The sequence below is a fragment of the Ranitomeya imitator genome, chromosome 4, assembly GCF_032444005.1.
Source record: "Ranitomeya imitator isolate aRanImi1 chromosome 4, aRanImi1.pri, whole genome shotgun sequence".
Classification (NCBI taxonomy): domain Eukaryota; kingdom Metazoa; phylum Chordata; class Amphibia; order Anura; family Dendrobatidae; genus Ranitomeya; species Ranitomeya imitator.
In genome coordinates this window covers 78,371,230-78,443,318 of record NC_091285.1, presented here as the reverse complement: position 1 = coordinate 78,443,318, position 72,089 = coordinate 78,371,230, and the positions used below count along the sequence as shown (strand labels likewise).

Below are 72,089 nucleotides of genomic sequence, written 5' to 3'. Positions count from 1 at the left end.
CAGCAAAGTCCGCAGGACCGGATGTGACATCACCACTAAGCGTCCCATGCGACGCACACCGACCGCGGCCATTGCCATGGTAACCGCGGCCAGTGCACACCGCAGTCAAGACGCCGAAGGGATGCCACCGCCCACACACATCGCAGACATGCGCACATGTCCCAGTACCCTGTTCGGCGCCGCCATGATGTCTAGATGCATACCGGACCTCCGGAAATGACGAACCCCAGCAAGCTCCGCCCAGGTACGTCTGGAGTGTAAACAGTAACCATCGTAATGTAAATGGCAGCGCACCATTAGGACAAAGCGGGGATCACAATGAGGATACATCCCCTGAACTCATACAAGCCGGATGAGTGGCAGTAAGTGAAGAAAGTGAATAAATATAAAAAAGAGAATATGTAATAAACAGCAAAACCAATGCTAATGACAAAAATAGTGCAAATATATTAATGAAATAAAGTGCAACGTGCAAACAGTGTACAATGAAGTACTAAATATAACAATAATCAATATATCAATAATATATAAACGTGACGTAATAAAGGAAATTCCGATCCATAGATGGGAAATTTCTTGCATCCAGCTTGGGTCAGGCAGATTTTAGTCCTTCACTCCTCTTTTTCCATTTCCAGTTATAGTCCATTATCAGAGCAATGCGGCATAACACATACATATCTCCACTATAGGGAATCAGGTGGACTCAGTCAGGGGACCATATATAATGTACATAATACGCTTGTAATCCCCCCTGCACTTTACTTCATTAATATTTTTGCACTATTTTTGTCATTAGCATTGGTTTTGCTATTTATTACATATTCTCTTTTTTATATTTATTCACTTTCTTCACTTACTGCCACTCATCCGGCTTGTATGAGTTCAGGGGATGTATCCTCATTGTGATCCCCGCTTTGTCCTAATGGTGCGCTGCCATTTACGTTACGATGGTTACTGTTTACACTCCAGACGTACCTGGGCGGAGCTTGCTGGGGTTCGTCATTTCCGGAGGTCCGGTATGCATCTAGACATCATTGCGGCGCCGAACAGGGTACTGGGACATGTGCGCATGTCTGCGATGTGTGTGGGCGGTGGCATCGCTTCGGCGTCTTGACTGCGGCGTGCACTGGCCGCGGTTACCATGGCAATGGCCGCGGTCGGTGTGCGTCACATGGGACGCTTAGTGGTGATGTCACATCCGGTCCTGCGGACCTTGCTGACATGCGCCGCTAATTATGTCCACAGTGGGGACAGGTGTGCAGGGTATTTATAGTCTATAGACACACAATTGTGAGCATGGCCCCCTGAGGAAGCCCACCCGAAACGCGCGTTGGGGCTGCGTGCAACCTCGTATACGGACCTACTCGGGTGAGATATAATTTTAGCTATATTGATACACATCACACTGGGTTTGGATTCTGAACCTTGGGCCACACTTGTGGTGATTTATGCGTTTTTTTTTACCCTGGATCTTTCCTTATAGCCAGTGTTAGATGGTGGTATATACATTATGCTATACACCCATGGTCCTTTTTACACTATGTAAACTTGGTTGCTTTCTGTCTGTGTCCTTCACATTTTTTAACTTGTTTGTCCTTGATATATTTTTGTATTTTATATTGTACTTTTATGTCACATGTTTTTATATTTACTACTAATAAATATTTGACTTTATTTATGGGTGGTTTGGTACTCCTGTCTCTTTTTTGTTCGCTCCTTGATGTTCTCCTACACTGAACAAACCAGTGCCGCCTGTTTACTTCTGTTACCAATTTTGAACTGCATTTAGCCTACTTACTGATTTGGGCCTACTCACTGTGTCAGCCTCTCATTACAGTTGTACTCCACTGAACACAGCAATGCCGCCTGGTTAGTCCTGTTACCAATTTTGAAATGCATTTAGCCCACTTTATTCTTTGGGCCTATATCTGTGTTTCCTCCTCATCCTGCCCATTGCCCAGCCAGTGCTAGATGTCTCTGCTGGTACATTGACCCATAACGCAACATTTCCCGTGCACGCTACACAGCAAGATTGTGACCCTGCTGAAAGTCAGGTTCCCCTTCCCGCATACCATACCACCTTACACGGGGACAAAGAGGAAGGTGCAGATGAAAGTGCAGGTTCCTTCATCAGGTGGGGGGATGGGGGAACTCGTTGGCGACGTCACTGGCACAGGGCCCCTCATAGTACACAAAAGTGTCGCTGCCGGTGGGAGGTGCCCCCGCCGTGCAAACACACCGCCATACTTTGAGGGGCCCTGTGCCAGTGCCAATGCCCTATGAGTGGGCCCCCCCCTGCTTGCTCAGGATCACAGCACTTGCAAAGTTGAAATACTTACCTCTCGCTGCTCCACTGCCGTGACGTGGTCCAGATTTCCTGGGCCCACTAAATACTTGAACCAGCCCTACCCCCCACAACTTTAGCCAAATTACCCCCAATTTCCAATGCCTTACTGTTATTATAAGGTAAATTAAGATTGACAAGCTTCAGTAAAAAGAATGGATGTTTTTGCCATTAAAATGGGCACTGTACATGTTTTCCTGGCCTCCACTCACTGACGACTATGCTTCCCCATTGACTTGCATTGGGTTTCGTGTTTCGGTCGATCCCCGACTTTTCGTGATAATCGGCCGATTTCACTCGACTCGACTTTTGAGATAGTTGGGATTCGCGAAACCCGACTCGACCCTAAAAAACTAAAAGTCGCTCAACCCTAGCTCCGAGCCTTCCCGTCAAGTCAAACGGGTGCGTCCTAGCCATAACAAACTGGGGGACGAAGCAGAACATCAGAATAGAATTGACAGTTGTGAGGACTATCCCGAATGCTCAGCAGGGAAGGACTGCAACACACAGGCGCTAGTTGGTAGGCACTGATTTCCACCTGCAAAGGGAATTCTGGAGGTGCCTTTGTACCGGCCGGTCTCAGCCAGCCCTGTTAACAGTGCTCCGGGTTGAGGATCCTGAAGTCACCAGTAAAGAGGTAAAGAGACTGCAACCCTGTGTCCTCGTTATTAACTGCGCCTCACACCACCGCCACCTACACTACTGGGAAGCCCTGGGGATACACTTCACCTGTGGGAAGGTATACCATCTAGCTGCCATTCCATCACCCCAGCGGACCCCGAAGCAGCGTCAGTCGCCCTGACCGAACACCACAGGTGGCGTCACTAACCCTTTCATTGGACGCCCCTTAGCAGGGTCACGGACCGGGTCCCGCCACCGTGACAACCCCAGAACTGAGACAGAAAGGACCGTTACCGAGTAACCTGTGGCCCTGTGTCTGGGGGGCGCTCCAACTTGGCGTCACGAACAGGATCGTACTTAAGCCTGAAGAATCAGGTCATGTGTGCCTTGGAACTGTGATTGAAACGTGTTTGAACTGTGATTTATTGCAAAGACTGTGTATTGCTATTTGCCACCAAGATTCCCGCCAAAACCGCCGCCATTGCCGCGCCACGAGGAGCGCAGGAGAAGGGTGTGGAGTTGTGGGCGTGGACGAACTGAGAAGCGCGAAAAGTAATGGCCGCCCAGTCTAAGTACTGTTGTACCTTGAGGACGTGTCCGTCAGCAGCCGAGATCCACCTCCTGATCCTCAGTGGAGGGCGGAGACAAAGGAAGCAAAACCGCCCACGAAGGAGAGAGCGGGAAAAGGACAAGGAGGGAGAAGAAGTGAGCCACGTGGGAGACGCCATGGCCAGCCGCTCGGGATCGGAGCGTGGGGTCGGAGCCGAGGACTCCCCCAGCTACCCAGAGAGATACCGCGGCCAGGCGTCGCCTGTTGGCCCCGACTTCCTGCAGGCCGGAGTGGACGAGCTCAGCGATCAACTCCGGCAGACGCAGCTGAGCACTGAGGCCGGGTGGAAGGAGACCGTCATCGGGGGCCTCACCAGACGTCTGTCGGCAGCCTCGTCTGGTCCGGAGCAAGAAAGAAGTTCCAGCGCTCCGAAGCCAGAAAGCAAGGCCCTGCCGGAAAGTGAGATACTGCAAACAGAGATGACAATGCCACAGCGCAAGGCCCCGCAGTCAGCGTTCCAGATCCCAGCGGAGACGGACCAGGCCGGCACCGGAGGGACCGCATCTGAAGCAGGTATGAAGAACGACCCTGCCCCAGGGACAGAAGACCTACTGGTAGGCCCCGTAGCAGCGCCACTTGCTGCCATGACTAAGACTAACTCTGAACTGACAAATCCTAATACTACTACCACAGGGGGCATTATTGCCGCTACTGAACCTACTACCAAAATTAACATTCAAACCCAGATTATACCTGAAAAAACGATTAGTGATATTGATACCGCATCGGATGAGAAGTTGAACACAGATCTTTCCAGGCCAGGAAGTGTTCACTACCGACTATAGCAATAAACCTCGAAACCCCGAATATGTAAATAGTTAACTGTTTGTTTCCTGCCTTTTGCTGCTTCAAACCCGTCTAGGGTTATTTCTTAAAGGGATCCCTTTGTTGACCCGGGATCCCTATTGTTTCAAGTTTTTGCTATTTTTCTACTAAAAACTGCCGAATCATGGACGGTGAATGATTCACAAACTGCGTTGTAAATAGTTTGCACCTTCTTAAAGGTGCCCTCTACTGGTTTTACAAAGGAAAGAAGACTTTGCGAAGAGACTGTTTCTGAATACAGCACAGAAGTTCTTGCTTTCCAAAGGACTTGCAGATAGAGAGAATCTGCACTACCTCAAAGAGACTTAGCTCCCTCTTAAAGGGAACGTTCACGTGTTACACTTAAGTATAATGTTGCCTTAAGAAAGTTAAATTGTAATAATGTTGAGATTTAGGAAATGTTAATAATGTTACTAGAGATTGAGGACAGGAAAAGTTGGAAGCCGAATTTAAACACAGTGAACCCGTAGGGGTTAGAGAGTCCTCCTGAGAACCATAGAAAGATGGTTAGTTGCGCTGACAGAAGAACAGATGGCAGTAGGCCCAGACAAGGAGCTAGGCGGTCCTGCATTTGTAAAGACAGAGAAAAAAAAAAGTTAAGTTTGCATTATAGTATTTTATAGTAAGCCTTTAGTGGGTTCAGCCTATACGCCCTTAAAGGAGAAGTTAAATTATTGTTCAGAATTTGCACTTAGTAGAATACCCGGCAGGGTACCAGAAGTTATTTATAGTCAGAGTGTTATTTAAAATATTTAAACTTGTTTTCGTTTGTAACGTTCAAGTGTCCTTACCTCCCATAAAGGGAAGCATTGTTATATTTATTTGTTCCCTGTATTTCAAAAATTTGCATGTCTTTTGCTAACATGTATTGTTGTTCTTCCTCCCAGTCCGGGAGTACTGGATTTAACCGGGGGGGAGTGCAGCGCCCCAGAGACCTGGTCGTTGCAGTAATGTCGCTCTGCCACTAAGGGGAGTGATGGTACGTCTGATGGCACTAAAAGAGTTCACCAGACCAGGTATCACAGTCACACACTACACTTCACACTCCGGCCACTAGGGGGAGCAAAAGGTTCTATTTATTAGGCCACTCCTCACGCTTTGGTAAAACTGGGGGTTGGATAGGAAGTGAGTCAGAAGCTGACTGGGTTTTTTCCAGGCAACATCCCGTGGCAGGGGGTGTTGCGGGGAAGATTCAGGGGGGTCCCTGTCAGGCGTGGGAACCTGGCAGGCACCTAGCGACAAGGACAGATCGTTACAGAGCCGCGCCTGCACTACCTTGCGGCGGCATCTAAAGAAAGGACACAAAGCAAAGTATATTGTGGAGAAGTGAGAAATGAGATCAAAGCACAAAGGAGAACCAGTAGGAGTCGTGCCCCGAGATCGGCAACATCCTACTGAGGCGCGTAGCCGGTGGCCAGAACGCCGAGGAAGTAACGGACTCCAAGCATTACTTCAAACAGAGGCAGGACAGTTGATTTTAGGTTGGCTGTCTAACATACAACACCTAAGAAGACATAGGGGGCAAACGTGGAGAGGGGCGTCTCTAGGGTCTCAGAATAGCTCCGAGCCTTCCCGTCAAACGGGTGCGTCCTAGCCATAACAAACTGGGTGACGAAGCAGAACATCAGAATAGAAATGACAGTTGTGAGGACTATCCCGAATGCTCAGCAGGGAAGGACTGCAACACACAGGCGCTAGTTGGTAGGCACTAGCTGCCATTCCATCACCCCAGCGGACCCCAAAGCAGCGTCAGTCGCCCTGACCGAACACCACAGGTGGCGTCACAAACCCTTTCATTGGACGGCCCTTAGCAGGGTCACGGACCGCGTCCTGCCACCGTGACAACCCCAGAACTGAGACAGAGAGGACCGGTACCGAGTAACCTGTGGCCCTGTGTCTGGGGGCGCTCCACGTGCACATGGAGCGCTCACTACTGACCGATGAGGCGCGTGCACATGGAGCGCTCAATACTGACCGATGAGGCGCATGCACATAGAGCGCTCACTACTGAATATTAAGGCGTATGCACATGGAGCGCTCACTTCTGAAGACTGAAGGCGCATGCACATGGAGCCCTCACTACTGAACACTGAGGCGCATGCCCATGGAGCACTCACTACTGAACACTGAGGCGCATGCCCATGGAGCGCTCACTACTGAACACCGAGGCGCATGCACATGGAGCGCTCACTACTGAACACTGAGGCACATGCACATGGAGCGCTCACCACTAAACACAGAACCGCGTGCACATAGACCACTCACTACTGACCGATGAGGTGCGTGTACATGGAGCGCTCACTACTGACCGATGAGGCGAGTGTACATGGAGCGCTCACTATTGACCGATGAGGCGCGTGTACATGGAGCGTTCACTGCTGAACACTGAGGCGTGTGTGCAGTGCCCCAGTGTCCTGGTCGTTGCAGTAATGTCATTCTTCCACCTGGGGAGTGATGTTACGTTTGAAGGCAATGAAGGAGATCTCTTTATCAGGTAATACAATGCATGCAACATGTTCACACTCCAGACCAGAAGGGGGAGCTCTAAGCCTGTTTAAGGTGAACTCCCCTATAAGAACATCCTGATCTTGAGGGAAAAGGTTCAGTTCCTGTAAGGAAGACAGAGGGAGAGGAGCCCTGTTGCATGAAGTGCTGCAGCTCCTAGGGAACAGACGGATAGAAAGCAGGACATATTGCAGCAAGCGTGAAGGAAAGCAGAGCAAAGGAGAGGATATCAGACAGAGATCAGCCAGGAGTAGGCTGCTTACTTCTGAGGCGCCGGATTCCGGTAGCCAGAATACCGTGGGAGTAAGGATCTCTAAGCTTTACTTCAGAGACTGGCAGGACAGCTAATTGCAAGTTACTGATCCGCCCGACACCCAGGAGGCACGGTGGCAACTCTCAGAGGCCGGGGCGTGCTATAGTCCCTGTAAACAGCCTCAAGCCACCAGTAATACGTGTTGTCCTATCCATCTGGGAGACAGAGAGAAAGACATAACATCTATAACATCTACAACAGTTGTGAGGACCTTATGAGAAGCTCAGCAGTAAGGTATTACAACACCCAGGCGCTAGAGGAAGGCTATTGATTTCCACCTAGATAAGGGGACTCTGGATTTGCCTCCAAACCAGCCGGACTCTGCCTGCCCCGTGATCTGTGCTCTGGACTGTTGATGCTGAAGCCTTCAGTAAAAAGGTAAAGAGACTGCAACCTTGTGTCCTCGTTCTTCACTGCGCCTCACACCATCCACCATCTACACACTGGGAAGCACTGGGGACATACTTCACCTGTGGGAAGGTATATCATCTAGCTGCCATAACATCACCCCAGCGGACCCCTAAGCAGCGTCAGTCACCCTTACCAAATACCACAGGTGGCATCACGAACATTTCCCCTTTAAAGACCTTTCCCTTTTACAACGGACCTCCCGAGGGCCACGGACCGGGTCAGCCACCGTGACATCCCCTTTGAGAACCGAAGGACCCGGTACCGAGTACCCCACTGCCCTACGGGGGCGATCCAAACTTTGGCGTCACGAAGAGGATCTACTTAAGCCCGAAAATCGGATATAGAAGTATCTCAATGGGCAATTAAGTATCTCAGGGGGCATGCGCGTTGGGGTGACGTGGATTGTGCTGACAGCTCCCCCATCTACTACTCTGGTGGTGTCCGGGTTATTTATATAGGTATGAGATTCCCTTTATTACTAGTATTTTCATGGCTCATAGCCTTTCTATTGATATAGTGCCATATACCCTTTTGGTTCTATGCATGGTCCTTTGAGACCTTAGGGGTTACCTATATAATACTGTGAATTTTTGTATGTTATTTAGGAGTGTGCCACTATTATTATAATATATGGGTGATGATTATGATATTTGTCTTTAATTATATACTTACCGTATCCCTAGCCGTTAGCCTATCTATGTCCTGCGTTTCTTCTTAGATTGCACATTTGTCCTGTGGGAGTACCCACTGTTTTTTCCTACTACTTGTATTTATAATAAAGTTTTTTCTATTTTTTACAAATTCTGGCCTTGTTTGATCGCTTTCTGCTCTTTTGTTTGTTGTTTAAGCCTGAAAATCGGTTCATGTGCGCCTAAGAACTGTGCCAGAATTGTGCTTAAACTGTGATTTGCTAAAAGACTGTGCATTGCGAATTGCCGCCAAAATCCGCCATTGCAGCGCCGTGTGGAGCGTGAGGGGGAGGAGACATACCGTTGTGGGTGGAGCTAGCCAAAAAGAGCGCGAAGCAGGAAGGATGGGTGCCGCGCTGCTGCCTGGAACACCGGAAGTGAAGACGTCGTACAGCGGAGCCGCAAAAGGAGACGCCGATTTCTATCAGGTTAGCGAGGGGAAAGAGCCATGTCTAACCCGGCAGGGGAGTTGGTGGCGGTCGCAGAAGCGGACCTAAGTCACCCCCCGAACTCGCAGCGGATGTACCTCCTGGCCCAGTGATGCCCCTGAGCCCCGCGGAGAACGCAACTGTAGCTCCCATAGGCCGGCCAGACACCGCCACAGCTACAACGGCCATCATGCCCCTCTCCATGCCGTACATCCCTGGAGCAGCCTGGCTCCCGCAATATTTTGGAGAATAGCATACATTAGATGACTTTAAAGAAAGACTCTGCAGCCTGCTTGAAGTTTATCCCCTGACAGAGCATCAGAGAATTCAGATTATAATGGGCCAACTGTTTGGAGTGGCCCTGAGGGAGGTGAAATCCTAGCCAGCTGCGGATAAAGAGACTGTGCAGTGGATCTTTGCTAAACTTAAAACCACCTTTGACACCCGCACCCCTACAGAAATCAAATTGAAGTTTTATGGGTGCAAACAGAGGCCGCAGGATAGCCTACGGGACTATGCCCTTAATCTCCAGGAAGCTCTGTGGGCAATCAGGCAGGTTGATCCCATCAGCGTGCAAGATGAAGACAAACTCTTAAAAGAGTGGTTCATTGAGGGACTCCTGTGTAATAATCAAAAGGCCCAACTGCACCTCCTGGCCATGCAGAATCCGGACCTAGCCTTTGCGCAATACAAAGACAAGGCCATCCAGGTGCTACAGGAACGGCAGCCCAGCCGTGCAGTATCCCCTAGGCATCAAGCCCTCACGTACCACCAGGAGGTGGCGCCAGAACCTCAAGTCCCTGCTGAGGCCGATGCCCGGATCCTTGAAGATGATTCTCCCGCAGGACTACGTTTTCAGATGCAGGAGCTGACAAAGAACTTTGCTGCCTTAGCCCGGACCGTGCAGTCCCTACAGGAGGCCCCCAAAGAGAAGATCAAGCAGGCTTCCAGACCGGAGGATGTTCCCTGGCGACGACAGAAAAGGATCCCGCCGACCAGAGGAAGAGACGACAATCGCTATCATCAGGTTGGGCGACCCCTCTGCCACCACTGCAATCAGGCAGGCTACATTGCAATGTACTGTCATTTAAACGAGCGACCACTGGGGCAAAGGGCCAATCCCCAGGAGTAGGACGACCATGCCCAAACAATTGGAGAGCGAAATATGTTGGAGGACGACCTGTTCTCCCCATTGTGAATGACGGTATCCCCATGAACGCTCTGTTGGACACCGGTTCTCAGGTGACAACTATGCCTTAAATCCTTTATAAATGTTATTGGGCTGACAGACATTACTCGTGGCCCTGATGATGACTTCACCACAGTAGCCAGTAACGGTCAGCCCCTACCACAAGTGGGAAACAAAGAGGTCACCATTAAAGTGGGGCGGGTAGAGTTAAAATCTCAAGGGATCGTGATTGTTGATATTGATCAACGTGAACGTAACCCCTTGATGACCATTGGCACTAATGTAATTGAAAATTGTCTGTCCGAGGATATTGTCTTATTACAACAGGTGGCCGAAACTGCTGGTTCCAGTGAGCAACGTGTTTTACAGAAAGAAATCAGAGCTCTGGTACAGAGACAGCAGGTAGAACTATCTGTTGGAGAAATTGGCCGAGCCACAGTGACTGATTCAATCCCCAATGCAATACCCCCCAGGAGAGAAATGTTAATATGGTGTCGGGCAGCAATAGGCCTCAGAGGTAAAGACTACCAAGCTCTGGTAGAACCTGTGTATTCAGATAGTACGCCCACAATCCTGACAGCCCGAGGAGTGGTTGAAGTCCGTAAGGGGAGGGTGCCAGTACGTGTCCTTAACTGTGGAGAGAAAGAGGTCCGCCTAACCAAATATGCCACACTTGCAAAACTGTTTACTGTTGATAATAATGTCATACAGGCAACAGAGCCCTTGGCCCCGTCCAACCAAGCAGAGGACAACGGCTCTGCGGGACAAATGGAAGATTGGTGGCAGAAATTACATGTGGGCACTGACTCTACACCATCACACCAAAAACAAGGGGCTTACAGGGTGGTCCATGAGTATGAGCGGGATTCAGCAAACACCCACTAGATTTTGGACAGGTAAAAGGGATTCAACATCATATCCCCACAGGAGATCATCCGCCCATTAAAGAGAGATACCGTCCTGTACCTCCAGCTCATTATCAGTGTGCCAAGGACATGTTGCGAGAGATGAAGGAGGCTGGGGTAGTTAGAGACAGCTGTAGCCCCTGGGCAGCTCCATTAGTCGTCGTCAGAAAGAAAGACGGCACGATGAGGATGTGTGTAGATTATAGCCAGATAAACCGCATTACACACAAAGATGGATACCCACTGCTCAGAATAGAAGTCATTAGCTGCTTTAAAATCTGCTCACTACTTCTCTACGTTGGATCTCACCAGTGGGTACTGGAAGGTTCCCGTAGCAGAGGGGGATAAGGAAAAGACGGCCTTCACCACACCGATGGGTCACTGTGAATTCAACTAAATGCCGTTCGGACTGTGCAACACCCCAGGAACATTTCAGAGGATGAAGGAGTGCTGTCTGGGACACAAGAACTTCGAAACCGTCTTGCTGTATCTGGACGATGTCATCGTCTTCTCCAAGAGGACCACCTGAAGCACCTGGCAGAGGTGTTCGAAGCCCTGTCCAACTTTGGCCTAAAGGTAAAATCATCCAAATGCCATGTTAAAGCCCAAAGTGCAGTACCTGGGTCATGTAGTGAGTGCCAAAGGAGTGGCCCCAGACCCTGACAAGGTCACTGTGATCAGACACTGGCCGAAACCCAGCAAACTCCATGAAGTCCGACAGTTCCTCGAGTTGGTAGGCTACTACAGGAGATTTATCAAAGACTTCACCAAGAAAGCCGCGCCACTATAAGACCTGTTAGTGGGCCAATCCAAGAAATCCAAGGGTAAGAATACCCCATTTGACTGGGACGACGGACTGGAGAGATCCTTCACTCATTTGAAGTTGGCTCTGATGGGAGATGAGGTGCTGGCTTACCCTGAATATGACCAACCATTTGTGCTGTACATGGACGCCAGCAACATGGGACTAGGAGCCATGTTGTCCCAGGTTCAGAAAGGCAAAGAAAGGGTAATCGCCTACGCCAGCAGGAAACTTCGTCCCACTGAAAGGAACCCTGAAAACTACAGTTCCTTTAAGCTGGAATTCCTCGCCATCGTCTGGGCAGTGACGGAGAGATTCAAGCACTACCTAGCCTTGGCAAGATTAACCGTTTTCACGGATAACAATCCACTGACACACTTGGACACAGCGAAACTTGGTGCCCTGGAGCAACGGTGGATGGCCCGGTTGTCCAATTATGATTTCATCATCAAGTACCGGGCAGGGCACAAGAATGTGAATGCTGATGCATTGTCCAGAATTCCCAATTTGCCAGAGGTGAGAGAAGATTCATTAACACTCGAAGAAATAGAATTGCCAGCTTTCCATCGCGCCAAGGAAACTCGGTATTCTCATCATGTGAGGAACCGGCACCGAAACAAGCCAGAAGCCACGCTGAATCCCCTGCCCCACCATGGATGGTGTAGCAGCTGCAGCTTAGAATAACCAAGCTGTTGCACAACTCTTGGGGTAGATAGTAGAACACAGCTAGAAGAGTATAGCCCAATAAAATAAAACGTAACTTTTACTAATACTATTAAAACATGGACAAAACAATACAACAAAAAAAATATAGTGCTCACGCCGAAAACTGTGCTCTAATAAAAAACTGGTTTGATCTCACCAATTATGGACGCAGGGTACCCATACCGATGATGAGGGGTCCCTGGGAGGGTCCAGTAGATGTAGGGTATAACAAAAGGGGGACGGGGGACCTTCTTACTAAACCCCTGTCGTGCCCCAGCAATGACTCCTGTCCTCACAAGGACAGGCCCAAATGTGCCCTACTATGGACACCCCCCACCATGTATAATGTAGTAATTCTCCCAAAATTAGAATTACTACATTATACATGGTGGGGGGTGTCCATAGTAGGGCACATTTGGGCCTGTCCTTGTGAGGACAGGAGTCATTGCTGGGGCACGACAGGGGTTTAGTAAGAAGGTCCCCCTTTTGTTATACCCTACATCTACTGGACCCTCCCAGGGACCCCTCATTATCGGTATGGATACCCTGCGTCCATAATTGGTGAGATCAAACCAGTTTTTTATTAGAGCACAGTTTTCGGCGTGAGCACTATATTTTTTTTGTTGTATTGTTTTGTCCATGTTTTAATAGTATTAGTAAAAGTTACGTTTTATTTTATTGGGCTATACTCTTCTAGCTGTGTTCCTCTCCCACCATGGATGGGCAGAGACCCAGGACAGTGACCCCGCGGTCCGTCGGGTGAAAGAACTCCTTACGCAGGAAGGTGCACGCCTTGGTCTGGATGATCCACAAGAGACGCAACAACTGTGGAAGGAGAAGGGCAAACTATTTATCTACGATGGTAAACTGTGTCGGAGAAACATCAACCCACGCACTTATGAGTTGGTTTGGCAGATAATGGTCCCAAGGCAAGATGCACCAATGGTTCTGGAAGCGTACCACGATGGAGGACACTTCGGATGGAGGAAGTTGGAGAGTCTACTTCGTGGAAGGTTCTACTGGGTTGGCATGAGAAAAGCCATCAAAAAGTGGAGCTGAGAGTGTGGCCCATGTAGCCTACGCAGGAAGGACTGTGACAGTCAGAGGGCTCCCCTACAGCCCATAGTCACCAAACAGCCACTTGAACTGGTGGCCTTAGACCACGTGAAGCTAACACCAAGCAGGTCAGGCTATATCTACGCCCTGACCATCATGGATCACTACTCCAGATTCCTGGTAGTTGTACCTGTCAAGGATCTGATGGCAAGAACAGCAGCCAAGGCCTTCCAACAGCAATTCTGTAGACCACATTGATATCCTGAGAAGGTACTTACTGATCAAGGTCCAGCCTTTGAAGCGGAAGTGTTTCAAGAGTTCTGCAACCTGTACGGATGCAAAAAGATCAGAACAACACCGTACCACCCACAAACCAACGGAATGTGTGAAAAGAGGAACCAAGTAGTGATTGACCTACTGAAAACCTTACCTATACAGGAAAGGAACTTATGGCCAGAAAAGTTGCCAGACTTGGTAGACTTGTACAACCACATTCCTGTGAATTCCACCAACTGTACTCCAGCATACCTGATGAGAGGAAGATCCAGCAAACTACCTGTTGATCTAGACATGGGAGTCCTTACCCCAGAAAATACCTCACCAGATGCGGATTGGGATACAGAAAGACAGCAAAAGTACCGTCAAGTACAAGAATGTGTAGAAAGAAGTCTATCTCAAGCCAGACAAAAACAAGAGAGAGACTGCAACCAACGTGCTCCTGCAAGTCCCTTGTCACCAAGTGAACAAGTGTTAAAGCGTAAAAGGAGAACGAAGAAACTTGTTGATCAGTGGGAAGCAGAAGCATATACCATCTTACCGTCCAACTTTGACAATACTAAAGTCTGTCTTATCAGCAAAGATGGAGGAGAAACTTTGACAGCAGTATCCAGAGACCATCTCAAGAAATGCCCTGATAAATTGAGGAACAGAGAAACCGATCCAGGAACATCTCCGGCAATGGAAGAGATGATGATACACACTGTTCTTGGAGATTTTCCCCAGTCTTGGACTCAAGTAAATCAGGCCATCGTGATACCTGTCTTAACGTTTCCTCAGCTGAAAATGTCACAGCAGAATGTAATTCCAGACCATCCAGAACCTGAAGAGACTCCGCACCAACAGGTTCAAGTAGCAATTGTCACCCCAGCAGTGGAACCAGACAATCCACCCTCTGCTATTGGTGAAACTGTTAGACCCATGGTGAATCTGAGACCACGCAGACGCTTACCTAGTATACCTACACATAGTACATGCACTAGTGGGTACGCTACAACATACACAGTAGATCAGGAACCACGCAGGTCTACACGTAGTACCAAAGGCCAAATTCCAGCCAGGTACAAGGATTAAAAGTGTTAACAATTGTTGTTACATGCTTGAATTGCTTGCTTATCTTTGTTACAGGTTTAAAAATGGACATTGCGGTAATGGACAATGCTTACCCAAAAACTTTCTTTGTAAATAGTTTGGCACCTCCAAGGTGCACTCTGGTTCTGCCCACTTTGCTGACGTGGGTAAGAACCTTTCCTTGCTTCATCTGACCAAAGACAGTAACAGATGTGCTTTTACAAACTTGTTTTGCAACGTTCAAGTGTCCTCACCTCCCATAAAGGGAAGCCAAAGTTTTGTAATTGTTCAAATGTTTTTCAAAATATGTATGTCTGTTTGCTAAGGCTACTTTCACACTAGCGTTGTTTGGCCTCCGTCGCAATGCGTTGTTTTGCAGAAAAAACGCATCCTGCAAAGTTGTCTGCAGGATGCGTTTTTTCTCCATAGGCTTGTATTAGCGACGCATTGCGACGCATTGCCACACGTCGCAACCGTCGGCACCAAAAAACATTGCTTGTAACGTTTTTTGGTGCGTCGTGTCCGCCATTTCCGACCGCGCATGCGTGGCCGGAACTCCGCCCCCTCCTCCCCGCAACTCACAATGGGGCAACGGATGCGTTGTAATAATGCATCCGCTGCCACCGTTGTGCAGCTTTGAGACAGGATGCGTCGGTATGTCGGCCCGACGCACTGCGACGGGCCGACGCTAGTGTGAAAGTAGCCTAACCTGTAACTATTGTTTTTCTTTTCCCAGTCCCGGAATACTGGATTTAACAGGGGGGAGTGCAGCGCACCAAGGTCCGGGTCGTTGCAGTAATGTCATTCTTCCACCAGGGGGAGTGATGTTACGTTTGAAGGCAATGAAGGAGATCTCTTTATCAGGTAATACAATGCATGCAACATGTTCACACTCCAGACCAGAAGGGGGAGCTCTAAGCCTGTTTAAGGTGAACTCCCCTATAAGAACATCCTGATCTGGAAGTGGAAGGAAAAGGTTCAGTTCCTGTCAGGAAGCCAGAGGGAGAGGAGCCCTGTGGCATGAAGTGCTGCAGCTCCTAGGGAACAGACGGATAGAAAGCAGGACATATTGCAGCAAGCGTGAAGGAAAGCAGATCAAAGGAGAGGATATCAGACAGAGATCAGCCAGGAGTAGGCTGCTTCCTTCTGAGGCGCAGAATCCCGGTAGCCAGAATACCGAGTACCCCACTGCCCTACGGGGGAGTGTAAGGAATGATTACGCTCTGACACCAGTGCCATCGTGAAGACGCACTTTTTGGGCAGAGCAAGTGCACAAGTTTTACAGCCCCTGAGGGATGGTAAAATATCCAAATGACCCTTGGCAGAAAAAAAGTCCTGTCACCCCCCCCCCCCCCCCATACCTTTGGGATGAGCGACCGTGCAGGAATGAGGTGTTATCTGAGCATGCTCAGGTGGTCACCCAGTGACTTAGACATGCTCTAATACTATTTTTGATTCCCCGCAGCTGCATGGCTGTTCTGACAGCCACAACATGGCGGTTTGCTAGGATGTCGTACAGCCAGGAGGCGCGGAGTCTCGAATATATTATTGAGCACGCCAAAGACGCTGGATTAGCACCCGAGCATGCTCAGATAACACCTCATCCCAGCATGGTCGCTCATCACTAGTGTAAACCATTGGAAGCCCTTACTAGGAGTGCAGGGAGTAGTGACCCCCGGGAGAGCCCAGAACAGAGCCTCATGGCAGAGCGCAGGCAGCTAGCTCCTTATGGCAGAAGGCCCACGCCGGGGAAAGTGACAGCGCGGTCTGCAGCGAGAGGCGGCGCAGCCGCAGTCACATGCACAGCGCACATACAGCGCACACAGGTATTGGCCAGTGCTCCGCAGCCGTGATTCAGCCGCCGGCCTCACGCTCCAGAGGGAGTGGTGGTGACGTCACTGTGACGCTCTCCGAGGCTTTCCCCGGTGCCCCTCCCCCTACCGCTCGTGCGCTGTCACTCACTCCTAAAGCTGCAGCAGCGCCGGCTGTGACACTCCGAGGTAAGAGCCCGGTAATACCGGCACCTGCTGCTGTGTGCGGCTGTGCCCGCTGTACCGGACCGGGGGCAGCGCTGCCCTGATGTGCCCGGATACTGGAGGCCGCCGGCGAGCTCTGCAGCAGCACGGTGCATGGCGCGGGGTGTGGGGCGTGCTCGTGTCCCGGGTGGTGCAGGGGTGGTGTGGGTGCCAGAAGGCCATTGTACCCTGCCTGGAGGTAGGCAGGAGCGGATTTACCGCACACTCGGCCTCCGCTCATCAGGAGCTCCAGGGAGAATCCATTGTCTGCCAGGATTATGTCTGCTCCCGGCTGATGGGGGCAGTGGCGTGTGCCCGGCTGATGGGGCAATGGCGTGTGCCCGGCTGATGGGGCAATGGCGTGTGCCCGGCTGATGGGGCAATGGCGTGTGCCCGGCTGATGGGGGCAGTGGCGTGTGCCCGGCTGATGGGGGCAGTGGCGTGTGCCCGGCTGGTGGGGGCAGTGGCGTGTGCCCGGCTGATGGGGCAATGGCGTGTGCCCGGCTGGTGGGGCAATGGCGTGTGCCCGGCTGATGGGGGCAATGGCGTGTGCCCGGCTGATGGGGGCAATGGCGTGTGCCCGGCTGGTGGGGCAATGGCGTGTGCCCGGCTGATGGGACAGTGGCGTGTGCCCGGCTGGTGGGGCAATGGCGTGTGCCCGGCTGATGGGACAGTGGCGTGTGCCCGGCTGATGGGGGCAATGGCGTGTGCCCGGCTGATGGGGGCAATGGCGTGTGCCCGGCTGGTGGGGCAATGGCGTGTGCCCGGCTGATGGGACAGTGGCGTGTGCCCGGCTGATGGGGGCAATGGCGTGTGCCCGGCTGATGGGGGCAATGGCGTGTGCCCGGCTGGTGGGGCAATGGCGTGTGCCCGGCTGATGGGACAGTGGCGTGTGCCCGGCTGATGGGGCAATGGCGTGTGCTCGGCTGATGGGGGCAATGGCGTGTGCCCGGCTGATGGGGGCAATGGCGTGTGCCCGGCTGATGGGGGCAATGGCGTGTGCCCGGCTGATGGGGCAATGGCGTGTGCCCGGCTGATGGGGGCAATGGCGTGTGCCCGGCTGATGGGGGCAGTGGCGTGTGCCCGGCTGATGGGGGCAATGGCGTGTGCCCGGCTGGTGGGGCAATGGCGTGTGCCCGGCTGATGGGGGCAATGGCGTGTGCCCGGCTGATGGGGCAATGGCGTGTGCCCGGCTGATGGGGCAATGGCGTGTGCCCGGCTGGTGGGGCAATGGCGTGTGCCCGGCTGGTGGGGCAATGGCGTGTGCCCGGCTGATGGGACAGTGGCGTGTGCCCGGCTGGTGGGGCAATGGCGTGTGCCCGGCTGATGGGACAGTGGCGTGTGCCCGGCTGATGGGGGCAATGGCGTGTGCCCGGCTGGTGGGGCAATGGCGTGTGCCCGGCTGATGGGGGCAATGGCGTGTGCCCGGCTGATGGGGCAATGGCGTGTGCCCGGCTGATGGGGGCAATGGCGTGTGCCCGGCTGATGGGGCAATGGCGTGTGCCCGGCTGATGGGGCAATGGCGTGTGCCCGGCTGATGGGGGCAATGGCGTGTGCCCGGCTGATGGGGCAATGGCGTGTGCCCGGCTGGTGGGGCAATGGCGTGTGCCCGGCTGATGGGGGCAATGGCGTGTGCCCGGCTGGTGGGGCAATGGCGTGTGCCCGGCTGATGGGGCAATGGCGTGTGCCCGGCTGATGGGGCAATGGCGTGTGCCCGGCTGATGGGGCAATGGCGTGTGCCCGGCTGATGGGGGCAATGGCGTGTGCCCGGCTGATGGGGGCAATGGCGTGTGCCCGGCTGATGGGGGCAATGGCGTGTGCCCGGCTGGTGGGGCAATGGCGTGTGCCCGGCTGGTGGGGCAATGGCGTGTGCCCGGCTGGTGGGGCAATGGCGTGTGCCCGGCTGGTGGGGCAATGGCGTGTGCTCGGCTGATGGGGGCAGTGGCGTGTGCCCGGCAGCAGTCTGATGGCACCAAGCCTGCTGGTTCTGTGCCCCCACTGCTGTCCTCTCTGGACCTCTGACTTCTCTCTGCTCTCCATTATTGCTGTCTTCTCACTTCTGATCTCTCCTCCTGTGACTGAGTAGCTGTGTAGTGATGGTGGCAGTCTGCAGACCAGTAATGGAGCATTCACCTTGAATGATCCTTCCTCGCCTCCTAATAGTGGTGCTGAGCTGGGCCTGGCACGGTGAGCCATGTGTGTGGGCACGGACTCCGGGGTCGCGCTGCCCAAGGTCACGCAGGGTGTCAGCAGATTTATAGCGCCAGCATTATAGTCCTGTGAGTGGAGACTGGAGCACAGTGTGCTGGGTGTAATATATAATATGCATAGGTGTGTGTGTATATATATATATATATATATATATATCAGCTCTCGGCCCATAGTGAGAAGGTTCTGGACTTTCCATGTCCCGGACTTGCACGTGGACCAAGCATAGGAGCCATTTGTCGTGTCCCTGAAATAAGATGTCATCTGACCCTGACCGTGAAGGACACTCCTCATTTGGCATCAGTCCCTCAAGGCACAGACATGACGTATACAGGCAGCGTGTAGGCCGACACTCCGGGCTTCTACTATTCAATATGGGGATTATATGGCCTCCCTGGGATAGCAGTGTATCTGTGGGAGCGTGTCTAGGCCTGAAGGACATGTGTTACGTGCGTCTGTGAACGCGCCATGTATCATATAAAACCAGCAGATGGCAAATACATTGTGCCCTTATGGGAAACCATTCAGATTCCGAAGCATTGAATGCTCCTTATCAGAGGCAGCGCCGCACCTGTACACACACTGTATACTCACTGTATGCATGCTGTACACACACTGTATACACACACTGTATGCATGCTGTACACACTATGCTCACTGGACGCATGCTGTACACACACTGTATACTCACTGGATGCATGCTGTACACACTGTATACTCACTGGATGCATGCTGTACACACTGTATGCTCATTGGATGCATGCTGTACACACGCTGTACACACTGTATACTCACTGGATGCATGCTGTACACACTATACTCATTGGACGCTTGCTGTACACACTATACTCATTGGACGCATGCTGTACACACACTGTATACTCACTGGATGCATGCTGTACACACTGTATACTCACTGGATGCATGCTGTACACACACTGTATACTCACTGGATGCATGCTGTACACACTGTATGCTCATTGGATGCATGCTGTACACACGCTGTACACACTGTATACTCACTGGATGCATGCTGTACACACACTGTATACTCACTGGATGCATGCTGTACACACTGTATACTCACTGGATGCATGCTGTACACACTGTATGCTCATTGGATGCATGCTGTACACACGCTGTACACACTGTATACTCACTGGATGCATGCTGTACACACTATACTCATTGGATGCATGCTGTACACACGCTGTACACACTGTATACTCACTGGATGCATGCTGTACACACTATACTCATTGGACGCATGCTGTACACACTATACTCATTGGACGCATGCTGTACACACACTGTATACTCACTGGATGCATGCTGTACACACACTGTATACTCACTGGATGCATGCTGTACACACACTGTATACTCACTGGATGCATGCTGTACACACTGTATGCTCATTGGATGCATGCTGTACACACGCTGTACACACTGTATACTCACTGGATGCATGCTGTACACACTGTATACTCACTGGATGCATGCTGTACACACTGTATACTCATTGGACGCATGCTGTACACACTGTATACTCATTGGACGCATGCTGTATACTCACTGGATGCATGCTGTACACACACTGTATACTCATTGGATGCATGCTGTACACACTATGCATGTTGTACACACTGTATACTCATTGGACGCATGCTGTACACACTGTATACTCATTGGACGCATGCTGTATACTCACTGGATGCATGCTGTACACACACTGTATACTCATTGTATGTGTACTGATGGGTACACACTGGATGCACATACACACAGATGATGGATATACATCTATGTTCATACTGATGGCTGCACATGTACTATTGGATGCATATCTATAGTGAAGGAAATGATTATTTCATCTCTTGCTAATGTAACTTTGCCCACTGACAAAGACATGAACAGTCTATAATTTTAAGAGTAGGTTAATTTTAACATTGAGAGATAGAATATCAAAAATAAAATCCAGAAAATCACATTGTATAAATTATATAAATGTATTTGCATTTTGCAGTGAGAAATAAGAATTTGATCCCGCCGGCAAAAGAGACTTAATACAGTGCCTTGCAAAAGTATTCATCCCCCTGGAACTTTTCAACCTTTTCCCACATATCATACTTCAAACATAAAGATACAAAATATAATTTTTTGGGTGAAGAATCAACAACAAGTCGATTGTGAAGTTGAACAAAATTTATTGGTTATTTCAAATGTTTATGGAAATTCAAAAACTGAAAAGTGGGGCGTGTAATATTATTCGGCCCCTTTACTTTCAGTGCAGCAAACTCACTCCAGAAGTTTATTGTGGATCTCTGAATGATCCAATGGTGTCCTAAATGCCTAATGATGATAAATATAATCCACCTGTGTGTAATCAAGTCTCCGTATAAATGTTCCTGCTCTGTGATAGTCTCAGGGTTCTGTTTGAAGCACAGAGAGCATCATGAAGACCAAGGAACACAACAGGCAGGTCCGTGATACTGTTGTGGAGAAGTTTAAAGATGGATTTGGATACAAAATGAAACTTGCAAAACTTTAAACATCCCAAGGAGCACTGTGCAAGTGATCATATTGAAATGAAAGGAGAATCATATCACTGCAAATCTACCAAGACCCGGCCGTCCCTCTAAACTTTCATCTCAAACAAGGAGACGACTGATCAGAGCTGCAGCCAAGAGGCCCATGATCACTCTGGATGAACTGCAGAGATCTACAGCTGAGGTGGGACAGTCTGTCCATAGGACAACAATCAGTCGTACACTGCACAAATCTGGCCTTTATGGAAGAGTGGCAAGAAGAAAGCCATTTCTCAAAGAAATCCATAAATGTGTTGTTTAAAGTTTGCAATAAGCCACCTGGGAGACACCAAACATGTGGAAGAAGGTGCTCTAATCAGATGAAACCAAAATCAAACTTTTTGGCTACAATGCCAAACGATATGTTTGGCGTAAGGGCAACACAGCTCATCACCCTGAACACACCATCCCCACTGTCAGACATGGTGGTGGCAGTATCATGGTTTGGGTCTGCTTTTCTTCAGCAGGGACAGGGAAGATGGTTATAATTGATGGGAAGATGGATGGAGCCAAATACAGGACCATTCTTGAAGAAAACCTGTTGGAGTCTGCAAAAGACCTGAGACTGGGACGGAGATTTGTCTTCCAACAAGACAATGATCCCAAACATAAAGCAAAATCTACAACAGAATGGTTCACAAATAAACGTATCCAGGTGTTAGAATGGCCAAGTCACAGTCCAGACCTCAATCCAATCGAGAATCTGTGGAAAGAGCTGAAAACTGCTGTTCACAAACGATCTCCATCAAACCTCCCTGAGTTTGAGCTGTTTGCCAAGGAAGAAAGGGCAAGAATTTCAGTCTCTCGATGTACAAACTGATAGAGACATACCCCAAGCAACTTGCAGCTGTAATCGCAGCAAAAGGTGGCGCAACAAAGTATTAAGTTAAAGGAGCCGAATAATATTGCACGCCCCACTTTTCAGTTTTGGAATTTCCACAAAAATTTAAAATGACCAATACATTTCGTTCAACTTCACAATTGTGTTCCACTTGTTGTTGATTCTTCACCAAAAATTTACATTTGGTATCTGTATGTTTGAAGCATGATATGTGGGAAAGGTTGAAAAGTTCCAGGGAGCCGAATACTTTTGCAAGGCACTGTACTTGGTGGAAAAACGCTTGTTGGCAAGCACAGCTGTCAGACATTGTTGTAGTTGATAATGAGGATTGCGCACATGTCAGGAGGAATTTTGGTCCACTCCTCTTTGCAGATCATCTCTATATCAAACTAAATAGCAAAGCCACTAAAGACTGAAAGTCTCCAAAAATTAAACGGAAAAAAAGAGCAGCAACACTTACCTGCCCAGATCTTGGAACAAATGCAGTACAGGGTGCAGCCAGTCCATAAAGCAAGATGTTAGCAATACAGGTGCAAAATACCAGATCAACAGCTCTCTCCACCTACCCATTCCTGGAGGGGGTGACTGTCCAGTATACAATTGCACAGTGTAGGCCTGCATAGGGTGGTGTTCACACAAGGGTACTGCATAGTGTCTGGTTCACAGCCTATTAGTCACGCCCCAACTTTTTGATTGGGGGGACTGGCCAGGACACTCAATGCATCCCAGTGCGAACACCCCTCATGCGAGACCGAATGTGTTTGGGCTCGGCTGCACCCCGAAAAATATAGTGCAAAAAATGTACAAAAACAGTGAGGCATTGGTTGATATTTTGGCCAAAATTCGTAAGCTCGTAACCCATGCCAAGGGTCCCCATGCTTCCAAGCTTGTTGGGCACTTTTTGCGTACCATACGGTCAGCTCAATAGGGTTGAGATCTGGTGACTGTGCTGGCCACTCCATTACAGATAGAATACCAGCTGCCGGCTTCTTTCCTAAATAGCTCTTGCATAATTTGGAGGTGGCTTTGGGTCATTGTCCTGTTGTAGAATGCAATTTGCTCCAATCAAGCGCTGTCCACAGGGTATGGCATTGCAAAATGGAGTGATAGCTTTCCTTATACCTTGTACAAATCTCCCACTTTACCAGCACCAAAGCAACCCCAGACCATCACATTACCTCCACCATGCTTGACAGATGGTATCAGGCACTCTTCCAGCATCTTTTCAGTTGTTCTGCATCTCACAAATGTTCTGTGTGATCCAAACACCTCAAACTTGGATTTGTCTGTCCATAACTTTTTTCCGATCTTCCTCTGTCCAGTGTCTGTGTTCTTTTGCCCATATTAATCTTTTCCTTTTATTAGTCAGTCTCTGATATGGCTTTTTCTTTGCCACTCTGCCCTGATGGCCAGCATCCCAGAGTCGCCTCTTCACTGTAGACGTTGACACTGGCATTTTGCTTGTACTATTTAATGAAGCTGCCAGTTGAGGACCTGTGAGGCGTCGATTTCTCAAACTACAGACTCTAATGTACTTGTCTTGTTGCTCAGTTTTGCAGCGGGACCTCCCACTTCTTTCTGCTCTGGTTGGTTGGTTTGTGCACACCTCTGAAGGGAGTAGTACACACCGATGTAGGAAATCTTCAGTTTCTTGGCAATGTCTCGCATGGAATAGCCTTCATTTCTAAGAACAAGAATAGACTGTCGAGTTTCACATGATAGTTCTTTTTTTCTGGCCATTTTGAGAGTTTAATAAAACCAACAAATGTAATGCTCCAGATTCTCAACTAGCTCAAAGGAAGGTCAGGTGTATAGGTTCTCTAATCAGCCAAACTGTTTTCAGCTGTGCTAACATACTTGCACAAGGGTATTCTAACCATCCATTTGCCTTCTTACACAGCAAACACAAAGTACCAATAGAACACTGGAGTGATGGTTGTTGGAAATGGGCCTCTATACACCTATGAAGATTTTGCATTACAAACCAGAAGTTTGCAGCTAGAATAGTCATTTACCACATTAACGAAGTATAGAGTGCTCCCTGAAGAAGGCATTACGAAACGTACATTGGGGTGGAGGGAGGCACGGCCGGATCGCCCATACAAACGCTGGACTTCAATACTGGGACTTTGCACTCAATAGGTAATATTGATCTTTAATCTCTACACATTTGTGAGGAGTGTTCCTTGGTTGTTAGGATTAGGATATATTCATCCGGTCATTTACATTTAGCACTTTCTTTTGGCATACACTGCATGACTGTGATGATTTAAATAATCCAAATCAGGAATCATTTGAATTTTTTTTTTTTTTTTGTACCTATTGTTATCTTTGACTAATATGGTCCGGAGCAGGTCCATGTGGACATTTGTTATATTCTTTTAACATTGTATGTGGATATTTCTGGCAGGCCTCCTTTACACAAGAGGCATCTTTTTGAGTTTCTAATTTAAATGCGTTTTATGAACATTTAATAAAATTATGACTTTTTAACAAAACACATTGTTTCATAAGTGGTCATTTTTGTATTTTCCAGTCAAGGGTTCTGACCTGATTAATTATACTGTTGAATTTTTTTTTTTTTTAGCTCAAAGGAAGGTCAGGTTTATAGGTTCTCTAATCAGCCAAACTGTTTTCAGCTGTGCTAACATACTTGCACAAGGATTTTCAAGGGTATTCTAACCATCCATTAGCCTTCTTACACAGTTATCAAACACAAAGTACCATAAGAACACTGGAGTAATGCTTGTTGGAAATGGGCCTTTATACACCTATGAAGATATTGCATTACAAAACAGACGTTTGCAGCTAGAATAGTCATTTACCACATTAACAATGTATAGAGTGTATTTCTGAATCATTTAATGTTAGCTTCATTGGAAAAAACTGTGCTTTTATTTAAAAAATAAGGAAATTTCTAAGTGACCCTAAACTTTTGAACGGTAGTGTATAGTCTCAGCTTAACTCCCGAGAAAATAAAAAGAGAGCATTTCCAACATGAATTGCCACATTTTTCTTTCCCACGACATCATCTGGCAAAAGTTCATTGGAGGGCCTTATTCACATTAGATGGTTGAGGGGCAATAATGCTTTTTCTTATGGGCCATGGACTGCTCCTGCCAGCGCTTCTGCTGCTTCGTTTGACCACACATCAACATAGCATCTTTTTCTCTTTTAGTCGGCTCTGTTCACGGGCGTCACTGCCGACTTCATACTGATTGACAGCAGCCTCCCCGCACTTAGGCAGCTGGTAGTCGGCTGTCAATCAGCATGACATCGGCAGTGTTAATCACTCCCAGCAGCGGCTCCATGAACAGTGGTGTATCGTCAGTTAGAGGAGGTACCGTATTAATAAGAGACTTTATATAACAAATATTCCAGTGAAAGGTCATCTTTATTAGAATTGTGGCCTGTTTATTCTGCGGATGAAAGACCCTTACTGATTAGAGTGAGGGTCTACCTGTGCATAGGTGCAGTAGGGGTATATTTATAGGCAGCAAGTTGGTCGTAAGAATTTTGTATATCTGAATATCTGTTCCACCTGTGAACGGGGATCTTTCTGCAGTAAGAATATGAGATCTGCAAGCTGCATGTGGACACCCCCTAACATGGTCTGCTAATAGTTGTACGAGTATGTCCAGTACGACAGTTAATCATTTTTGGTGGGGGTGCCACCTTGCAGCATTCCTAATGTGCCCATGCTGTCGATTATTATTCAGGCAAAATTATGACCAAAAGGAATTTTTATTTATGTCCCCAGTAACCACCTGTTCACTGAATATCATGAGAGGTGTAGGTGTAAATGTTCGGAAATGCTCAGATAAACCTTAATAAAGCCGTCCTGTCAGTCAGCTCCTCCATCCGTTTTTGTATCTGTAACCACTGGCTAACCCTTAGCTCTATGCTGGGAAGGAATGTACCGTATATACTCGAGTATTAGCCGACCCCCCCCTCCTAATTTTGCCACAAAAAACTGGGAAAATGACTCGAGTATAAGCCTAGGGTGGGAAATGCAGCAGCTACCGGTGAATGTCAAAAGTAAAAATAGATACCAATAAAAGTAAAATTAATTGAGACATCAGTAGGTTAAGTGTTTTTGAATATCCATATTGAATCAGGAGCCCCATATGATGGCCCCATAAGATGCTCCGTATTAAAATATGCCGCATATAATCCTGCATAAAGGTTAATAATGGCCCCATAAGATGCTCCATAGACACATTTGCCCAATATAATGCTGCACAAATGTTGATTAAGGCCTCATAAGATGCTCCATGCAGACACTTGCCCCATTTGCTGTTGCTGCGATAAAAAAAAATAAATAAATCACATACTCACCTCTCGTCGCTCAGGCCCCCGGCACTTTCTATATTCACTTACCTTTATTCCGGCGCCGCTCCATCTTCAGCGTGTTCTGCACTGACGTTCAGCAGAGGGCACGCACTAACCACGTCATCGCGCCCCCTGACCTCAGCGTCACTGCAGAAGACTCTGAAGACGGAGTGGTGGCTGGAACAGGGAGCAGGTGAATATCGCGTAGCGCTCCCCTCCCCGTTATACTCACCTGCTCCTGGCGCTGTGCAGTACCTGTTTGCCCAGCGCCGCAGCTCCTTCCTGTACTATGGGAGGTGGAGCAGCATATTACTGTAATTCATTACTATAATGAGCGGTACCATGTGACCTAACAGTACAGGAAGAAGCTGGGGAGCCAGGGACCTGCAGGGACCGCGCCAGGAGTAGGTGAGTATAATTAGACAGCCCCCGCTCCTCCTCCCCTGCCGACCCCTGGGTATGACTCGAGTATAAGCTGAGGGGGACTTTCAGCCCAAAAAAATGGGCTGAAAATCTCGGCTTATACTCGAGTATATACGGTAATATCTCATGGCATCCATTGAAATGAGTATATGTCTCTTCAGTACATGATCGAGACTACACCGCAGCACATCACCTTCTAAAGGTACCGTCACACTAAGCGACGCTGCAGCGATACCGACAACGATGTCGATCGCTGCAGCATCGCTGTTTGGTCACTGGAGAGCTGTCACACAGACAGCTCTCCAGCGACCAACGATCCCGAGGTCCCTGGTAACCAGGGTAAACATCGGGTTACTAAGCGCAGGGCCGCGCTTAGTAACCCGATGTTTACCCTGGTTACCAGCGTAAACGTTAAAAAAACAAACACTACATACTTACCTTCAGCTGTCTGTCCTCCGGCGTTCTGCTTTCCTCTGCACTGTCAGCGCCGGTCAGCCGGAAAGCAGAGCGGTGACGTCACCGCTGTGCTTTCCGGCTGGCTGGCGCTGACACAGGATGCAGGAGGAGTGCAGAGAAGCAGAGCGCCAGGGACAGACAGCGGAAGGTAAGTATGTAATGTTTGTTTTTTTAACGTTTACGCTGGTAACCAGGGTAAACATCGGGTTACTAAGCGTGGCCCTGCGCTTAGTAACCTGATGTTTACCCTGGTTACCAGTGAAGACATCGCTTGATCGGTGTCACACACGCCGATCCAGCGATGTCAGCGGGAGATCCAGCGACGAAATAAAGTTCTGGACTTTCCTCAGCGACCAACGATCTCCCAGCAGGGGCCTGATCGTTGGTCGCTGTCACACATAACGATTTCCTTAACAATATCGTTGCTACGTCACAAAAAGCAACGATATCGTTAATGATATCGTTATGTGTGACGGTACCTTAAAGCATGAGACACCCAGACCTCTAGTGATTACCTCCTGCTGATAAAACACTGATTATATTGAAACAGCAAAACACAGCCTAGTCTCAGTGACACATCACTGTAATCAGGGTCTCAGCCCCTACATCAGATTACATGGCAACTACCTGCTGACAGATAGTTCTGCTACATACTGTGGTGACTACGACTCAACAATCAGCCTTGAACTATATTCTCCTTCCTATATAAATATCCAATAATACATCATTGTTCGCTATATTGTATAATGCTGTACGGCATTCCTCCAGCCTCAGATGAGCGCTGTGTGCAGAAACCGAGGTACTAAGGTACTAGTCAGACCCCTGCCCAGTAGTCAGAGGAACCTAGGTGGCCAGCCCACACTGCTCACGTGCCGGCTGAATGTTGAGAATTGGCTTCAATGCATATTCTAGAAAAGTTTTTTTTTTCCATGTATTTTTACTCCTCCCACGGTCCCTCTGCCACGTGACTGTGCATGGCTGGGCCGGATTGGCATAGCCAACAGGTGTGCCCTCCCTTGGTGAATGAGCACTGTGCCCACAGTGCTGTAGAGAAGCCAGTGGTACGGCCGATAATCATGCTGCATGTGCCACAAACAAGGAAGATTCTTTGAGTATTTATTTTATGGTATTTTATAAATGAATAACTAGAAAGTTTCCCAGCTACTGACTTGTTTCCCCACGGCAATGTGGCCATGTCTGCTCAGTGTAATTTAAAGGGGCAGTCCGGCCGCAGGTCTGCAGTCACAGTATATCACTGCAGACTTGTGACTCTTCACATCACACGCACTACATGCAGTGAGGATTTAGCGGCAAGAAGGTGATTTTCAGACTTCTGGCCACATTCCGACTAGACTGCGCTGAGTGAGGCTGCGCCATCTAGTTGACATGTGACTGCATATATGCAAATCATACTTGTAGTCACGCTCCCAGAGCCGACAGTGCGCGATGTGAGGATTCACAAGTATGAAGTCAAGTTCCCAGTTGCTCTAAGGCCGGACTACTGCTTTAATTTTGTCATAGTGGCTTGTGAAATCACATTTTCTTCATATCGTGACCACATGCAGTGGGTGAGATTCTTAAAAAAAAAAATACTATGGAAATGGAAGCTTTTTGTTAGAAACCAATTGAACTCAAAGGTTGACTCATTATCTATCTTGAGGAGCGCATTGCTCCCTGTCTCCTAATTTGCTGGGGTGTAGTGTGCTCCTGAGTGACAGTGCGCTCTCTCTTGCTCTTTAGCATCGGAGGGGCACAGGGGCCAGCTTCTCAGCATTGATTGCAAACTATTGGAGAGAGCTTGTAAGCACTGCACTACTCTTAGGAGACCTTCAGCGCTGTAAGGGTACCGTCACACAGTGGCATTTTGATCGCTACGACGGCACGATCCGTGACGCTCCAGCATCGTAACAATATCGCTCCAGCGTCGTAGACTGCTGTCACACTTTGCAATGTATGACGCTGGAGCGATAATTTCATGACGTATGTGCGATGTAAAAGCCGTTGGTTACTATGCGCACATCGTATACAATATCGTACACACCTTTGTTACACCATGCGATCATGCCGCCACAGCGGGACACTACACGACGAAAGAAAGTTTCAAACGATCTGCTACGACGTACGATTCTCAGCGGGGTCCCTGATCGCAGGAGCGTGTCAGACACAGCGAGATCGCTGGAACGTCACGGATATATCGCTGGAACGTCACAAATCGTGCCGTCGTAGCGATCAAAATGCCACTGTGTGACGGTACCCTTAGACTGTATAGGTGACTGGTAACTTAGGCAACAAGCAGTAAAGATCAAATTACAAATAGCTCTGTTCTTGAGAACACAAAGAATGTTTAATAACAAGTAAATTGCAAAGTTGCTTGTTTTTACAAGTTCCTGGCAATTTTAACGATTTAGTATAAATAACACTTTAACCCCTTCACGACATGCGCCGTACTAGTACGGCGCATGTCGTGTGTCCTCCTTTGATGCGGGCTCCGGCGGTGAGCCCACATCAAAGTCGCGACATGTCAGCTGTTTTGTACAGCTGACATGTGCGCGCAATAGCGGCGGGTGAAATTGTGATTCACCCGCCGCTATTAACCTGTTAAATGCCGCTGTCAAACGCTGACAGCGGCATTTAACTACCGCTTCCGGAAATGAGCGCATCGTCCACCCCCGTCACATGATCGAGGGTCAGCGAAGCATCAGGATGGGAACCATAGAGGTCCTTGAGACCTCTACGGTTACTGATGCCGGCCTGCTGTGAGCGCCACCCCTGCTATGTAGCAGAGCCGATCGAGTGGTGCCAGCTTCTAGCCTCCCATGGAGGCTATTGAAGCATTGCAAAAGTTAAAAAAAATGTTTTTAAAAATATGAAAAAAAAAATAAAAAAAATATGAAAGTTTAAATCACCCCCCTTTTGCCCCATCCAAAACAAAACAATTAAAAAAATTCAAACCTACACATATTTGGTATTGCCACATTCAGAATCGCCGGATCTATCAATAAAAGAAAGCATTAACCTGATCGATAAACAGCGTAGCGAGAAAAAAATTTGAAACTCCATAATTACGTTTTTTTTGGTCGCCGCGACATTGGATTAAAATGCAATAATGGGCGATCAAAAGAACGTATCTGCATGTAGTATCATTAAAAACGCCAGCTCGGCACGCAAAAATTAAGCCCTCACCCAGCCTCAGATCATGAAAAATGGAGACGCTACGGGTATCGGAAAATGGCACATTTTTTTTATTTATTTTTTTTTAGCAAACTTTTGCATTTTTTTTTCACCACTTAGATAAAAGAGAACCTATACATGTTTGGTGTCTATGGACTCGTAATGACCTGGAGAATCATAATATCAGGTCAGTTTTAGCGTTTAGTGAACTTAGCAAAAAAGCCAAACAAAAAACAAGTGTGGGACTGCACTTTTTTTTTTGCAATTTCACCACACTTGGAATTTTTTTCCCGTTTTCTAGTACAAGACATGGTAAAACCAATGGTGTCGTTCAAAAGTACAACTTGTCCCGCAAAAAATAAGCCCTCACATGGCCAAATTGATGGAAAAATAAAAAAGTTATGGCTCTGGAAAGGAGGGGAGCGAAAAACGAAAACGTAGAAACGAAAAAGGGCTGCGGCGTGAAGAGGTTAAATCTCCTTTAGATGCACAATTGATTTGTTGCTCTGCATAGTTTTCCCTGCAGGTGATGAGAGAGGGCTTGCAGTACCATTATCAGCCACTCCAGGATGTATGGAGCTGTTTTACTTCCAACTCTCTGCAGCCCCTTCAATCAGCTGAGCCCCCCACTATGGCCTATCCTATTGATTGGCGATCCATATTTGTCCCGTATGACCCCTTTAAGGCAAGACTTATTTTCTCCTTTCCAGAAAGCCCTAACAAGGGTATAGGAACAACAATTTTATTAGATGCTAGAGATTAATTCCCAGTCATCACTAAGACTAATTAAAGACTCTGCTTTTTGTGCCAGAATTGTTGCTATTGTCACGGGACAGTTTTCCGTCTCGTAGCATTTTAGTGAAGTAGTAAAGTGGGTGTCTGGCGTGCTTTGGAGGATCAGCCATGTACACGCTGGGGGCGAGTAAGCTGATGAAGATGATGTACAGGACACATTGGGGCAGACGTGTTAATCACTGTTAGTGCGGTGTAAAACTATCAATAATTGGATCGATAGCTGTGACGAATGCTGCCAGCTGGTAGGCTGTAAATGTGCTCCATGTTTAGTCCATAAAATTAGAAATCTTATTATTATAGGAAATCAGACATGGGGTCGTCCCCTCTGAGCAGAATGGAGAGTCGGTTCTGGTCGACTCGTGGACATCATGGTAATGCAAGATTTATCTGAATGGCCACCATTCTCCTGCAGCCATGAGATACTGCAATGTAACATGGCCAATCTTTGTTTTCACTGATCTCTCACTGCGGGACGCCCTTCATACACTCAGATGTTCCTCCAGTGTGTATGAGCACCTAAGGAGGGTGATGACCCATGACACCAGCACCCTCACCGACCAGCAGTGATCAGAATCTGCAGCGCCGGAAGAGCCCAGATCGCTGTCTAGTTCCAGCCAGTTTCAGAGCAGCGCTTACAAGCTATTGGAAAGAGTTTGCAATTGCTTCGCTCGTCGCCTAGGAGACCGGCCACTGTCTGTAACCTGGGCAAAGTGCAGGAAACGATACATCAAAAATCCCCTTGTTCTTGAGAGTAAATTAGAAATTTGGTTCTTACAAACCCATACCATTTTACCCATCTTAGATGATGGTCAGCACGGTGGCTCAGTGGTTAGCACTGCAGTGCTGGAGTCCAGACATCTGCAAGGAGTTTGTATGTTTCCCGTGTTTGCCTGGGTTTCCTCCAGGTACTCCGGTTTCCTCCTACATTCCAAAGACATACTGATAGGGAATCTAGATTGTGAGCCCCATCAGGGACAGTGATGATAATGTGTGCAAAATGTAAAGCGCTGCGGAATATATTAGCGCTATATAAAAATAAAGATTATTATTTATAAGACAACCCTATCAAGCCTTCTTTGTATCTGTATACCAGCTCTTTACGTGATGGACATTGTCTTGGCAGTGTGCACAATGGTGAGCTGCACTCAGAGGTCATTCAGGGTCATGGCCTGTCAATCTGTAGTCACCCCCTTGATGGCATCTTCCATCCTCACGTCTGGGTCACTGCAGCTCTCTGAATGGGTGCAGGATGTATCTCCTATGCTCCCCGGCCATGACGTAGAGCTGGATCTGCCCTTCAGAGGTTCACAAGGTCGTCACACTGGAAGGCCATCTGATCCCGGAGCCTGGCTGTAACCTTGGTCACTAGTTTATAACAATATTTCTAGTAATAGTTACTATCTGTCAGTGTTGCTGTATTTTTTTGTAATAGGTAATTTCCTGCTCGTGGTGCTTTGTGCGCTGCTCTGCAGTAAAATATCGCCGCTTGCCCAGCTCCGTCCTGTCTGCAGCCATCTCATGTTTGCTGATTGACAGCAACAGCACATTGGGTAAAAGGAGCCGGTTACATCAGCTGTGGTAGCACTAATAGCACGTACGGCCAGCTAACATGGCAGGAGACCAAATGCTGCCATTTGTTTGGCTCTTACTGGGTATTGCATTAGTTATGGTGCTATAAGATTACTCGATGAAGAATGATCGTCTTTATCCAGAGTTTAGGACTTGTGTAGAGGATCTTTCATATGGCCCAGCGATATCCTTGTTTGACACGCAGCAGCGATCAGGATCCTGCTGTGACATCGCTGGTCGGAGCTAGAAGGCCAGAACTTTATTTCGTCGCTGGATCACCCGCTGACATCGCTGAATCGGCGTGTGTGACACCGATCCAGCGATGTGTTCACTGGTAACCAGGGTAAACATCGGGTTACTAAGCGCAGGGCCGCGCTTAGTAACCCGATGTTTACCCTGGTTACCTTTGTAAAAGTAAAAAAAAAAAAAACACTACATACTTACATTCCAGTGTCTGTCATGTCCCTCGCCGTCAGCTTCCCTGCACTGTGTCAGCGCCGGCCGTAAAGCAGAGCACAGTGGTGACGTCACCGCTGTGCTTTACGGCCGGCGCTCCCAGTCAGTGCGGGAAGCTGACGGCGAGGGACATGACAGACACCGGAATGTAAGTATGTAGTGTTTTTTTTTTTTTTTTTACTTTTACAAAGGTAACCAGGGTAAACATCGGGTTACTAAGCGCGGCCCTGCGCTTAGTAACCCAATGTTTACCCTGGTTACTCGGGGACTTCGGCATCGTTGGTCGCTGGAGAGCTGTCTGTGTGACAGCTCTCCAGCGAACAAATAGCGACGCTGCAGCGATCGACATCGTTGTCTATATCGCTGCAGCGTCGCTTAATGTGACGGTACCTTTACAGTGTAAGGCTACGTTCACATTTGCGTTGTGCGCCGCCTGGTCGGCGACGCAACACACAACGCAAATAAAAATGCACCAAAACGCACGCTAAAACGCTGCGTTTTGCGACGCATGCGTCCTTTTTTGCCGAAATTTGGATGCAAAAAAAATGCAACTTGTTGCGTTTTCTGTGCCCAACGCTTGCGGCAAAAAAAACGCATGCGTCGCACAACGCATGTCCATGCGCCCCCCATGTTAAATATAGGGGAGCATGACGCATGTGTCGCCGCTGCGGCGCCAGACGCAAACACGCAAAACGCTAATGTGAACGTACACTTAGGCAGTGTTTCTCAACTCCAGTCCTCAAGAGCCACCAACAGGTCATGTTTTCAGGATTTCCTTAGTATTGCACAGGTGATAATTTCATTACCTGCTCAAGCATTAATTCCATCACCTGGGCAATACTATGGAAATCCTTAAAACATGACCTGTTGGTGGGTCTTGAGGACTGGAGTTGAGAAACAATGCTGTAAGGGCAGGTGCAGACGACCATTTTCAGCCGACAAAAATTGGTCAGATTATGCTAAGCCCACTCTGATTTTCTCGGAAGTGGAGAGACCGTCTCTATAATGTCCGTCCATGAAAATAGGACCACAGTTGTATGTCATCTGAGTGCAGTCTGATCTGTTTTTTTTTTTCCCACTGTTCCATAGAATTGAATTGGCCAGTGCCATCCAATTCTTGAAGGCAAATCGTGCATGCTGTGTGATCACAGCCATGTATGTTGTCTGTGAAACGGTGCGGTTTTTCTGAGAAAAACATGCTTTTAAAAGCTGCTGGGGACTGGGACTGCATTATAGGCTAGTTGTACAGACATCTCCCACCTGCTGACAGTGACTGGCAGGCCTTTGCCAACGTGCACATATGGGTGGAGACTTGCCAGTCACTGGCCAGCAGGTGGTGAGAAGCCACCAGGGACCAGCTGTTAAAAGCATTTTTTTCTCTGAAAAGCTGCAGCGTTTCAGAGACAAAGATATATGGCTATGATCACAAACAGGGCTGTGGAGTCGGTATAAAATGGACTGACTCCGACACCTAAAATATATGGGTACAGTAGTACAATGCAGAATGTGCTGTACATTTTTTCGTAAGAATTTTGGAAAGTTATGAAATGTCCTATAAATGTCTGTTCTATTTCTGATCTAATGATCTCGGCTTTCAGGTGAGATGAATCAGTGCTGCACTTTATGTACATGCTCAGTAGTGAGACTGTGCTGTGGAGTCATAGATGAGATGAATCTGTGCTGCACTTTATGTACATGCTCAGTAGTGATCAGTGCTGTGGAGTCATAGTGGAGATGAATCTGTGCTGAACTTTATGTACATGTTCAGTAGTGATCAGTGCTGTGGAGTCGTAGTGGAGATGAATCTGTGCTGCACTTTATATACATGCTCAGTAGTGAGACTGTGCTGTGGAGTTGTAGTGATGATGAATCTGTGCTGCACTTTATGTACATGCTCAGTAGTGATCAGTGCTGTGGAGTCGTAGTGGAGATGAATCTGTGCTGCACTTTATGTACATGCTCAGTAGTGAGACTGCTGTGGAGTTGTAGTGATGATGAATCTGTGCTGCACTTTATGTACATGCTCAGTAGTGAGACTGTGCTGTGGAGTCATAGATGAGATGAATCTGCTGCACTTTATGTACATGCTCAGTAGTGAGACTGTGCTGTGGAGTCATAGATGAGATGAATCTGTGCTGCACTTTATGTACATGCTCAGTAGTGATCAGTGCTGTGGAGTCGTAGTGGAGATGAATCTGTGCTGAACTTTATGTACATGCTCAGTAGTGAGACTGTGCTGTGGAGTTGTAGTGGAGATGAATCTGTGCTGCACTTTATGTACATGCTCAGTAGTGAGACTGTGCTGTGGAGTCGTAGTGGAGATGAATCTGTGCTGCACTTTATGTACATGTTCAGTAGTGATCAGTGCTGTGGAATCGCAGTGGAGATGAATCTGTGCTGAACTTTATGTACATGCTCAGTAGTGAGACTGTGCTGTGGAGTCGTAGTGGAGATGAATCTGTGCTGCACCTTATGTACATGCTCAGTAGTGATCAGTGCTGTGGAATCGCAGTGGAGATGACTCTGTGCTGAACTTTATGTACATGCTCAGTAGTGATCAGTGCTGTGGAGTCGTAGTGGAGATGAATCTGTGCTGCACTTTATGTACATGCCCGTAGTGAGGCTGTTCTGTGGAGTCGGGGTCTTGGATTTGGAAGACAGGGAAATTGAGGAGTCTGAGTTGGTGGTTTGGGTTACAGACTCCCCTGATCACGAAGCCAGTGACTGATACATGCTGCCCAAACCGTGGGCAGCATGTATCAGTTAACAGGTTTCCTTTAAAAATTAGAGCCTTAACAGATTCCCAAAAGCCTTGAATATCTGCACAAGACCAGGATAAGTGAGGTAAATTCCATCCAATGTTACCACATTTCCAACAACAGGAAGATTAGGGTTAAAAGGGTTTTCCACAACTAGGACAACCCCTTCTTAACCTAAATGTTTGGCTCCGATAATATGATAAAGCCTATACTCGCCTCCCATGTCGGCAGTTATCGGGGCAGTGGTACGGTGTTGACCTGTGACCCCAGTGCCCCATCAGCGCTGGCGTCACTGTCTCTATCTTCAGACAAACTGAACATGAAGAGCAAGCCAGAGATGCAGCTGATCCTGGACTTCCTCAAGTGGGGACAGTGATGCCAGCGCTAATTGGGTACTGGGGTCACATGTCACAACATCACACTAGAGCGAGTGCTGACACTCTGAGAATGGCGCCAGCACAGGAGATGAATATACGCTTTATTATTTTATCATTATAGTTTATGAAGAAGTTGTCCTAGTAGTGGACAACTCCTTTAAGGAAGGAAGGAGTATGATACCAAAACATACCGTAAGTAGTTTGTATTGATTTTCCTTATAGGTGAAGCATAGTTACATACATAGTTACATAGTTATTAAGGTTGAAGGAAGACTTAAAGTCCATCTAGTTCAACCCATAGCCTAACCTAACATGCCCTAACATGTTGATCCAGAGGAAGGCAAAAAAAAACCATGTGGCAAAGAGTAAGCTCCACCTTGGGGAAAAAAATTCCTTCCCGACTCCACATACGGCAATCAGACTAGTTCCCTGGATCAACGCCCTATCAAGGAATCTAGTGTATATACCCTGTAACATTATACTTTTCCAGAAATGTATCCAGTCCCCTCTTAAATTTAAGTAATGAATCACTCATTACAACATCATACGGCAGAGAGTTCCATAGTCTCACTGCTCTTACAGTAAAGAATCCGCGTCTGTTATTATGCTTAAACCTTTTTTCCTCCAAACGTAGAGGATGCCCCCTTGTCCCTGTTTCAGGTCTATGATTAAAAAGATCATCAGAAAGGTCTTTGTACTGTCACCTCATATATTTATACATTAAAATAAGATCACCCCTTAGTCTTCGTTTTTCCAAACTAAATAGCCCCAAGTGTAATAACCTATCTTGGTATTGCAGACCCCCCAGTCCTCTAATAACCTTGGTCGCTCTTCTCTGCACCCGCTCTAGTTCAGCTATGTCTTTCTTATACACCGGAGACCAGAACTGTGCACAGTATTCTAAGTGTGGTCGAACTAGTGATTTGTATAGAGGTAAAATTATGTTCTCCTCATGAGCATCTATGACTCTTTTAATGCATCCCATTATTTTATTTGCCTTTGTAGCAGCTGCCTGACACTGGCCACTGAATATGAGTTTGTCATCCACCCATACACCCAGGTCTTATTCATTGACGGTTTTGCCCAGAGTTTTAGAATTAACCGCATAGATATACATCTTATTACTTCTACCCAAGTGCATGACCTTACATTTATCCCCATTAAAGCTCATTTGCCATTTATCAGCCCAAGCTTCTAGTTTACATAAATCATCCTGTAATATAAAATTGTCCTCCCCTGTATTGATTACCCTGCAGAGTTTAGTGTCATCTGCAAATATTGAAATTCTACTCTGAATGCCCCCTACAAGGTCATTAATAAATATGTTAAAAAGAAGAGGGCCCAATACTGACCCCTGTGGTACCCCACTGCTAACCGCTACCCAGTCCGAGTGTGCTCCATTAATAACCACCCTTTGTTTCCTATCCCTGAGCCAGCTCTCAACCCACTTACACATATTTTCCCATATCCCCATTATTCTCATTTTATGTATGAACCTTTTGTGTGGCACCGTATCAAAAGCTTTTGAAAAGTCCATATACACTACATCCACTGGGTTCCTTTGGTCCAGTCCGGAACTTACCTCTTCATAGAAATTGATGAGATTAGTCTGACATGAACGGTCCCTAGTAAACCCGTGCTGATACTGGGTCATGAGGTTATTCCTCTTCAGATACTCCAGTATAGCGTCCCTTAGAATGCCCTCCAGGATTTTACCCACAGTAGAGGTTAAGCTTACTGGCCTATAATTTCCGAGTTCAGTTTTTGTCCCCTTTTTGAATATTGGCACCACATTTGCTATACGCCAGTCCTGTGGCACAGACCCTGTTATTATGGAGTCTTTAAAGATTAAAAATAATGGTCTATCAATGACTGTACTTAATTCCTGCAGTACTCGAGGGTGTATCCCATCCGGGCCCGGAGATTTGTCAATTTTAGTGATTTTTAGACGCCGCCGCACTTCCTGCTGGGTTAAGCAGGTGACATTTAATGGGGAATTTTTATCACTAGACATTTTGTCTGCCATGGGATTTTCTTGTGTAAATACTGATGAAAAAAAGTCATTTAGCATATTGGCTTTTTCCTCATCCTCATCCACCATTTCACCCAGACTATTTTTAAGGGGGCCAACACTATCATTTTTTCGTTTCTTACTATTTATGTAGTTAAAGAATATTTTGGGATTATTTTACTCTCTCTGGCAATGAGTCTCTCTATCTCAATCTTTGCTGCCTTGATTTGCTTTTTACAGAATTTATTTAATTTTTTGTATTTATTTAATGCCTCCTCACTACCTACTTCCTTTAAGCAGACCCATAGACTTGTATTGGCCCTTGTAATCCGTGCTGCCGGAAAAAAAAATGGACATTTCTCTGTGAGTTTTGCATGAACATTTAGGACATGAAAAACATAAACATGTATCCACGATGAGTGTTTCTCGCATTTTTGATGCTTTGTTGCATCTTACAGTTCCAGCAAAGTGGACGGGATTTATAGGAATCTCCCGCCCACTGTGCTTTTTTCTTACGCGGCATAAACTACCTGCACTGCAGGATTCAAATCCATAACTTGTTGATTTCGCTTGGTACTCTGAGCAGATTTTCTCAGACTTACATTTGCAGAAGATTTACAGGTGAGTTTTTTCAGTAACTGCAGACTTGCGAATCCCCAGGAACACCCACTGTGCGCTGCGGGGATTCGCCAATTTCTGAGGCGGCACCGAAGGGTATGTTTGAGTTACACATGCTCCTGGCGAGCGCCCGACTAGCTCCATACACTTGTATTGTCTGTTTCCTATATTACAGAACTTTAGTTTATAACCGCAAGGCATCTATAAAATCCTCTGCTATACTATGGCATCTGATTTACTTATTTTTTTTTACACACGCATAGACTTGAATGGGTGAGTGTCATCTGATTTATGGAAGAAATGAGTGCATAAGCCTTTTTGTAAATTTTTGCTTGATTGTCAGTGAAATCGCTCCTCTGCACTGCCCCATTGAATAACATTAGTCTGAGTGCTGTTCGTTTTTTTGTCACGTGCAGCACTCAGCCTGAAAATATGGTTGTGAGAATAAGCCCTAACTGCAGTGTCCCGAGAGCTGACAAGACGCCTCTCCATCAGTGTGAGGGTCCTAGTACCTCATATAGTGCGTTACTGAGGTGAGACTGGTCTGTCCCCTCACATCTTCATCCTCCGTCCTCCATGCGGCAGGTGTGCGGAGCACATCTGGCCTGCGCTAAGCTCTTTCCCTGCTGGATTGTAAAATGGCAGATTACCCAGAAGGCATTAGAAGCGGCAGCCATGCGTGTGTGATGAATCCAGCCTGACATTCTGCTTGGATAAGAGAAGCTTTGATTTCTCTTCATTTCCTTTATTTTTCTGCCTGTGTGATTATTTGCAGCAGCGGCAGGATATACTTTACGTGACGTAAAGTATCAGGCGCCCCAGTAGCTGGGCATGACAGTGTGGGAAAGAGATTGGTGTCATCACATATCGGCACCAGTATGGCGGAGCCGCCCGGACTGTTCATACATCCGATAGGAAAACCTTCAGCTCTCTTCCATAAGCCGGTAGTGCGGAGCGGAAGGTGCACGTTCTGCATTGGCTTTTTTTTCTGTCTTCAGACGATCACTATTCATGAGAACAAATGGAAATGTTTATTTTGTATTTTTTATTTATATATATATATATATATTTTTTTTTTTATTTTTTTTTTCAGTAGAAAATGGCCATACCTCCGTCTTACGCTGACCTCGGAAAATCTGCTCGAGATGTATTCACCAAAGGATATGGTAAGTTCTTACAACCATTCGACAATTTCCCGTAAATTTGTAAAAATGCAGAGCACTTAAATTCTTACTAATGTATACTGTGAAAATACAGTGCCGGAATGCTCCTCATATATAGTGTTCTTAGAGATCAGAAAGGCAGGGAAATGTATCCCACCTATTAGTGTTATATCGCTTCAGGAGCATAATTACATGGGGAATCTGGCCTTGTAAATGCTTATAGGGTAAAATATTGTCCCTCATGAGTCTGATGGATCAACATCCCGTGAGCGCTGCAGCTAATCGGTGATCACTGATTGGACGAAGGGTTCACATTTTACCCTACCTGGAAGACACAAATGTAGGGTAAAATCTAGTTCTTATCTTATATTGGATTGATTATGTTTGTTCAGATACTATGTTAATGGCCTTCAAGGTAACAAAGGTTGGTGACCCCTGCTCCAGACCATAACGCAATACATAACAATGTCTTTCAGCTGCAATAAGTTTCTTTTGCCTGCTTTTTCAATACCTCTTGAACAACATATCTTGAAACCACAGTTTGTTTTGAAATCTTTGCCTGGGAGAGACCCTGATGATGCAGTGTGACTACCTTGTGGCTTGATGCTGTGATACTGTCTTCCACAACCTCACCTTTTGTAGCAGAGTTTGGCTGTCCTGCACCCAGTTTTAACCCTGCTGTTGTCTTCGGTCAAAAACGACTGACCTTGAACCTTAATATTCTTTAAAATATTCAAGATGCGGCTCTGAAACCCGTGGCCTACCGACCCATCCTCATTTAAGTCAATCAACCACAAGTTTCAGAACCGCATCTTGATCACCCCAAAAAATACCAAAGTTCAAAATCGGTCTCCCCATACCGAAGACAACAGCAGGGTTAATCCATTTGCATATGATTAAATTATGGTATACTATTACTTCAGAGATCATGTGATCCTAAATAATATGACTTGTATATATACTATGACTACAGAACATTGGATGTTACTCCAGTAACACATTGGATATTGTACTAGTCGCATACAATGCTGTATGATATGAGACCGGCATAGGATATACTGAAGATCAGATATTATACGCAGGATAATATGTGACTAGTATATTACCTGATGTTCTGCAGTGATAGACCATATGTGACTGGTATAATGTATGCTATCTATAGCCTACCACATACATAACATATACAGGATGATATGTGACTAGTATTTTTTTCTGATGATCTACAGTGATGGTATAATTTGTACCAGTCACATATGGTCTAAATCGATAGTATATCACATACATAGCATATACAAGATATCAGACATTATATACAGGATAATATGACTAGTATTGTAATTGATGGTTAGAATATATTATATACCAGTCAGATTCCCCTATATCTAGGTTCAGGTTCCTGATCAGTCCTGTGGAGGAGTCTGTCCAGTCGGGCCTGCAGTCGCTCTGCTGAGGTTCATCGTGAGTTATTACTGCACTAAATGCACTACTGCATTAAATTAATTTGATTAATCGCCTTCCCTAAGTGGCAGTAATCTACATAATGGTGCCCAGATGCATTTAACCACACCAGGGCGCACTGAGCACCTACGTTGGCATATCACGTTAAGGTTGTTTTGGGGGCAATGGAGGAACAGGTTTAAAACCTAAAAAATTAAATTGCTTCCCATCTCCTACAGGGCTATAGTTTGAGGTGTAAATTTAGGCTGACAGGATCTGTTAGACAAGTAGCTACACACAGAGGGTGCCACTGTTAAGGTACCTTCACACTCAGCGACGCTTCTGCGATACCGACAATGATGTCGATCGCTGCAGCGTCGCTGTTTGGTCGCTGGAGAGCTGTCACACAGACCGCTCTCCAGTGACCAACGATGCCGGTAACCAGGGTAAACATCGGGTTACTAAGCGCAGGGCCACGCTTAGTAACCCCGATGTTTACCCTGGTTACCATCGTAAAAGTAAAAAAAAAAAAACACTACATACTTACCTTCCGCTGTCTGTCCTCCAGCGCTGTGCTTTCCTGCACTGACTGTGAGCACAGCGGCCGGAAAGCAGAGCGGTGACGTCACCGCTGTGCTTTCCGGCTGCCCGGCGCTCACAGCCAGTGCAGAGAAGCACAGCGCCGAGGACAGACAGCGGAAGGTAAGTATGTTTTTTTTTTTTTTTACTTTTACGCTGGTAACCAGGGTAAACATCGGGTTACTAAGCGCGGCCCTGCGCTTAGTAACCCGATGTTTACCCTGGTTACCAGTGAAGACATCGCTGAATCGGCGTCACACGCCGATTCAGCGATGTCTGCAGGGAGTCCAGCGACAAAATAAAGTTCTGGACTTTCTGCAGCGACCAACGACATCACAGCAGGATCCTGATCGCTGCTGCGTGTCAAACTGAACGATATCGCTAGCCAGGACGCTGCAACGTCACGGATCGCTAGCGATATCGTTCAGTGTGACGGTACCTTTACTCTCATGGCCCTTTGGTCATCAGTCTAAATTTTACTTGAGACCTGACCTAAAAAACTTCTTCTCACCCCCAATGGAGGTGGTCTTTGTTGTCCTTTCTCATTTTCGGGTCCTCTACCAGAGGCCTGGGAGTTTGAGGGCTCTTCACAGGATCTCAATTGTTCTCAGCATTGCGCTCTTCTGGACAGAGAGCTCAGATGTTGCTCCTGGGATCTGTTGTAGACATTCTTCCCATTTAGGGGTCACTGCTCCGAGTGCTTTGAGGCCCTGGTATTTCTCCAGCTTCTCATATTCCTTCTTTCTGATGTTGCTGTCTCTTGGCACTGCCACTTGGCACTGCCACATCTATTATCTTTGCTGTCTTCTGATCCGTGTCTGGTTGGTCAGCCAACACCTGCTTATCCGTCTGGATCTTGAAGTTCTACAGGATTTTAGCCCTTTCATTCTCCACCACTTTCTCTGGGGTCTCCCACCTGGACTCAGTGGGACTTAGCCCATATGCTGTGCAGATGTTCCTGTATACAATGATTGTGGCGTTCGGTATTCGCTGTTCCTGCTTGTATTTTACATCCTGCCACTATGTGTTGGACGGTTTCTGAGGTTTCTTTGCATAATCTGCCTATATATAATATATATGTTATGGGACCTGAGGCTTGTCACTTGGAATCTATCATGTTTTGGTTTATATGATCATATTGTATGAATAGGCTGAGTATAGAGCTGAGCTGTTACTTTTTAGATATTGTTTTTTGGTTCCATAAATATTATTCTTTTCCTATATCTCTCCTTTTTTAGGCTTTGGATTCATAAAGCTTGACTTGAAAACAAAATCTGAAAATGGACTGGTAAGTTGAAGCAACATTCCCATCGTGTAGTTGCGTGTTAACCAGGATCAGCAGTCACAGTGCAAAAAAGAAGTCGGCATTACTAATTCTACACATTTGAAGGCCAAACATTTAAGTGCACCATTCCACCTACTTGTCTTCCTTGTATTTCTCCCCTTCCCTTTTCTTTGATTGACAACTCTGGCTTAGTAAAGCCAGGGAAGGGCGGATATAGATGGAAAGCAAACAAGCATATCATCTAGACATGCCACCGGGTGAGAGGACTTCTTCAACATAAAGTGGTTTCTGTTTTTCACATGGAGTAGGTTTGAAGCCTCCTTATACATCACTGGTGGTATGTGTGACAATCCCCCATATGTTATGGAATGATGGAAAATCACAAGGGTTCCTTTTGTAATGAGTCTTGATGCAGTGTAACCAAAAAGACACGATCACAAGGCTAAATAACTGTAAATAGGAGAGATATCATATCAGTTTGGGGTCTTAGAATCACTATTACATTTGTAGTTATATTTTTTGCTAAGTTGGGAGACACCTGGCTCTAGAAGTTATAGTATGTTATAAGTGAAATGTTGCAATAGGAAAAAAAATGGAGACACAAAGCGCAAAATAGGGTCTTATCCTCTAGATAACCAAGAGAGCTTTCTTAGAATTGCTCACCTGATTAAATTGAATGAAGAGCATGTAGCGATTTCGGCTGCTGCAGATCCACAAGCCGATCAACGGCCGTATGACAATATAAACTTGTGCAGGAGGTGTGGGTTAAATCTCCGCAGCCTTAATGATGAAGTTCCAAGGATAATAAATTTAAACGGTGGTTTATTCAACTCGTTTCAAGGTCAGTGCGACCTCTTCTTCAGGAAATTCCACATACAACATACCTATGGTGGAATTTCCTGAAGAAGAGGTCGCACTGACCTTGAAACGCGTTGAATAAACCACCGTTTAAATTTATTATCCTTGGAACTTCACCATTAAGGCAGCGCAGATTTAACCCACACCTCCTGCACAAGTTTATAAGCGAAATGTTAGCACTCAAGGTCAGGCAGGTATGAGAAAGCTAATACAGTTATGAGATTCTAATCATCTTTTCCAGGAATTTACGAGTTCAGGTTCAGCAAATGCAGAGACCAGCAAAGTCAGCGGCAGCCTGGAAACCAAATACAAGTGGTCAGAATATGGACTGACGTTCACAGAGAAGTGGAACACCGATAACACGCTGGGCACTGAGATCACCATAGAAGATCAGGTAAGGAGGAGACCCGGCAGAGGAGTAGATGCACATTACTAATCTGTATCTGAACAGTGTAAATGCAACTACTCTATTTCTCTTCTGTTCAGCTTGCAAAAGGATTGAAGTTGACCTTTGACTCGTCGTTCTCTCCTAACACTGGGTAAGAAGTAACTGTATAACTGTCTACGCCCGGATTCCTTGCTTGCTAATATATGTTTATTGATTGGCTTTGGTTGTGATTTCCTCTTGAGGTCTGTGTCTGTCTCGTTACCTTAGCTAGGCCATGGTGGTGTCACGTCACAGGTTTGGAGCCAAACTCCTTCTTAACATGCTGAACCAATCTGAATGGTGATCAGATTGGTTGGATTTCATCCTGTCTAATCCTCTTCTTTAACCTGACATAAGTGCCGTCTGATTATTATACTCTTCCTCCATAGTAGAAAGCAGATGGCACAACAGCCTTTTTAACTGCGCTGAGAAATAAGTATATAGCACCCCCAGCGTCGGAATTTCTCTGGGGTCTCAGCTACTGGGAGTAGCTCAGACCCCAGAGAACATGATTCGGGTTGGTTTTTACCAACCCCAGTATTGAGATCGACGTTATTAATGGAATAATGGCGACTGACAAAAGTCTGATTTCCCATTTAATTTCTCTCTCTTCTGATGTGATCGCATATTACCGGTATCTCCGGTGTCCCTACATCACCTGTGAAGGCCCCAAGCTGGCGGTGTTTGCTTCCGGGAAGAAAATGGCGGACCAGTGTGCTTGCTGACATCTGCCGGCCGACACCCGGCAACAACAGGAATTTTTCCTATTGGTTCATTTTGATCAATGTGATAGACACCCATTTATCACCCCTTTAGTTAGGTAAAAATAGTGAAATAAAAAAAGTATTTATTTCCATTTTTCCATTAGGGTTCGGGTTGGGGATAAAGTTAGGGTTGGGATTACGGTTAGGAGTGTATTAGGGTCAGGGTCGTGGTTAGGGTTGGGAATTAGGGTTAGGGTTGGGCTAAAGTTAGGGTTAGGGGTGTGTTGGGACTAGGGATGGAGTTAGAATTGGGGGGTTTCCATTGTTTAGGTACATCAGGGGCTCTCCAAACGTAACATGGCGCCACCACTGATTCCAGCCAATTTTGCGTTCAAAAAGTCAAACTGTGCTCCCTCCCTTCTGAACCTTGCCATGCGCCCAAACAGTGGCTTTCCCCCACATACTGGGTATTGGCGTACTCAGGAGAAATTACACAACAAATTTTTTGGTCCATTTTCTCCTGATACCTTTGTGAAAATAAAAATGGTTTCACAGTGTTTGTGAAAAAAGTAAAATGTTCATTTTTCTCCTTCGCCTCATTGGGGACACAGACCGTGGGTGTATGCTGCTGCCAATAGGAGGCTGACACTAAGTGATACAAAAAAAGTTAGCTCCTCCCCTTCAGTATACAGGTCCTTCTCAAAAAATTAGCATATAGTGTTAAATTTCATTATTTACCATAATGTAATGATTACAATTAAACTTTCATATATTATAGATTCATTATCCACCAACTGAAATTTGTCAGGTCTTTTATTGTTTTAATACTGATGATTTTGGCATACAACTCCTGATAACCCAAAAAACCTGTCTCAATAAATTAGCATATCAAGAAAAGGTTCTCTAAACGACCTATTACCCTAATCTTCTGAATCAACTTATTAACTCTAAACACATGCAAAAGATACCTGAGGCTTTTATAAACTCCCTGCCTGGTTCATTACTCAAAACCCCCATCATGGGTAAGACTAGCGACCTGACAGATGTCAAGAAGGCCATCATTGACACCCTCAAGCAAGAGGGTAAGACCCAGAAAGAAATTTCTCAACAAATAGGCTGTTCCCAGAGTGCTGTATCAAGGCACCTCAATGGTAAGTCTGTTGGAAGGAAACAATGTGGCAGAAAACGCTGTACAACGAGAAGAAGAGACCGGACCCTGAGGAAGATTGTGGAGAAGGACCGATTCCAGACCTTGGGGAACCTGAGGAAGCAGTGGACTGAGTCTGGTGTGGAAACATCCAGAGCCACCGTACACAGGCGTGTGCAGGAAATGGGCTACAGGTGCCGCATTCCCCAGGTAAAGCCACTTTTGAACCATAAACAGCGGCAGAGGCGCCTGACCTGGGCTACAGAGAAGCAGCACTGGACTGTTGCTAAGTGGTCCCAAGTACTTTTTTCTGATGAAAGCAAATTTTGCATGTCATTCGGAAATCAAGGTGCCAGAGTCTGGAGGAAGACTGGGGAGAAGGAAATGCCAAAATGCCTGAAGTCCAGTGTCAAGTACCCACAGTCAGTGATGGTGTGGGGTGCCATGTCAGCTGCTGGTGTTGGTCCACTGTGTTTCATCAAGGGCAGGGTCAATGCAGCTAGCTATCAGGAGATTTTGGAGCACTTCATGCTTCCATCATTTTTCAGCACGACCTGGCACCTGCTCACAGTGCCAAAACCACTGGTAAATGGTTTACTGACCATGGTATTACTGTGCTCAATTGGCCTGCCAACTCTCCTGACCTGAACCCCATAGAGAATCTGTGGGATATTGTGAAGAGAAAGTTGAGAGACGCAAGACCCAACACTCTGGATGAGCTTAAGGCCGCTATTGAAGCATCCTGGGCCTCCATAACATCTCAGCAGTGTCACAGGCTGATTGCCTCCATGCCACGCCGCATTGAAGCAGTCATTTCTGCCAAAGGATTCCCGACCAAGTATTGAGTGCATAACTGAACATTATTATTTGATGGTTTTTTTGTTTGTTATTAAAAAACACTTTTATTTGATTGGATGGGTGAAATATGCTAATTTATTGAGACAGGTTTTTTGGGTTATCAGGAGTTGTATGCCAAAATCATCAGTATTAAAACAATAAAAGACCTGACAAATTTCAGTTGGTGGATAATGAATCTATAATATATGAAAGTTTAATTGTAATCATTACATTATGGTAAATAATGAAATTTAACACTATATGCTAATTTTTTGAGAAGGACCTGTACACCCTCCTGCTGGCTCTCAGCTCCTCCCCTGCAGTATATACCCTCCTGCTGGCTCTCAGCTCCTCCCCTGCAGTATACACCCTCCTGCTGGCTCTCAGCTCCTCCCCTGCAGTATACGCCCTCCTGCTGGCTCTCAGCTCCTCCCCTGCAGTATACGCCCTCCTGCTGGCTCTCAGCTCCTCCCCTGCAGTATACACCCTCCTGCTGGCTCTCCGCTCCTCCCCTGCAGTATACGCCCTCCTGCTGGCTCTCAGCTCCTCCCCTGCAGTATACGCCCTCCTGCTGCCTCTCGGCTCCTCCCCTGCAGTATACGCCCTCCTGCTGCCTCTCGGCTCCTCCCCTGCAGTATACACCCTCCTGCTGGCTCTCAGCTCCTCCCCTGCAGTATACGCCCTCCTGCTGGCTCTCAGCTCCTCCCCTGCAGTATACACCCTCCTGCTGGCTCTCCGCTCCTCCCCTGCAGTATACGCCCTCCTGCTGGCTCTCAGCTCCTCCCCTGCAGTATACACCCTCCTGCTGGCTCTCAGCTCCTCCCCTGCAGTATACGCCCTCCTGCTGGCTCTCAGCTCCTCCCCTGCAGTATACACCCTCCTGCTGGCTCTCCGCTCCTCCCCTGCAGTATACACCCTCCTGCTGGCTCTCAGCTCCTCCCCTGCAGTATACACCCTCCTGCTGGCTCTCAGCTCCTCCCCTGCAGTATACACCTCCTGCTGGCTCTCAGCTCCTCCCCTGCAGTATACACCCTCCTGCTGGCTCTCAGCTCCTCCCCTGCAGTATACACCCTCCTGCTGGCTCTCAGCTCCTCCCCTGCAGTATACGCCCTCCTGCTGCCTCTCGGCTCCTCCCCTGCAGTATACGCCCTCCTGCTGCCTCTCGGCTCCTCCCCTGCAGTATACGCCCTCCTGCTGGCTCTCGGCTCCTCCCCTGCAGTATACGCCCTCCTGCTGGCTCTCAGCTCCTCCCCTGCAGTATACGCCCTCCTGCTGGCTCTCCGCTCCTCCCCTGCAGTATACGCCCTCCTGCTGGCTCTCAGCTCCTCCCCTGCAGTATACACCCTCCTGCTGGCTCTCAGCTCCTCCCCTGCAGTATACACCCTCCTGCTGGCTCTCAGCTCCCGCCCTGCAGTATACACCCTCCTGCTGGCTCTCGGCTCCTCCCCTGCAGTATACACCCCCCTGCTGGCTCTCGGCTCCTCCCCTGCAGTATACACCCTCCTGCTGGCTCTCAGCTCCTCCCCTGCAGTATACGCCCTCCTGCTGGCTCTCAGCTCCCGCCCTGCAGTATACACCCTCCTGCTGGCTCTCGGCTCCTCCCCTGCAGTATACACCCTCCTGCTGGCTCTCAGCTCCTCCCCTGCAGTATACGCCCTCCTGCTGGCTCTCAGCTCCCGCCCTGCAGTATACACCCTCCTGCTGCCTCTCGGCTCCTCCCCTGCAGTATACACCCTCCTGCTGGCTCTCGGCTCCTCCCCTGCAGTATACACCCTCCTGCTGGCTCTCAGCTCCCGCCCTGCAGTATACGCCCTCCTGCTGGCTCTCGGCTCCTCCCCTGCAGTATACACCCTCCTGCTGGCTCTCAGCTCCTCCCCTGCAGTATACGCCCTCCTGCTGGCTCTCGGCTCCTCCCCTGCAGTATACACCCTCCTTCTGGCTCTCAGCTCCTCCCCTGCAGTATACGCCCTCCTGCTGGCTCTCGGCTCCTCCCCTGCAGTATACACCCTCCTGCTGGCTCTCAGCTCCTCCCCTGCAGTATACACCCTCCTGCTGGCTCTCGGCTCCTCCCCTGCAGTATACACCCTCCTGCTGGCTCTCAGCTAACCAGTTCTTGCTTAGTGTCTGTAGGAGGCACATGGGTCTGTTTCAGACCCCAACGTTTTTATTTTATTGTTTACTTTTCTGTAAATTTTTATTTTTTAATTAACAGAGTGAAGGGGGCGACGGTTCCTTTCAAGGTTCCGATCTCCCCCGAACCATCAACAGGCGAGTATACCTCCCCGTACCCTCTCCTGCGACGTGGGAAGCCATGCCTGAGCTCACTTCAGGGGCGACGGTTCCTTTCATGGTCCCGATCTCCCCACACCAGCAACGGGCGACCACATGGAGTGTCGCCTCCATGTATCCTCTCCTGGAGCCAGGCCTAATGCCGGACAACTGGCCCTGTCCACCCGGACTGAACTCCATGGATGTACAGAGGCCCCTCTCTATGGCGTCCGAGCAGCCCCCACTGTCCCACCACTGTGAAAGCGGATGGCACAAGGAGGCGGACGGGTCCTCTCCACCTCCCTAACAAACGGATGATGGATTGAGGCTTATCCCTGCACCGTCCACGCTGCACAGAACAGCGCTGAAACCCACATCCGCGGCGGCTCCATGCCGGGATGCGCATCAATGGTGAGTGGATCCATCTTCAGTGGGATATCCACATGCTGACAGGCAGCCTCAGCCACTTCCCTGTGGCCCACCTCTCTGAGGTAACGCTCTGGATGGCTGCAAAAATTTAGTCCCCGGCTTCGGCCGATTTGTAGGCCGCATCCTGGAAGTCTTGCCTGGAACGACCCACTGGTGACGTCCGCCGGCTACAGAAATTTAGGCCCCGGCTTAGGCCTATTCAACATCGTGTCTGTGGCTCCGCCCCCCAAATTGGCGCTTCTCGCTCTCTGCGAGATTTTATCAACTCTGCAGCTCCCGGTGGCCATCTTGGTCCACCCGGCCAGCTCACACTGGGGTGACAGTTTTTTTGCATTAAAGGGGCACATCGACTCTACATCAGTACCCGGGTAAGGAAGTACCTGGCCTGGTCTTAAAGGCATATGGCCAGTATTCCCAGTCTTAAAGGCGCATGACCAGTATTCCCAGTCTTAAAGGCACATGACCAGTATTCTCTGGTCTTAAAGGTGCATTACCAGTATTCCCTGGTCTTAAAGGCGCATGACCAGTATTCCCTGGTCTTAAAGGCGCATGACCAGTATTCCCTGGTCTTAAAGGAGCACGACCAGTATTCCCTGGTCTTAAAGGTGCACGACCAGTATTCTCTGGTCTTAAAGGTGCATGACCAGTATTATCTGGTCTTAAAGGTGCACGACCAGTATTCTCTGGTCTTAAAGGTGCATGACCAGTATTCTCTGGTCTTAAAGGTGCATGACCAGTATTCTCTGGTCTTAAAGGTGCATGACCAGTATTCTCTGGTCTTAAAGGTGCATGACCAGTATTCTCTGGTCTTAAAGGTGCATGACCAGTATTCTCTGGTCTTAAAGGTGCATGACCAGTATTCTCTGGTCTTAAAGGTGCATGACCAGTATTCTCTGGTCTTAAAGGTGCATGACCAGTATTCTCTGGTCTTAAAGGTGCATGACCAGTATTCTCTGGTCTTAAAGGTGCATGACCAGTATTCTCTGGTCTTAAAGGTGCATGACCAGTATTCTCTGGTCTTAAAGGTGCATGACCAGTATTCTCTGGTCTTAAAGGTGCATGACCAGTATTCCCTGGTCTTAAAGGTGCATGACCAGTATTCCCTGGTCTTAAAGGTGCATGACCAGTATTCCCTGGTCTTAAACTTGCATGACCAGTATTCCCTGGTCTTAAAGGTGCATGACCAGTATTCCCTGGTTTAAGTTGCATGACCAGTATTCCCTGGTCTTATAGGTGCATGACCAGTATTCCCTGGTCTTAAAGGCGCATGACCAGTATTCCCTGGTCTTAAAGGCACATGACCAGTATTCTCTGGTCTTAAAGGCGCATGACCAGTATTCTCTGGTCTTAAAGGCGCATGACCAGTATTCTCTGGTCTTAAAGGCGCATGACCAGTATGCTCTGGTCTTAAAGGCGCATGACCAGTATTCCCTGGTCTTAAAGGCGTATGACCAATATTTCCTGGTCTTAAAGGCGCTTGATCAGTCCGAGGAGCCCTCCGCCGCCGACCCCAGCTTTATCCTCTAGTTCCCCTCAGTGGACTTCTTCACTGACCAATCCATGGTTCTCTGACCAAGAGATTGAATCCCTCTGTGTACCCTCTGTGTTTGGAGTGCTCGCAGGACCAATATACATGGTCCCTATCCTACATGGGAGCCGTCGGCTAGCAGGGGCCGCAAGTATTCTAGAAACGTGATGGCGTCTAGAAACATACAGGCATCTAGAAAACGGAAGTTTTTCGTTTTCTGCTCCCTCACCAATGATTTGATGACAACAAGGCTCTGAATATGGATTGGATATTGCCTGAGCTTGCCAGAGCTTCAGAGACTAAACTCCCTCGAGAGCATTTGCATTCAATTCGGATAAGCGATTCACTGGACAGAAGCCTCTACGTGGGATGCCATGCCTGGCCTGTTTTTTAAGGGCGACGGGTCCTTTAAAGGGCACCGATCTCCCCACACCATCAACAGACGAGCACACGGAGTGTCGTCTCCATGTTTCCTCTTCTGCATCCAGGCCTAACGCCAGACAACCTGTCCTGTCCACCTGGAGACCTGTACTCTGTGGACATATAGAGGCACCCTTTTTGGCGTACGAGCTCCCCCCTCTGCATCACCACTATTTAGTGGATGATGCAAGAAGGCGGACAATTCCTCTCCACTTCCCTGTTAAGAGGTTGATGGATCGAGGGTGCCTAATTTTTATCTCTGCACCGTGAAAAGAGAAGATGGTAAGAGACTATGACCTGCTGGATGCAGCCGCACATTCTGCCATGGGGCAGATTAACCGGGTAGAATCTCCTGTGGTATTCCTACCAGTATCCCTACCTGATGGGTCATCAATTAAAAATACCACGGACTGTCAGATAGCAAATCTGGTTCGTTCCGTCTTGCGGCTTCGAGTCCAGCGCTCTATCCTCCCTAGCGGCCGCATGGATTGCTAGAGCAATGGTCTCCTGGCTGGAGACCTTAACTACCTTGATTCACACCAGCAACAACTGGCCAATCAAATCCTTTGAGCGGGAGACTGACAAAGGATTGTATAAGGATTGTCCAGCACAGTCTAGATCTAAGGGATCTTGGTTCCAAACAGGGGAACGAAAAGTAAGATCGACTCTGGACCTCAAACTTCTAACAACCTTTCACATGGTCCTCCTTCTTTGGATGGAGTTCCTCCGCTCAGCCATTACTTCAACAGAAAAAGGTGCAGTTTCCGGCATCCATCGACATTCGGGTTGCTTGCCCTCTGCAAAAATTCCTTCGCCTTTCCATTCGTCAACAGCATTTTCATGTCACAACCTTGTCCTTTGGCCTTGCTTCCGCACCCAGAGTGTTCGCTCGGGTCATGGCGGATCTCATGTTTCTCTTGCACTCTAGAGGCGTGCTCGTCTTGCCCTGTTTGGTCTGTCTAGCCGCCCTTCCAGGACTACACTGAGTCGTCTATATCTCTTGCGATACCTTCTCTCCTGGGCTGGCAGCTACACTTAGACAAGTTCTCCTCATTTCCAGCCCAGCAGATATCCTTTTTGAGGATGATCCTGCACACTTCTAGAAGGATGGTAATTCTTCCTCGAGACAAGGTCATGGCCCTTCAACAGGGAGCTCGCGCAAGGAGAGTTCTGAGGACTTGATTACTCTCCCCTCATTTCATTCGATTTGCTAAGAGAGTTCTGAGCAAAAATGGTGACGACAATGGAAACGGTTTCCTTCGCTCCGCTCGTTTTCAGCAAGTCAAATAGACTTTCAGACAATAGTCTCTGAGCTCCTTCTATATCCAGGGCCTTTCTCCCGGTTCAATGATTATTAGTAACTACCAATGCCAGTCGTCTTCTCCCCATCATTGTTCTGGAGATCCGAACGGTAGTCTTTCATCAGGTCCACTGCCTTCTGGCGGGTCACCCTATCCGAATTCAATTGGATAATGCCACGGCGGTGCCTTACGTCATTCATCTAGCAGGTACCCACGATCAGGCGCCATGACCGAGGTACCTCACTTTCTCTGATGGGCCGAAGTCTATTATTCGGTGATCTCGGCAGTATATATCCCAGAAGTAGAACTCTGAACGGCAAACAAATTCAGCTGTCAGGGTTCCGCCTCAAGTCAGTGGGAACTTCACCCCGAAGTCTTCCATCAGATCTGTCCTTACTGGAGCTCTCCAGTTGTAGGTGGGATGACATCCAGACTGAAGGCCAATGTACTCGAGTTCGTGGTTCGGCCTCGAGATCCAAGAGCCATCGCTCTCCATGCTCTGGTTCTGCCGTGGTACCAGTTTCCATAACTCCCCTTCCACTGCTTCCGAAAGCCTTTCGGAAGCAGAAAGGGGCCCCAGTGATCCTCAGAGATCCGCACTGACCACGTCCGTTTTTTTGTTTGCGGAGCTAGTATCTTCTCGCCTTATCGCAGCACAACTGCAAGTAGGGACTTTCTCACAGGGAGTTTTCACACGTAGTTCTTCCCTATCGCATACCGTTAGGTCATTGGGACCTTATTATTCCTAGGAGCCTTACAGTAGGCTCCTTTTTCATCCGGGCAGACTTTACTATCAGGGAAAGTCGTCCCGTTCTCCTCTGCGATATTCTCACTCTGACGAGTCTTCGGAGCTAGCTTCTCTGCTCTTTCAGACTTTTTTCCCTTATTACCTTCGAGGCAATGTTGTCCTCAGGCCATCTCCATCCCTTGTTACCAAGGTGGTACTGTATTACCACTGTTATGAGGGCATAGTTCTTCCCTCATCTCTTTTGGCTCCAGTCCACAAAATGGAATAAGATCCCCCTTATTCTGGACGAAGTGAGTGCTCTGAGTAGGTACGTCTTGAGGACAGCGTCCTTCTGAAGGTTGGACATTTTATTTGGGCTTCCTGACGGTAGAGGAAGGCTTCCTGTCATTTTCAGGAAGGGTTTAGCCGTTTCATCGACCATGATAACATGGTGAATTCTTTTCACCATCCAGGAGTCCTTCCGTGCTAGATGTCAGCCTATCTCCCTGTCTATCAAGGGTTCTAGGCACCAGGCGTCAGCAAGGCACGCCTGCAAGCTTGCGGATTCATCCAGTCCGCATGCATTCTTGAAGCACTATAATTCCCACACTTCCACAGATGTGAGTCTGGGCAAGCAGACTCTGCAGGCCGCGGTGGCGCACTTGTAAGTAGCGGTTACACAGGGCCTGATCTATTGTTGTCCCCACCCAGGGACTGCTTTGGGACGTCCCACGGTCTGTGTCCCCCAATGAGGCGAAGGAGAAATAGGGATTTTTGTGTACTCACCGTAAAATCCTTTTCTCCGAGCCATTCATTGGGGGACACAGCTCCCACCCTGTTATTAGCTTATGCTTGTTTTTTTAGAATATGACATGCTATACGCTCATATATTGTTATTGATATTCTAATGCTTTTGCACCGAACTGGTTAGCTGAGAGCCAGCAGGAGGGTATATACTGCAGGGGAGGAGCCAATTTTTTTTTGTATCACTTAGTGTCAGCCTCCTATTGGCAGCAGCATACACCCCACGGTCTGTGTCCCCCAATGAATGGCTCGGAGAAAAGGATTTTACGGTGAGTACACAAAAATCCCTATTTTCCTTCTACATTGCTTTAGTTCTCGGGAAGCACCTGAAGAGTTAATAAACTCCTTGAATGTGGTTTTGCGCACCTTGAGGGGTGCAGTTTTTAGAATGGTGTCACATATACAGAGGTATAATAATCTTTCAGCCATGTCTCACCTAAAGCTCTTTTCAAAGTATTATGAGACTGGAGTTAAGTGTACGTTTCTCATTATTTTTACTTTTTAGGCATTTTATATAAAAATAAAAGAATAATTTTAAATCTTTTATTGTGATTATGCAGCAAAGCCGCTTGAGGGGGAACTGTTGTATAGAGGATTCACAGGGAGAAGTTGCACCCAAACTATGGTGCCTGAGCAAAACCGAAGGCCCCTGTCCAATAAAAACAGCTAGAGCCCTCCATGCATGAAGATGTGTAGCTATAGGGAGATGGGACTTCTGACACTACTTATCTCTCGGGAACACAGGATTAGCCATGCTAAATTCCAATTTGTTTGAAGCGATAACCATTTTGATCCACCAATAATTGTTACGTAACTGAAACGGCAGAAAAAAAGACTTCAGTTCATTAAGTGCAACCAATAATGGATTAGTCTTGTTACAGAGATTGGCAAAAAAAAACATGAGGAACATATTTGCCCCATATTATGGGGCGAAATTCCTTCTGAACTAAACATGGCAATCAGACTAGTTCTCTGGAGGATCATCGTCCCATAACCTGTAATATAATATTTAACAAGAAAGGGATCTCTTTGTACCTTAGTAGTGAAACAGCCATTACAACATCACGTGGCAGAGAGTTCCATCATCTCACTGCTCTTACAGTAAAGAATCTGCCTCTGTGATTATGATTAACCTTCTTTCCTCTAGACATAGAGGATGCCCCCTTGTTCCTGTCGCAGGCCCAGCTGTAAAAGATCACTGGGAAGATTTCTGTACTGTCCCCCATATATTTGTACATTATAATAAGATTACCCTTAAGCCTTTGTTTTTTCAAGTTTGATAACCTGTCTGTGCAGGCATCAGAAGAACACTAGGGCAAAAAATGACCGAGCACTGCTTGAAAGCTCTATAGTAAAGAGTTTGTAAGTGCTGTGCTCCTTCCCAGGCAATGAGCACTAACTATGAAATTAAATATCGATCCTTTCTCGAGACCGGAGAGGATCTCTTAATAACAAGTAAATTACAAAGTTTCTTGTTTTTACAAGCGCTTTGCAATTTTAACTATTTAGAAAGTTGAGACTATCCCTTTTAATAATGTTGTCTGTTCTCCTCTGCGCCCACTTTAGTTACTTTACATCTAGTTGTCTAGTGATGTGTCAATCTTTAGGGAATATTATATTCTGCAGTTCACTCTTATAAGCATTGCTGCCTGTAGAATTTCCCTTTTTTGTTTTTCTGCCGACACAGAGGATTATTTGCAGCAGCTGGAGTAAAGATGACATTTGTCACACAAGTCTGCATGGTCTTCTCGGGGAATGCTGGGGCTGAAAATGGCATTACTGACTGTTTCCCACTCCATTGTTAGCGTCACGTGTATTGTATTGTCCTGCATGACATTTCCATTTGATATATTGACATTTCCATTATTACAACCTTGCCTTTGTCATTTTATTAGACCTATGGTCTAAGGCTTCTTTTGCACTTACCGTGGTTTTGCGGCCCCAATAGATTTCTATGGGGCCACAAAAACGGGCCGCAGTAATTCCACGGAGCTCCGTATGGCCGTGAGAGCTGCTCAGTCTTTTTCACGGCTTACGGACACTGCCCCCATTGAAAGTCAATGGGGCCACAAAAACAACGGAAACTTGTTTTTGCGGTGCACCGTGACTTCCGGTTTTGTGGAATGCCGTTTTTTTTCCATTACATTTTCCATAGTATTGGAAACCCGAAAAACGGCGATCTGCAAGTTTTTTGCAGTCTATTATTGCGGTAGACCGTGAAAATTGCGGCGATATGGCCCACAAAAAACCTGGTAAGTGTGAAAGAAGCCTTACTTGTGTGTTCATGAAGACCATCTTCACCGTCTTAATTTTTGTATATATTTAGAAAGAAGAATGCAAAGATCAAGGGCGCGTACAAGCGAGAGCATGTCAACGTGGGCTGTGATATGGATTTTGATATTGCCGGCCCGTCTGTGCGCGGTGCTGTGGTGTTTGGCTATGAAGGCTGGCTAGCTGGCTACCAAATGACTTTTGAATCTGCCAAGTCGAGAGTCTCACAGAGTAACTTTGCCGTCGGATATAAAACTGATGAATTCCAGTTGCACACCAATGTGTAAGTAGAAAAAAATGTACATGTATTGCTGTCATAAGTCTTCGCGGGAAAAGCTGAATCCGTCATTCACTGTATCATCAGTTAACTTAAAATTTAACCCCTTCCATTTTAGTTTTCAATTATCAAAACTGCATTGTAGGAAATGTATCTTTTGTCACCAATTAAAGCTAATTACAAAGGGGTTTTCCACTACAATGATAATAAAGGCCTATCTCTAGGATATCCATTCGGAAGGAGTTTGACACTTGGCACACTCCTTCAATCAGCAGTACTCGCGTCCTGCAGTGGCCAGATCTAAATGATGTATGGGAGAGAGAGCCAAGTTTCATACATTGCTCCAAAGTACTGCACATCAGCTCCTATGTAAAGGAGATGGGGCTAAACTTCAGTACCCGGGAGCTTCCTTGCACTGTTTAGATCCAGATGCTGGCGGAGGTGGTAACAGCTGATTGATGGGAGTCAACTTCCACCAACTCCTTACAATAGGTCATCAGTATCATTGTAGTTGAAACCCCTTTATAGTATTTCTTTGGATGACAAAATCAATTATTTGCGTTCGATAGTGGTGAGGAGGTTATCAATATCATGGATAGCAAGAAGAACAAACAAATCAATTTTGAAACATATCAAGCCAGATATGTAACTTGAAGCACTGGTCACCAAGCTACGACTTGCCTACTTTGGACACATCATATGAAAACAGCAATGACTGGAGAAGGATATCATGGTCAGAAGAATAGAAGGGACAAGGTAACCGATGGCTTGACCTTATCAAGATAACTGTGGAGAAGACCATTGTGGGCCTATCTAGTCTTGCACAAGATTAATCTTCCTATAGATGGTTCAACCATCAAGTCGCCATGGCTCAAGATTGTGCCGAACCATATGTATTCTGGTGACATAAGAAGTTTATCCACCCTTTTTCATATTTGAAGTATGAAATTACGTTAGGACTAGGTGGCAAGTTTTGATGTGCTCACTTTGCTGTGTTCTGGTGCTACATTAGAATATAATGGAATTGTAGTCTGTTTGTGACTGGTTGTGATTGTAGTCTGGTTGTCCCCCTTTTTAATCTGTAATTGTCTCTATGCTCCAATCACTAATCCCTACCGGATTTCCAGTGACTTGTGTGTTGTGGTTGTGACTCAAACACGTCCACAATCTATTATGTCTTGTCGGGAAGTGTGTCGCCTTTGCCTTTATATTGGTTGATTAGCAGTGTAAAGCTCTCCTCAGATTGTCATTGCCATGTAAACTGATATACTTTACACAGCACATTATAGTATAAAGGTAATAATATGGCCCTCACTGTCGTAGGAATGGGGCCTTCATTATTTACATCTCTCTTGGTTGTTACTGAAACTGGAAAGGTTTTTTTTTGTTCTAGCTGCCATTAGGACATTCTGTGTTAATAATGTAAAAGATTTGATGAATCTCTGAATATGTAAGGGTTCTTTGTGAATGTGATCAGCTGTCTGCTCAGGAGCTGTGATTATTTCTATTGATTTTTTTTATTTTATGTTACCAATAGGAATGACGGTACAGAATTTGGAGGCTCTGTTTATCAGAAAGTAAATAATAAATTGGAAACTGCCATTAACTTGGCTTGGACAGCAGGAAACAGCAACACTCGCTTTGGAATTGCAGCCAAATATCAAATTGACTCAGATGCATCGTTCTCTGTAAGTATTCTCTAGGGGGCAGTGTAAGCACTAAGAAGCACATCGCTGTTATACCGTACAACAAATCTACCTGCCAGGTGACTAAATGTCATTTACAATGTGCTGGAAGACGGGGGCAGCATTCATCAACCCAATTTGCATCACCAGGTTTTCATTGTGTCCCACGGGTGTATTAAAGGCTGTTTTCCACTCATCCCCCTTTTTAATACGATTGAGATTATACGTTCCCCCCAGTTTAGAATACCTTTTTGCTCCTACGATCTGGTTAAAGATGTCCAGGATTAGAGGGAAAGGGTAAGTACCATGGACCGTGATCTGATTGAGTTTGTAGAAATCTAGACAGGGGCTTAAACCCCTCCTCCCCCCTTCATCTATTTTCTGTTATGACCCTTTGCCAGACTTTCGGCGATATGGTCCTTCATGGCCTACCTCACTTGACCAGAGATTTTATATAGTCTGCTCTTTGGCAGCTCGGCCCCAGGAATAAGATTAATGGTGCAATCATAAAGACAATGGGAAGGAAGTTCTTGGCGCTCATGTTCTGAAAAAACATCCCCTAAGACAGACAGGTATTCAGGCACAGATTGGCTACCTACCCTGGCTAGCCAGGAGCCAAAGCAGTGTATGAGACAATACTTGCTCGTCTTTACCACCTCCAGAGTCTGTTGATCTATCACAACCTAGGGTTGGGCAGCATAAACCAAGTTACCACATCAGAGGGCAAACCCTCTAGCACATAACAGTCAATAAATTCTGAGTATATGGCCCCTACCTGTAGATGTATCCTTCAGACGACCTAAGTAAAATACCCCACACTGACAAAAGTACCAATACTGGGTTTAAAAAAAACATTATCCCTGTGCTTGATTGGCCAGCAAACTTGCCTGACCTTAATCCCATAGAGAATCTAAAGGGTATTGTCAAGAGGAAGATGAGACACCAGACCCAACAATGCAGACGAGCTGAAGGCTTCTATCAAAGCAACCTGGGCTTCTATAACCCCTCAGCAGTGCCACAGGCTGATCGCCTCCATGCCACGCCGCATTGATGCAGTAATAAATGCAAAAGGAACACCGACCAAGTATTGAGTGCATTCACTGAACATACATTTCAGTAGGACATTTCCGATTTTAAAATAATTTTTCAAGCTGGTGTTATAAAATATTCTAATTTACTGAGATAATGACTTTAATCCCTTAGTGACGGAGCCAAACTTTTGAAACTTGACCAGTGTCACTTTCCATGGTAATAACTCTGGAAAGCTTCAATAAATTCCAGTGATTTTGAGATTGGTTTTTTTTTCGTGACACATTATACTTTGATAATGGTAAGTTTAGGTCTATTTGTTTTGTGTTTATTTATAAAAAAAATATCAGAAATTTGCGAAAAATGTTTAAAAAAAATTGCAATTTTTAAACTTTGAATGATTATCCCTTTAATCCAGATAGACATACCATAGAAAACCATTATTTCCCTCATGACTGCTTTACATCAGCACCATTTGTAAAATGTTATTTTATTTTGTTAGTGTTTTAGGAGGTTTAAAAATGTAGCAGTCATTTTTCATTTTTTCAAGGAAATTTACAAAATGTATTTTTTTAGAAACCTATCCATGTTTGAAGTGCAGTCAGGTAGTTTATTAACCCTTCAGGTGCTTTTCAGGAATTAATACAAAGTGGCATGACAGAAATGAAACTGTGTATTTTAATCACCTAAATGCCACTAACTTCTGAACAGGTTACAACAGCCGTCAGACTCTAAGGCCGCTGTTTGGTCGTGAATTGCCATGGCAAACATCAGGACCACACAATCATGATCTGAGGGCACCAAAGGAATAAAGAGGAAGTCCCCACACTCTGTTAACCATTTATGATGATGTAGTCACTATGGACAGCAGCATCTAAGGGGTTAACCACTATAGTCGGTGCAAACACTGATCGTGGCTGATACAGCAAGGTGTCAGCTATAGTGTACAGCCGACAACTGCTGGATTGTCACCTGTATGGGGAGGCTATTCTCAAATATCTCAGGTCAGTTAAAAGATGTATTGGTTAAGGGGTTAAGGTTCTCATTGGCTGTAAGCCATAATCATCATTATTAAAAGAAATAAACACTTGAAATAGATCACTGTTTGTAATGACTCTATATGAGTGACGAACTGAAATAAACGAACTTCATGATGATATTGTAATTTTGTGAGACGCACCTGTATATAGCTCCACAAAGTGCTCCTGTCTTTTTATTTTTTCCCTTGAGAGCCACACTTTAGCTCTGAGAGAGCCACATCCATAGTTTCCTTAGCAGTGATACCCATAGCTTCCATTACTGGTATAATGACTACCAAAGTTTCCCCTTAAAGGGCCACTGTCACCCCCCTCCAGCCGTTATAAACTAAAAGAGCCACCTTGTGCAGCAGTAATGCTGCATTCTAACAAGGTGGCTCTTTTAGTTTTTGGTGCAGTTATTCCCAAAATAAAGCGTTTTATAACTTCTCCAAAATACCTGTCTTTATCCAGGGAGGCAGGTCCTCACCCCCCTGCTTGAAACGCCACACTGTCGTCACTCAAATCTTCAGGGGCTCCGGGTGCCGCCCCCTCTGCTCTGTTTTCGCTTGAAATCCGGCGCCTGCGCTGTTTAGTACTGTACTGCTCACTGATGGCAGTGAGCTCTGGCCATCTGACGTCACAGCCAGGTTTGCAGACCTGCCTCCTTGGATAAAGACAGGTATTTTGGAGAAGTTATAAAACGCTTTATTTTGGGAATAACTGCACCAAAAACTAAAAGAGCCACCTTGTTAGAATGCAGCATTACGGCTGCACAAGGTGGCTCTTTTAGTTTATAACGGCTGGAGGGGGGTGACAGTGGCCCTTTAAATATCACACCAAGGCAGTATACTTATATCCTGAGCTCCCACCTTTCCTACTTTCAGTATTCACGCACCTCTTCTGACTGGTAATATACTTCTATTTTATGGCCTGTGTATGCTTTGTCCAGATCTGCTTTTCTGTGCAGAGCTACTCATAAGTCACATCTGGAACCCTGCTCTCTATAGCTGTTTACTAGACTTGGTGGTAATGCCGGCAGACAGACGCAGGCCACAGGGTGGGGACCTAAACCTGTCTGTGTACGGGGGCTTTACTCCATAGAACGATTTTCATGGAGGAGGCCTGATGTTGTTTCCATTCCTTAGAATACCTCCCCAGCCTTTATGTATGATCTGACGCTACCAGCCCCGCAGGGTTTGGCAATGTCTGCATTCGCTGTCTGCTGTTCTCCAGTGATTTTTGTGCCTATGACTATTGGACTGTGAGTATGCAGGCGTCACTTACCTGGAGCCATAGACTGCAGTCTGCACAGTTGCTGACATTATCGCATCGTTGCTAACGGTTTCTGGATTACTTGTGGGGTTTGCTATTGGCATGGTGGTTTAAACTATTGAGATATATATATTCTATATATATATTTTTTTTTAGATTCTCAACGGATACCATGCTATATTATGTACCAATCTGAAAATGAGAACTCTATATATAACTTATACATTATACCATTCAACTTTTAATTTCATAAAATGTAAGCATCTTTGTTTGCAATGGATTAGTATTAATAATTAAGGACTGACCTTTCTTTCAGGCTAAAGTGAACAACTCCAGTCTAATTGGATTAGGATATACTCAAACCCTTAAACCAGGTACGATATTGTGATTGCTAAATAATTTATTACCGTCCTCCACGTGGGTCTTGTCATGCATCGTCTCTATTATTTTGGCCAGTTATATGCAGAAACACAGGCATGAACTTTACAGTAAACTTATTTTTTTGCAGTTCCCATTCTGGCTCTTATCTGGTCCTCGCTGGTCTCTACTTCTTTCTCATCCCTACCCTCAGAAAATGTCCGGAAACGCTGGCTGAGGAGGTCACCATTGCAGACGGTGAATGACTGATCAGGGACTTCTTGTCTATATGGAACCACAAAGTAGTGACCAGTGGGGACCTGGTAATGGCTAAAAAGGAAGCCGCAGAGGACCAGTAAGAGGGAGAAGCAGTTTTGATTTTTTTTTTTTATTTACCAGCAACCAGCAAGACTTAACACTTTGGAGAACCTATTTCTCTGTTGACCGCACTTTCAGGAGTATTAGTGAAGGTACATTCACATTGATAGACCCCTTCTTAGGGCATTTAGTAGATAATCTAAGAAATACAGGGAAAGAAATATTGCCTAGTTTTTTGTTGTTTTATTTTGGTTCAGCAATTATTTTCCGTGCAAATTTCGGTAACGTTGCTGAAAATTCATGCCGCAAAAATAAGTAACTTACTACTTATTTCTTCGGGATATGGGAAACGCAAAGATTAGTCACATTGAGTGACGTTGGGGGCTAAACCTCACTTGGATCCATTTCAGTTGAAACTACAAATCCACTGCAGAAATTCAGTGGTAAGTCTTGGTTTCAGCCATGGAAAATACACTTACTTACTAAATACGGTACCTCTTTGCCATGCACCTGAGGGTTGCTCCATTTACATATATAGTAGGAGTACTATAGTACCCATGGCTTGTAATCTCTTAGGGCATCTCTTATATTTTACAGTACTGTTACCAAAATAATGGTTCACTGATTGTTCATCCACTAGCTATCTCGCCCAGCTCTCCCATACACAGGAGCGCTTGCTCTGCCGAACGCTCCTATGTTCTATGAGAAAGCCGCTGTCAGACATGTCTGGTGGTGACTTACTTCAGGGAGACCAAAAGGATCAGCAGTCCGAAATCAGACATGCCAAATCTATAACTCTCCCAACAATTATTTGTCCGGGGCCCCCATGCGCATGACTGTCAGCCAAACCTGTCGATATCGGTTTAGCCAAATAAGTCTGTGTAGGAAGGAGCTTTAGACTCTACCATGGAATCAGATTTAGCTTGGTCTTGACAGCTTTGTACAAATAGTAAATTTCTTGTTGTAATTACTGGTGGAAAAGCCAGATGCTTGCATATAGGCCGTATGGGTTATGCAATCCACTGGTATTTCCAGGTTAGTCATGCGCAGCCATACATCACGTGTTTAGCAGATGCGTTAGATTTACCTACTATCTGAGATAATGGAATGTGGCAATTATATAATGTGCATGTATAGTTTTACATAAAGCTGTATTTCAGTGGAGGTCCACATCGGTTGATTTCCTTCATTCTATCATTTTTTCCATAATAATTGCCCTTTTACACAAGCCACATACAAGCTGATAGGCCTGTGCACAGAGCAATCATTATTATGATTGTTTGGTGCCCATAGAATATAATGCAGTACATCTCCTGTGTACATGGTTCTACTGAGAGCCATAGGTGTTATCCATATTTTTAGCTGCTGTCTGTTTTGTCTGATGAATGTGGCATCTGGACAGGAGAACAGTATTAACCCAGAGTGATCATATCAGCCACAGTTATGTGTCGGCCTCACGAGAAGTGCTGTGTAGGTCCAAGTGGTTTTCCCCTCCTGGCTCATTATCGACAGGTCTCTCCATACACATCAGCGGTAAGCTGTGACATATAATTTTATTTATTTATATGCTTAGACGTAATACATGTATTTTTTGTTTTTGTAGGTATCAAATTAACACTATCCACGCTGCTCGATGGCAAGAACATTAATGCAGGAGGTCACAAGCTGGGCCTAGGACTAGAATTCGAAGCATAACAGATCTCACTCCGCACCAGATTGTTGTCCGATGTTCTGCAGCATAGATATCCTAAGAATCTAGTGTACCTTTGTAATGTCCTGTGTCCTGGATGCAAACAACCTTCTGTGTCAGTGACAAGTGTTTCCAATGGGAAATCGAGAATCACTCTGCTTTAAAGTGTTATTGCCAGACAAAGAAATACACTTTAGGGAACAGATTTTGCTACTCCAGGAAAAGTATGAAATACTTCATAGCTGCTCATTTCTACCATGCTTGTTAGACTGGAAGGTGTTGTTTGCCTTTTATAACAGAGTAGTTCTAAAATTATATTGAAAAAAAACCACTATAATATATTTTAGATTATTCAATTCTGTATCTCAGCGTAGCGTTATTAGGCTCCTACATTGAGAAAAGGGATTTAAAGTTGTGGTCACCATCCAACTTCACAACGAGAAACTTCACAAGTATTTCATGAACTGTTCTAGTCTTATATGCCAGTCGTCTGACGTTACAAATGTTGTCCATAGACCATCTTAAGGTATTTTTGTGTCTTACATTTTTGCACATGGTATTTCCTTCCCGGACGCACTACAGGAAAGCTTGAAAGAGCCATATGCAAGGGAAGAGACATTGTTCCTGAAGTACTCACAGTGATGTCCCATGTATCCATCTTTCAAAGGACTTTTACTGTGTTTATTTCCTGCACCATTTTTCCATTTTTGTTTTTTAAGCGAACGATCCATGTAGTGTCTTCCATTTTGTGAAACTAGGCTCCCCCTATATGCTGTATGCAACATCCACTCAAATAAATCCCAAATATGACATTGGTGTGATTTGTGGGTTTTTTTCTGTTGTCGAGACAGTGTATTGTTTTCTGTTATCAACCGTATAATGAGAGGTTGATCATAATATTAGTGGGTTTACTGAAAAATGCAGAACAATCTCCCGTTCTGCGCACTTCCAGTAAGGGCAGGGTATTTGAGTCTTGTAACAGCTTACTACGTGTAACCTTTTGGAATGAAAGCATTATTCCCAAGTTGTCTCTTGAGCAGCTCACAGCTCTGCAGTCTCTTTCACTTCCTGGGGAGTGAGCTCTCAGCCTTGACTGACAGTTCTGGTGAGTGTCCAGAAACCAACAGGAAGAATCACACAGATCATCCGACTGGTACCAATTTGTCAAGGAGAACACTAATATGTCAGGAAACAATACTCCCCTGCCCCCAATCATCAGTGCAAATACGTTTCTCATAGGCCAGTTATTGGGGAACTCACTGAGCATATAGTATATATTCCTCGGATTCCAATACATGGCAAATATACATCAGTATGGTCGCTGCTAACCTCCACAATAACAGAAACTAGTTGCCACCACCAATCATTTATACAGGCTGACTGGACACCCATTGACATGGCATATTGCTTCAGATGTGTGCTTTATAGAGCAAGAGGAGCAAAGCGATGACATTTTATATATTTCATCAAAAAAGTAGGCAGTGTTTATAAAAAAAAAATGTACAAAAGATGTTACAACATGAACAATACAATACAAGTCTATACAATTACATAAAATAAAAGGGATGAACAAAAGAAATGTACTAAACCTAATCTCAGAGGGTTGGCTCTGGCTTTTAAGTAGGGGAGCTCTTCATTTTTGGAAATGGGATACGACTACAGTGAACCTTGTCTTACAGGACTGCCAAAGATTGTAATTTGGCATTTGCTTTTATTAACACATTATGCCCACATACCTTCCCTTCAGTGACTCATAACAGGGCTGGTCTTCAGAAAATTATGGAACATGGCTCAATCTTTGGAAAATGATGAAATTCCCAAATTCTAAGAGATCTTCACTTCTGGAGATCCTAGGTGGGAGATATTACTGTCATATTTCCTATTACCTTTCTATCAAGAAGAAACATGGCATGGATAGCATCATCCATCTGTTATTAACTTGATAGGCGCTGTCTCGACCACCCAGTGACTTAAGGCAATGCGTTACGTGCACCACACTTTTTCACAACTCTGAAAATGTCATAACTGTCATCTTTGCCTTTCATAAAAAAACACAATATTCATAATTTGGATTGGGAACAAAGCAGCTGAATGTAGTTTTCCTGCCAGTTCTGTGACACATGCAGGCTAGAAGTGAGAGGTTCTCTCTACTGGCCATAAATTTGTTGTATCCCGAAACTTTGCTGCCAGCCCTACCTGGTTTGTGACTAGTCAGAAGCCAAGTTTAATTACCTGTTCTTAGGAAGGGGGCTCTCAGCTGATGAGCATCATATGTTGGTCACATAGCCAGCTTTTTGCTACATTTAATCCATGTTTCAATGTTAATAGGAGAACGTGATAGATTTTTACAATTATATTTATAACAGTAGCCTTTTAAAGCTTAGCACAGGTTCTGCTGTGGCACATTTAGATCTCAGTGGTTTTGTTCTAGAGATACATTTACACACAGAGATCCCAGGTACTTTGCACAAGGACATTGCTCAGGAAAGCCAATCCTGTGTAGGAGATCTGCTGTGGAAGTAGCTGATGGTGTGGGCTGGTGATATTGCCAGATTTATAACAGCAGCTGGCATGAGCTGAGAGGAAGGTGAGCAGCCAGCTGCTGTATAGAAATCAAGTCTGTGGTAGAGGGCTGACTGGGATAATAGGAGTTAACCTCTCTCTTGGAAAGTAACCGCTGCACACTCTCAGCCAGGGTCTGGGCAGACATTAAAGGCCAAGATAAAAACATGCTGTACATTATGTACAATAAAAGCTGTCATCAGGAGAACTACATTGATGACAGCATAGAAAAAGCAAGTGCGATGCAAACTTGCTTATTTTAATGTTGTCCAAACATGTTTAATAATCTGAGAATACCCCTTTAAGCTGTGATAGTAAAAGAAAAGCAATTGAAAAGTGTCCATACACATGAGCTAGCTGTCTGCCGAGCGAACATTTGGCTGACCTCCATCTGTCCCCATACACATGAGCCAAACACGTTTTCAATTGGCAGAGAGAAGATGCTTCCATACACTGTGGCAGCAACTTATCTCCTTTGAAAACTTGTAAAGGATCAGGCATTGAAATTCCAACTGCTCAATACTTCTCTCCTCCAACATCATCTGCCGGGGGGCTCCCATTCTCATCAGATTGTATGTACACCCAACTTTCAGCTAAAGCGGGTGGAGGCCTAATGAATTTGCTGCATTCACTCTCCAGCCCCTGGCCTAGCCCTGTCAGAAAGGCTCTAATATTCAGGGTACACTACTACAGCAAACGTCTCTTGTGCTGGAGGACTTGTGAACTAGTATTTGCATAATTGCTTTTGTATGAATTAATAATTTTTCTATTATATGGCAGCTTTCATAGAGAAAATAAAATAATCATTGGTCTGGGCTCCACTACCTTGACCCTGTGATTAACTTACATTAGGATGAATTGAAGATAAGAAGAAATTGTCCAGTTGTCACAAAACATAACTCCAGAATTTGGTGCAGGAACACTGACCATCTAATGCATGGATGTCAAGCTTAAATACACAGAGGGACAAAATTAAAAGCTTGGACTAAGTCGTGGGCCAACCTTATTTATTTAAAAAAAATGTCTACAACTGAGGAACTTTGTATAAGAATTAAATTTTTCATATGGAAACAAATTTAGAAGGGCTGTCCCACGAACAAACTAGATTTTAATAGATCTTAGACTAAAATATTGAAATATGATATGTAAGAGCAGTAAAGAGCATATGGCCTAATTTAAATACGTAATAACAAAGGATAAAAAACTTGAATAATACAGATAAAGTATGATGCAAACAAAAGTGCCCCCAAACACCATATTCAATAAATGAGGAATATGTGGTTCAGAGTCCGCGCTGCCCAAGGATCAAAGGTACGATCACACACGAAGGTGATGCATGAATGCGATTAATTGTCAACGACTTTCAAGGTTTATAACCTCTTCATCAGGACCAAACCACAATGTCACAAAATCATTGTGGTTTGGTCCTGATGAAGAGCTTTGTAAACCTTGAAACCTGTTAACAATAAACCGCATTCATGCTTCACCTTCGTGTGTGATCATACCTTTGATCCTTGGGCAGCGCGGACTCTGAACCACATATTCCTCATTTATTCTAACCGATCTCCTTGGTTCTGCTGAAGCCTTTACATGCTTCTATTGTAATTATGATCAGGTGCCTGTATCTATAATATTTCATACCACTTGGTTGTCAGATAAGACCATGTTTGCGATTTTTTTTTTTTTTCTCTTTTGATTTCCCAAACACAATATGATACCACCACAGTGAATTCCTCCACAGTACCATCCACATGCACGGTATGATGACCCGGCAAAGAACGGTGATCCCATCACAGTATAATTTTCCAACAGTACTCCCTCCACACATTATAAGGGCTCCATACAGAATGGTGGGCCCCACATAGTCCTCCATACGGTATAATAGCTACAAAATGTGCTCCATACAATGTAACTGCCCCACCTAGTGCTCCATACAGTATAATGGGCACAAAGTGCTCGATATTGTATAATGGCCTCACAAGGTGTTCTATGAGGGGCGATCCAAAAGTAATGATAATCGGTTATTTCTATTGCACACAGAAATTAAAATAAAATGTTTTCTTCTCTCTTAGGTACCCACTAGTCCAGGAAAAAAAAAACACTTAAATAGACCACGATTCCTGGGAGCTACATTCATTTGAATATGAACTGCCGAGGAGTGAACATCAAAATGGAAAAAAACGAGCTCAGAGCTGTCATCAAATACCTCTGCTTGAAGAAAATGACTACCAAAGACATACACAGCGACTTGGTGGAAACATTGGGGGACTCTTCTCCATATTCCACAGTTGCACGCTGGGTCAAGGAATTTAAGGAATAGAAGAAAGGCGTTCCAGCTCCTTTAAAAATTTATTCCTTCTGCTATTCACTCATCCTGGTCCGAGATGAAGTTCCGTGCACCTGCGTGGATCGGTGAGCTGGCTGTGGCTATTTAGTCTTTTTTTTTTTCAAGGAATTTAAGCTGGGAAGAACATCGACGGAAAATGAACATCGTGAAGGACGCCCATCCACGTCCCTCAATGAAGAAAACGTGAAAAAAGTTGAAGTTGTATTGGCAGATCGAAGAGTGACTATCAGGCATGTAGCTGAGGTCACAGGGATCTCATATGGCAGTATTCAAAGAATCCTTGCAAAAGAATTGCATATGAAAAAGGTCTCCGCGCGTTGGGTGCCAAAAATGTTAACCGACGAACAAAAGAAACAACGAGTTGACATTTCAATAGCAAATCTCGAAAAGTTCCAAGCAGACAAGGAAAATTTTTTGTCACGTTTTTTGACCATGGACGAGACCTGGATCCACCACTTTGATCCCGAAACTAAACAACAATCGATGACATGGAAACGAGCCGACGAACCGACGCCGAAGAAATTCAAAGTGTCAAGCTCAGCAGGGAAGGTTATGGCGTCCGTTTTTTGGGACGCTGAAGGAATTATTATGGTGGACTATTTGGAGAAGGGAGCCACTATTACGGGCTCCTACTACGCAGAACAAATAAGAAGATTGCTGGAGGCTATCAAGGAGAAAAGGCGCGGCAAACTGCGGGCTGGAGTGCTGTTTCACCAAGATAACGCGCCGGCTCACAAAGCTGCTGTTGCCATGGCTACCATTCAAGAAGCGGGCTTTGAACTGGTGGAACACCCCCCCTATTCACCAGATCTAGCCCCCTGTGACTTCTTTCTCTTTCCTCGGCTCAAGGAACACCTCCGGGGCAAGAAATTTGACGACAATAGCGACGTGATAACCGCTGTTGGGGATTTTTTTGAGGGTCAAGATCAAGAATTTTTTTCGAAGGGAATTCTAAGTTTAGAAAAGAGATGGATTAAATGTATAGACTTGTTAGGAGACTATGTAGAAAAATAAATTTATTTTTTGACTATATTCATTGTGTTTAGTATTGATTATCATTACTTTTGGATCGCCCCTCGTATATAGTATAATAGCCCCACATAGTGCTCCATACAGCATTATGGCCCCACATAGTGCTCCATACAGTATAATGGGCACAAAAAGTGCTTGATATTGTATAATGGCCTCACAAGGTGTTCTATATAGTATAATAGCCCCACATAGTGCTCCATACAGCATTATGGCCCCACATAGTGCTCCATACAGTAAAAGTGGCCCACATAGTGCTCCATACAGTATAATGGCACCACACAGTGCTCCATACAGTAAAATAGCCCCACATAGTGCTCCATACTGTATAATAGTTTTCCAGCGATGATGGAAAAACAGTTAAGTATAGGTGTAATATAGTTAGCATGTGTGTCAATTACTGTACTAATTTAGAAAGAACAAATGTTTATTAGCTTAGGCTGGTTTCACATTTGCGGTTGTGTCCCCAGCGTTTGTGCCGCAATTTTCCGCATGCGTCGTGTATTCCTATCTTTAACATTAGGAACGCAGGTGTCTGTGATTGGTTGCGTTTTGCCGCGTTTGATGACCCATGCGTCGTTTCGTCGTTTGCGGCTTGGCGCGGTAAACGCTACATGTAGTAATTTTAGATGCGTCAATTTGACGCCTAGAAAAGTATGCGGTTGTTAGCGCAAGGAATGCAGCAAAAAAGGGCATTACTGTCTATAGGAACGCATGTGTACACATGTCTGCGTAGGCATGCGTTTGATGCGCTTGTATACTTCGGACTGCGCATGTCCAGGAACTGCTTGAGACATGCCCATTAAAGACACACCCTCCTGGAAATATCAAACGCATGCGCATAAAAAGCGCAAACACATGTAAAAACGCATGCAATCGCTGCATTTTTTTACCATCATTTGTAAGCTGATGCGGATAAAAAATGCTGCGTTACCAGTCGTTTGCATGCG

General features: G+C 46.2%; 1 protein-coding gene across 3 annotated transcripts; it reads left to right on the top strand.

The window, feature by feature from the left end:
* The first annotated feature begins 16,585 nt into the window (after positions 1-16,585).
* VDAC1 (voltage dependent anion channel 1) lies at positions 16,586-66,011 on the top strand. Of its 3 annotated transcripts, XM_069763824.1 has the most exons (10): positions 16,657-16,750; positions 24,303-24,544; positions 40,463-40,535; positions 43,787-43,836; positions 44,933-45,085; positions 45,178-45,230; positions 57,610-57,837; positions 59,369-59,519; positions 63,153-63,210; positions 65,115-66,011. In XM_069763824.1, exons 3-10 carry the CDS (start codon positions 40,469-40,471, stop codon positions 65,204-65,206), a joined length of 852 nt encoding a protein of 283 aa, XP_069619925.1. In that variant the 5' UTR covers positions 16,657-16,750; positions 24,303-24,544; positions 40,463-40,468; the 3' UTR covers positions 65,207-66,011. The 3 variants fall into 3 exon arrangements, with proteins under 3 accessions (XP_069619924.1, XP_069619925.1, XP_069619926.1); XM_069763823.1 differs by lacking the exon at positions 24,303-24,544 and having other exon boundaries at positions 16,586-16,750; XM_069763825.1 differs by lacking the exon at positions 24,303-24,544 and having other exon boundaries at positions 16,679-16,750; positions 40,466-40,535.
* The last annotated feature ends 6,078 nt before the right edge of the window (positions 66,012-72,089 follow it).

Excerpts from the sequence above, each read along its gene's own strand:
- VDAC1 (XM_069763823.1), top strand. The coding sequence starts at position 40,469 with ATGGCCATACCTCCGTCTTACGCTGACCTCGGAAAATCTGCTCGAGAT. Across the intron at positions 45,086-45,177 it reads AGATCACCATAGAAGATCAG|CTTGCAAAAGGATTGAAGTT; the intron begins GTAAGGAGGAGA and ends TCTTCTGTTCAG. Across the intron at positions 59,520-63,152 it reads ACTCAGATGCATCGTTCTCT|GCTAAAGTGAACAACTCCAG; the intron begins GTAAGTATTCTC and ends CCTTTCTTTCAG.